This window comes from Sturnus vulgaris, unplaced genomic scaffold, assembly GCF_052056855.1.
Source record: "Sturnus vulgaris isolate bStuVul1 unplaced genomic scaffold, bStuVul1.hap1 Scaffold_84, whole genome shotgun sequence".
In the NCBI taxonomy this organism is placed as follows: domain Eukaryota; kingdom Metazoa; phylum Chordata; class Aves; order Passeriformes; family Sturnidae; genus Sturnus; species Sturnus vulgaris.
The window spans coordinates 1,921-73,254 of NW_028276728.1; the positions used below are offsets into that span (position 1 = coordinate 1,921).

Below are 71,334 nucleotides of genomic sequence, written 5' to 3' on the forward strand. Positions count from 1 at the left end.
ATTCACCCCAAAAAAACTCCCAAAAATATCCCAAATTTGCCCCAAAATTCACCCCAAAAATAGCCAAAATATCCCAAATTCACCCCAAAAACCCCAAAATTCACCCCAAAATTCACCCAAAAATATCCCCAAATATCCCAAATTTACCCCCCAAAATATCCCAAAATATCCCAAAATTCACCCCAAAAAACCCCCAAAATATCCCAAATTTACCCCAAAAAAACCCCAAAATTCACCCCAAAATTCACCCCAAAACCCCCAAATCATAAATAACCAAAATATCCCAAAATCCCCAAAATTCACCCCAAAGAAACCCCAAGAACCCCAAAATTCACCCCAAAAATCCGAAATTATAAATACCCAAAATCCCAAAAATTCACCTCAAAATATCCCAAAAATTCAAAATATCCCAAATATCCCAAATGGCCCCAAAAATCCACCCAAAAAACCCCAAAATTCACCCCCAAAAAACCCAAAAATCCCCCAAATTCACCCCAAAATTCACCCCAAAATATCCCAAAAATCCCCCAAAATTCAAAATATCCCAAATATCCCAAATGGCCCCAAAATTCGCTCCAAAAAAACCCAAAATTCACCCCAAAAAATCCCCAAAAATTCAAAATATCTGAAATATCCCAAAATCAAACCCAAAACTGCCCCAAAACCGCCCCAAAAATCCCAAAATCAACCCCCAAAAAATCCCCAAAATTATCCCAAAAATCCAAAAATCCCAAATATCCCAAAATTCCAAAAATCCCAAAATTCCAAAAATCCCAAATATCCCAAAATTAACCCCAAAAACTCCCAAGAACCCCCCTAAAATCCCCCAAAATTATCCCAAAAATCCCAAAATCACCCCAAAAAATCCCCCCAAATTATCCCAAAATTCCAAAAATTCCAAAAATCCCAAATATCCCAAAATCAACCCCCAAATCCCCCAAATCCCCCCAAAATAAACCCCAAAATTATCCCAGAAATCCCAAAAATCACAAAATCACCCCCCAAAAAATCCCAAAAATCCAAAATATCCCAAAATGGCCCCAAATGTTCCCAAAATGGCCCCAAAATCATCCCCCAAAAAATCCCAAAAATCCCAAAAATCCCAAAATCAACCCCAAAATTCCCCAAAATCCAAAATACCCAAAATGTCCCCAAAATGTCCCAAATTATCCCCAAAATTTCCCCAAATTTTCCCCCAAATGTCCCCAAATGTCCCCAAATTTTCCCAAATCTGTCCCAAATTATCCCCAAATGTCCCCAAATGTCCCCAAATTGTCCCAAATTTTCCCAGTGTCCCCAAATGTCCCAAATTATCCCAAATTTATCCCAAATGTGTCTCGAATTGTCCCCAAAATGTTCCCAAATGTCCCAAATTTGTCCCCAAATTCTCCCCCATTTTCCCCAAAATGTCCCCACTGTCCCCAATGTGTCCCCATTGTCCCCACTGTGTCCCCATTGATGTCCCCACTGTCCCCATCGCTGTCCCCATTGTGTCCCCACTGATGTCCCCACTGTCCCCATTGTCCCCACTGATGTCCCCTCACTGTCCCCACTGTCCCCACTGTGTCCCCATTGTGTCCCCACTGATGTCCCCACTGTCCCCATTGCGTCCCCACTGATGTCCCCACTGTCCCCACTGTCCCCACTGATGTCCCCACTGATGTCCCCATTGCGTCCCCACTGATGTCCCCACTGTCCCCATTGTCCCCACTGATGTCCCCTCACTGTCCCCACTGTCCCCACTGTGTCCCCATTGTGTCCCCACTGATGTCCCCATTGTCCCCATTGTCCCCACTGTGTCCCCATTGTCCCCACTGTGTCCCCATTGTCCCCACTGATGTCCCCATTGTCCCCACTGTCCCCACTGTGTCCCCATTGTCCCCACTGATGTCCCCATTGTCCCCACTGTCCCCACTGTGTCCCCATTGTGTCCCCACTGATGTCCCCATTGTCCCCATTGTGTCCCCATTGTCCCCACTGATGTCCCCACTGTCCCCATTGTCCCCACTGATGTCCCCATTGTGTCCCCATTGTCCCCATTGTGTCCCCACTGTCCCCACTGATGTCCCCACTGATGTCCCCATTGTCCCCACTGATGTCCCCACTGTCCCCACTGATGTCCCCACTGTCCCCACTGATGTCCCCATTGTGTCCCCACTGATGTCCCCTCACTGTCCCCACTGTCCCCACTGATGTCCCCACTGTGTCCCCACTGATGTCCCCTCACTGTCCCCACTGATGTCCCCACTGTCCCCACTGTCCCCACTGATGTCCCCACTGTCCCCACTGATGTCCCCTCACTGTCCCCATTGTCCCCACTGTGTCCCCGCTGTGTCCCAGCCTGTTCTCCTCGGGCCGTTTGGGCTCCATCGCTGACGGCGCCTTCGCGGGGCTGGGGGCGCTCGAGTTCCTGTGAGCGACACTGGGGATACTGGGACGGACTGGGATGGACTGGGAGGGACTGGGAGGGACTGGGACGGACTGGGAGGGGACGGGGGGATACTGGGATCGACTGGGAGATACTGGGGGATACTGGGAGGGGACTGGGGGATACTGGGATGGACTGGGAGGGGACTGGGGGATACTGGGAGGGGACTGGGAGGGACTGGGAGGGACTGGGATGGGACTGGGCTATACTGGGCTATACTGGGTTATACTGGGTTATACTGGGTTATACTGGGCTATACTGGGCTATACTGGGCTATACTGGGCTATACTGGGCTATACTGGGTTATACTGGGCTATACTGGGCTATACTGGGTTATACTGGGCTATACTGGGTTATACTGGGCTATACTGGGCTATACTGGGTTATACTGGGCTATACTGGGCTATACTGGGTTATACTGGGCTATACTGGGTTATACTGGGCTATACTGGGCTATACTGGGCTATACTGGGTTATACTGGGTTATACTGGGTTATACTGGGCTATACTGGGTTATACTGGGCTATACTGGGCTATACTGGGTTATACTGGGCTATACTGGGCTATACTGGGCTATACTGGGTTATACTGGGTTATACTGGGTTATACTGGGCTATACTGGGTTATACTGGGCTATACTGGGCTATACTGGGCTATACTGGGTTATACTGGGCTATACTGGGTTATACTGGGTTATACTGGGTTATACTGGGCTATACTGGGTTATACTGGGCTATACTGGGCTATACTGGGTTATACTGGGTTATACTGGGCTATACTGGTCCATACTGGTCCATACTGGTTTATACTGGTCCATACTGGTTTATACTGGTCCGTACTGGTGTCCCCAGGTTCATCGAGGATTCCCAGCTGGGCTCCATCGCTCCCGCGGCTCTCAGGGGGCTCCGGGGGCTCCTGTTCCTGTGAGTGTCCCCAAATGTCCCCAAATGTCCCCAAATGGCCCCAAATGTCCCCAAATGTCCCCAAATGTCCCCAAATGGCCCCAAATGGCCCCAAATGGCCCCAAATGGCCCCAAATGTCCCCAAAATGTCCCCAAATGTCCCCAAATGTCCCCAAATGGCCCCAAATGGCCCCAAATGGCCCCAAATGGCCCCAATTGTCCCCAAATGTCCCCAAATTTGTCCCAATTTTTCCCCCGATGTCCCCAATGTCCCCAAATGTCCCAAATTTTCCCGAAATTGTCCCCAAATGGTCCCAAAATGTCCCTAATGATGTCACTGATGTCCCCAATGATGTCATTGCTGTCACTGATGTCACTGATGTCACTGATGTCACTGGCCCTGTCCCTGTTGTCATTGTCACTGTCCCTGTTGTCCCTGATGTCACTGGTGTCCCCAATGATGTCACTGGTGTCCCCCGTGTCCCCATTGCTGTCACTGATGTCCCTGATGTCACTGCTGTCACTGATGTCACTGTCCCTGTTGTCCCTGATGTCACTGGTGTCCCCGTGTCCCCATTGCTGTCCCTGATGTCACTGATGTCCCCAATGATGTCACTGATGTCCCCCGTGTCCCCATTGCTGTCACTGATGTCCCTGATGTCACTGATGTCCCTGTTGTCATTGTTGTCACTGTCACTGTCACTGATGTCATTGCTGTCCCTCTCCCTGTCGTCACTGCTGTCCCCCGTGTCCCCATTGCTATCACTGATGTCCCTGTCGTCACTGCTGTCCCCGTGTCCCCACAGGAGTTTGGCAAACAACCGCCTGGAGTCGCTGCCACGGGGATTGTTCCAGGAGCTGGGGACACTGACACAGCTGTGGGTGACAATAATGACGTCACTGGGGACACTGGGGACACTGACACAGCTGTGGGTGACACCGATGACGTCACTGGGGACACTGGGGACACTGACACAGCTGTGGGTGACAATAGTGACGTCACTGGGGACAATAATGACGTCACTGGGGTCACTGGGGACACTGACACAGCTGTGGGTGACAATAGTGACGTCACTGGGGACAATAATGACGTCACTGGGGACACTGGGGACACTGACACAGCTGTGGGTGACACCAATGACGTCACTGGGACACTGGGGACACTGACACAGCTGTGGGTGACACCGATGACGTCACTGGGGACACCAATGACGTCACTGACATCACTGGGGACACTGACACAGCTGTGGGTGACAATAATGACGTCACTGGGGACACTGGGGACACTGACACAGCTGGGGGTGACACCAATGACGTCACTGGGGACACCAATGACGTCACTGACATCACTGGGGACACTGACACAGCTGTGGGTGACAATAATGACGTCACTGGGGACACTGGGGACACTGACACAGCTGGGGGTGACACCAATGACGTCACTGGGGCCACTGACACAGCTGTGGGTGACAATAGTGACGTCACTGGGGGTGACACTGGGGGGACATTGGGGACACTGGGGGGGGATTGGTGTCACTTGGGTGCCATTTTGGTGCCACCCAGTGCCACTTTGTTGCCATTGGGTGCCACTTTGATGCCACCCGGTGCCACCCAGTGTCACTTCGGTGCCATTGGGTGCCACCTGGTGCCATTTTGGCGCCATTTGGTGCCATTGGGCACCCTTGGGTGCCATCCGGTGCCATTTTGGTGCCGTTTGGCTCCCTTGGGTGCCATTGGGTGCCCGTTTGGTGCCGTTTGGTGCCCCCTGGGCGCCCTTGGGTGCCATTTGGTGCCGTTTGGGCGCCCTTGGGCACCCCTGGGCACCCCTGGGTACCCCTGGGTGCCACTTTGGTGCCGTTTGGGCACCCTTGGGTGCTGTTGGGTGTCCGTTTGGCACCCCTGGGCACCCTTGGGTGCCATTTTGGTGCCGTTTGGGCACCCCTGGGCACCCCTGGGTGCCATTTGGGCGCGCTGTCCCCGCAGGGACCTGCGTGGGAACCCTCTGCGCTGCGATTGCCACCTGCGCTGGCTGCTGGCCTGGCTCGCCACCCGCCCCTCCCCCACCCCCCCCGAGGCCGGCGGGCGCTGCCGGGAGCCCCTCCCCCACCTGGGCACCCCCCTGGCCCTGCTCAGCCCCCGGCAGCTCCAGTGCCAGCGGCACGGTAACGGACTGGGAGGGACTGGGATGGACTGGGATGGACTGGGATGGACTGGGAGGGGACTGGGATGGGACTGGGATGGGACTGGGATATACTGGGATGGACTGGGATGGACTGGGATGGACTGGGAGGGGACTGGGATGGACTGGGAGGGACTGGGAGGGGACTGGGATATACTGGGATATACTGGGATGGGACTGGGAGGGACTGGGATGGACTGGGATGGGATTGGGATGGAATTGGGATGGACTGGGGGGGACTGGGATATACTGGGAGGGACTGGGAGGGGACTGGGATGGACTGGGATGGACTGGGAGGGGACTGGGATGGACTGGGAGGGACTGGGAGGGACTGGGAGGGGATTGGGATGGACTGGGAGGGACTGGGAGGGACTGGGATGGACTGGGAGGGGACTGGGAGGGACTGGGATGGACTGGGATGGACTGGGATGGACTGGGAGGGGACTGGGAGGGACTGGGATATACTGGGAGGGACTGGGATGGACTGGGAGGGACTGGGAGGGACTGGGAGAGACTGGGAGGGACTGGGAGGGACTGGGAGGGACTGGGAGGGACTGGGAGGGGACTGGGATGGACTGGGAGGGACTGGGAGGGGACTGGGATGGACTGGGAGGGACTGGGAGGGACTGGGATGGGACTGGGAGGGGATTGGGGGGGACTGGGAGGGACTGGGACGGACTGGGAGGGGACTGGGAGAGACTGGGAGGGACTGGGAGGGACTGGGACGGACTGGGAGGGGACTGGGATATACTGGGATGGACTGGGATGGACTGGGAGGGGATTGGGGGGACTGGGGGGAGTGGGATGTACTGGTTTATACTGGGAGGGGTTTCGGATGGACTGGGAGGGGCTGGGAGGTGAAAATGGGAATTTAAAGGGTGGAAATGGCCCCGGGAGGGACAGGGGGGGTCCCCAATGTCCCCAATGTGTCCCCAATGTGTCCCCCCAATGTCCCCAATGTGTCCCCAAGGTGTCCCCACTGTCCCCAATCCCCCCCAATGTCCCCAATGTCCCCAATGTCCCCAATGTCCCCAGTGTCCCCAATGTCCCCAATGTCCCCACTGTGTCCCCAATGTCCCCACTGTGTCCCCAATGTCCCCAATGTCCCCAATGTCCCCACTGTGTCCCCAATGTGTCCCCAATGTCCCCAATGTGTCCCCAATGTCCCCAATGTCCCCAATGTGTCCCCAGAGCTGAGGCCGTTCCAGTCTCTGCCGTTCTCCTCTCTCGGGGCCGAGCCCTTTGTGCTGGGGGGGCACCCAGGGGTGGCCCTGGGGGTGTCCCCAAGGTGTCCCCAATGTGTCCCCAATGTGTCCCCAATGTCCCCAATGTCCCCACTGTGTCCCCAGAGCTGAGGCCGTTCCAGTCTCTGCCGTTCTCGTCCCTGGGGGCCGAGCCCTTTGTGCTGGGGGGGCACCCAGGGGTGGCCCTGGGGGTGTCCCCAATGTGTCCCCAATGTCCCCAATGTGTCCCCAATGTCCCCAATGTGTCCCCACTGTGTCCCCAGAGCTGAGGCCGTTCCAGTCTCTCCCATTCTCCTCTCTCGGGGCCGAGCCCTTTGTGCTGGGGGGGCACCCAGGGGTGGCCCTGGGGGTGTCCCCAAGGTGTCCCCAATGTCCCCAATGTGTCCCCAATGTGTCCCCAATGTGTCCCCAGAGCTGAGGCCGTTCCAGTCTCTGCCATTCTCCTCTCTCGGGGCCGAGCCCTTTGTGCTGGGGGGGCACCCAGGGGTGGCCCTGGCCCAGCCCGCGGCCGGAGCCTGCGCCCTGCTCGAGTGGGAGCAGCTCGGGGGGAGGTTCCGGGCCCTGAGCGTCATCAACAGTGAGAGACAGCGGGAAATAACGGGGAAAATGGGGAAAATGGGGAAAAAATCGGGAAATTTGGTGAAAAAATGGGGAAAATCGGTGAAAAAATGGGGAAAAACGGGCAAAAAATGGGGAGAAAATGGGGAAAAAACGGGGAAAATCTGTGAAGAATTGGGGAAGAAATGGGGAGAAAATGGGGGAAATCGGTGAAAAAATGGGAAAAAACTGATGAAGAAACGGGAAAAAACAGGGGGGAAATGGGGAAAATGGGGAGAAATGGGGAAAGAATGGGGAAAAAATGGGGGAAAAATGGGGAGAAAATGGGGGAAATCGGTGAAAAAATGGGGAAAAATGAAAAATTGGTTAAAAAATGGGGAAAAAACGATGAAGAAACGGGAAAAAACAGGGGGGAAATGGGGAAAATGGGGAGAAAATGGGGAAATTTGGTGAAAAAAATGGGGAACATTGATGAAGAAATCAGTAAAAAATGGGGAAAAATGGGGAAAAATGGGGTGGGAGTGGGTCCAGCTCGGGGGGAGGTTCCGGGCCCTGAGCGTCATCAACAGTGAGAGACAGCGGGAAATAACGGGGAAAATGGGGAAATGGGGAAAATGGGGAAAATGGGGAAAAAATGGGGAAAAATGGGGAAAAAATCGGGAAATTTGGTGAAAAAATGGGGAAAATCGGTGAAGAAATGGGGAAAAAATGGGGGAAAAATGGAGAAAATTGATTAAAAAATGGGAAAAAAACGATGAAGAAATGGGAAAAAACAGGGGAAAAATGGGGAAAAAATGGGGAAAAATGGGGAAAAAATGGGGAAAATGGGAAAATGGGAAATTTGGTGAAAAAATTGGGGAATTTAGTGAAAAAATGGGGAAAATCGGTGAAAAAATGGGGAAAAATGGGGAGAAATGGGGTGGGAGTGGGAGCAGCTCGGGGGGAGGTTCCGGGCCCTGAGCGTCATCAACAGTGAGAGACACCGGGAACTAACGGGGAAAATGGGGAAAATGGGGAAAATGGGGAAAAAATCGGGAAATTTGGTGAAAAAATGGGGAAAATCGGTGAAGAAATGGGGAAAAAATGGGGGAAAAATGGAGAAAATTGATTAAAAAATGGGAAAAAAACGATGAAGAAATGGGAAAAAACAGGGGAAAAATGGGGAAAAATGGGGAAAAAATGGGGAAAATGGGAAAATGGGAAATTTGGTGAAAAAATTGGGGAATTTAGTGAAAAAATGGGGAAAATCGGTGAAAAAATGGGGAAAAACGGGCAAAAAATGGGGAGAAAATGGGGAAAAATGGGAAAAATCGGTGAAAGAATGGGGAAAAAATGGGGGAAAAATGGGGAAAATCGGTGAAAAAATGGGAAAAAACTGATGAAGAAACGGGAAAAAACGGGGGGAAATGGGGAAAAGGGGGAGAAATGGGGAAATTTGGCGAAAAAATGGGGAAAATCGGTGAAAAATTGGGGAAAAACGGGCAAAAAATGGGGAGAAAATGGGGGAAAAACGGGGAAAATCTGTGAAGAATTGGGGAAGAAATGGGGGAAAAATTGAGAAAATCGGTGAAAAAATGGGAAAAAACTGATGAAGAAACGGGAAAAAACGGGGGGGAAATGGGGAAAATGGGGAGAAATGGGGAAAAATGGGGAAAATGGGGAAAATGGGGAAAATCGGTGAAAAAATGGGGAAAATCGATGAAAAAATGGGGAAAACGGGGAAAAATGGGGAAAATGGGGAAAAAATGGGGAAAATCGGTGTAAAAATGGGAAAAAACTGATGAAGAAACGGGAAAAAACGGGGGGAAAATGGGGGGAATGGGGAAAAATGGGGAAAATGGGAAATTTGGTGAAAAAATGGGGGAATTTAGTGAAAAAATGGGGAAAATCGGTGAAGAAATGGGGAAAAATGGGGAAAAATGGGAAAAATGGGGGAAAATGGGGTGGGAGTGGGAGCAGCTCGGGGGGAGGTTCTGGGCCCTGAGCGTCATCAACAGTGAGAGACAGCAGGAAATAACGGGGAAAATGGGGAAAATGGGGAAAATGGGGAAAAAATGGGGGGAAATGGGGAAAAATGGGGGAAAAATGGGGAAAAATGGGGAAAAAATGGGGAAAATTGGGGAAAAAATGGGGAAAATCGATGAAAAAATGGGGGAAAAATGGGGGGAAATGGGGGGAAATGGGGAAAAATGGGGGAAAAATGGGGAAAAAATGGGGAAAATTGGGGAAAAAATGGGGAAAATCGATGAAAAAATGGGGAAAAAATGGGGGAAAAATGGGGAATATTGGTGAAGAAATGGAGAAAATCGGTGAAAAAATGGGGAAAAACGCAGAAAAAATGGGGAAACAAACAGGGAAAAAATGAGGAAAAATGGGGAGGGAGGTTCCGGGCCCTGAGCATCATCAACAGTGAGAGACACCGGGAACTAATGGGGAAAATGGGGAAAAATGGGGAAAAATGGGAGAAAATCGGGGAAAAAATGGGAAAAATCAGTGAAAAAAATGGGTGGAAATGGGGCAAAAAATGGAGAAAAAATGGGGGGGAAATGGGGAAAATGGAAAAAAAGGAGTGAAAATGGGGTGGGAGTGGGACCAGCTCGGGGGGTGCTTCTGTCCCCAATGTCCCCAATGTCCCCAATGTCCTCGACGTCCCCCGTGCCATCCCCTCTGCCCCCAATGTCCCCAACCCCCTCCATGTCCCCAATGTCCCCAATGTCCCCAATCCCCTCAATGTCCCCAATGTCCCCAATGTCCCCAATGTCCCCAATCCCCTCAATGTCCCCAATGTCCCCAATGTCCCCAATCCCCTCAATGTCCCCAATCCCCCCAATGTCCCCACTGTCCCCAATGTCCCCAATGTCCCCAATGTCCCCAATCCCCTCAATGTCCCCAATCTCCCCGCTGTCCCCAATGTCCCCAATCCCCTCCATGTCCCCAATGTCCCCAAACCCCTCGACGTCCCCCGTGCCATCCTCACTGTCCCCAATGTCCCCAATCCCCTCAATGTCCCCAATGTCCCCAATCCCCTCAATGACCCCAATCCCCTCAATGTCCCCAATCCCCTCAATGTCCCCAATGTCCCCAATCTCCCCAATGTCCCCAATCCCCCCAATGTCCCCAATGTCCCCAATCCCCTCAATGTCCCCAATGTCCCCAATGTCCCCAACCCCCTCGACGTCCCCCGTGCCATCCCCTCTGTCCCCCCAGGCTCGTCCCCGGTGGCGTGCCACCCCATCGCCATGGGTGACACCCTGCTGCTGGTGGTGGCCCAGCTGGGCGGCGGCTCCTGGGTTTGGCGTCGCTCGGGCGGCCCCGGCTCGTCCTTCGTCCTCCACCAAGCCCTGGGCTCGGCTCACCTGCGGCGGCCGCACGCGGTGACGGCGGCGCACCTGGGCGGTCACCTGTACCTGGGCGTGGCCGACAGCTCCAAGGGCGGCACCAGCACCGTGTTCCGCTGGGCTTCCGGAGGCTTCTACCCCCACCAGCGCCTGCGGCCGTGGCGCAGGGACACGCACCTGGAGTTCCTGGAGCTGGGCGGGCGCGCGGCGCTCGTGCTGTGCGGGGCGGCGCGGAGGCCGCTGGTTTATCGCTGGAGCGGCGGCGCCTTCGCGCCCCACACCGACATCCCGCACGCGGCCGACGCCTACGCCGCCAAACACTTCCGGGACAAGGGGGCCGTTTACCTGTGCCTCACCAGGTTTCTAGGGGATGCCAAGGTGAGGATTTGGGGTTATGGGGTTATTTGGGGTTATGGGGTTATGGGATCATCTCAGTCATGGTGGCATCAAGGCCGTGGAGTCATGGTGGCCATGGCGGCCATCGTGTGGTCATGGGGGTCCATCGAGGTCATGGGGTCATGGGGCTATGGGGTCATAGGGTCACGAGTTATGGGGTTATTGGTTTTGGGGTCATGGCTTATGGAGTTATTGAGGTCATGGAGTCATGAGTTATGGGGTTATGGGGTTATGGGTTATGGGGTTTGGGGTTATTTGGGGTTATGGTGTTATTTAGGTCATGGGTTATGGGGTTATGGGGTTATGGGGTTATGGGGTATTGGTTATGGGGTCATGGCGCCTTCGCGCCCCACACCAACATCCTGCACGCGGCCGACGCCTACGCCGCCAAACACTTCCGGGACAAGGGGGCCGTTTACCTGTGCCTCACCAGGTTCTTAGGGGATGCCAAGGTGAGGATTTGGGGTTATGGGGTTATTTGGGGTTATGGGGTTATGGGATCATCGCAGTCATGGCGGCCATCAGGGCCATGGAGTCATGGCGGCCATCGTGTGGTCATGGGGGTCCATGGAAGTCATGAGGTCATGGGGCTATGGGGTCATAGGGTCACGAGTTATGGGGTCATGGGTTATGGGGTTATTGAGGTCATGGGGGCATGGGTTATGGGGCCATGGGTTATGGGGTTATTGGGTTATGGGGTTATTGAGGTCATGGAGTCATGAGTTATGGGTTATGGGGTTATGGGTTATGGGGTCATGGGGTTATGGGGTCATGGGTTACGGGGTCATGGGTTATGGGGTCATTGGGTTATGGGGTCATGGCGGTTTCGCGCCCCACACCGACATCCCACACAACCGAGCACTTCCGGGCCAAGGGGGGAGTTTACCTGTGCCTGACCAGGTTTTGGGGGATGCCAAGGTGAGGATTTGGGGTTATTTGGGGTTTATGGGATCATGGGTTGTGAGGTTATGGGGTTGTGGGGTTATGGGGTTTATGGGCTTTTCGGGTTGTGGGGTTATGGGGTTGTGGGGTTGTGGGGCTGTGGGGTTGTGGGGTTGTGGGGCTGTGGGGTCATCCCGTGGTCAGTGGGGTCCAGCAGGGTCACGTGACCCCACAAGTGACCCCACAAGTGACCCCGTGCCCCGGCGATGGCCTGGGGGGGCTCCAACCCCAACCCAGGCCCTACAACCAAAAACCCATAAATGTACAGCTGACCCCATGGCCCTACAACCGACCCCATGGCCCTACAACTGACCCCATAACTGACCCCATGGCCCTACAACCGACCCCTTGGCCCTACAACTGACCCCATAACCGACCCCTTGGCCCTACAACTGACCCCATGGCCCTACAACTGACCCCATAACTGACCCCATGGCCCTACAACCGACCCCATGGCCCTACAACTGACCCCATGGCCCTACAACTGACCCCATAACTGACCCCATGGCCCTACAACCGACCCCATGGCCCTACAACCGACCCCATGGCCCTACAACTGACCCCATGGCCCTACAACTGACCCCATAACTGACCCCATGGCCCTACAACCGACCCCATAACTGACCCCATGGCCCTACAACTGACCCCATGGCCCTACAACCGACCCCATAACTGACCCCATGAACCTACAACCAACCCCATGAACCTACAACCGACCCCATGGCCCTACAACTGACCCCATAACCGACCCCATGGCCCTACAACTGACCCCATGGCCCTACAACTGACCCCATAACTGACCCCATGGCCCTACAACCGACCCCATAACTGACCCCATGAACCTACAACTGACCCCATGGCCCTACAACCGACCCCATAACTGACCCCATGAACCTACAACTGACCCCATGGCCCTACAGCTGACCCCATGGCCCTACAACCGACCCCATGGCCCTATAACTGACCCCATGAACCTACAACCGACCCCATGGCCCTATAACTGACCTCATGAACCTACAACCGACCCCATGGCCCTATAACTGACCCCATAACTGACCCCATGAGTGACTCCTGACCCCATAACCCCACACCTGACCCCACACCTGGCCCCGTTCCCAGGTGATGTGCTGGGAGGGCTCCGTGTTCTGTGAGCTGCAGCAGCCCCCGGCCCATGGCTGACCCCATAACCCCATAACCCCATAGCCCCATAACCCCATAACCCCATAACCCCATAACCCCATAACCCCATAGCCCCATAGCCCCATAACCCCATAACCCCATAGCCCCATAGCCCCATAACCCCACACCTGCCCCATAACCCCATAACCCCATAACCCCACACCTGCCCCACACCTGTCCCGTGTGTCATCCCCAGGTGATGCGCTGGGAGGGCTCCATGTTCCGGGAGCTGCAGCAGGTCCCTGCCCATGGCTGACCCCATAACCCCATAACCCCATAACCCCATAACCCCACACCTGCCCCACACCTGCCCCACACCTGCCCCGTGTGTCGTTCCCAGGTGATGCGCTGGGAGGGCTCCATGTTCTGGGATCTGCAGCAGGTCCCTGCCCATGGCTGACCCCATAACCCCATAACCCCACACCTGCCCCACACCTGTCCCGTGTGTCATCCCCAGGTGATGCGCTGGGAGGGCTCCATGTTCCGGGAGCTGCAGCAGGTCCCTGCCCGGGGCTGACCCCATAACCCCATAACCCCATAACCCCACACCTGCCCCATAACCCCATAACCCCATAACCCCATAGCCCCATAACCCCATAACCCCATAGCCCCATAACCCCACACCTGACCCCATAACCCCATAACCCCATAACCCCATAGCCCCATAACCCCATAACCCCACACCTGCCCCATACCTGACCCCATAACCCCATAACCCCATAACCCCACACCTGCCCCACACCTGCCCCACACCTGTCCCGTGTGTCGTTCCCAGGTGATGCGCTGGGAGGGCTCCATGTTCCGGGAGCTGCAGCAGGTCCCGGCCCATGGCTGACCCCATAACCCCATAACCCCATAACCCCATAACCCCACACCTGCCCCATATCTTGTTCCCAGGTGATGCGCTGGGAGGGCTCCATGTTCCGGGAGCTGCAGCAGGTCCCTGCCCATGGCTGACCCCATAACCCCATAACCCCATAACCCCATAACCCCATAACCCCATAGCCCCATAACCCCATAACCCCATAACCCCACACCTGCCCCACACCTGCCCCACACCTGCCCCGTGTGTCATCCCCAGGTGATGCGCTGGGAGGGCTCCATGTTCCGGGAGCTGCAGCAGGTCCCTGCCCACACCTGACCCCATAACCCCATAACCCCATATCCCCATAACCCCATAACCCCACACCTGTCCCGTGTGTCATCCCCAGGTGATGCGCTGGGAGGGCTCCATGTTCCGGGAGCTGCAGCAGGTCCCTGCCCATGGCTGACCCCATAACCCCATAACCCCATAACCCCATAACCCCACACCTGCCCCACACCTGCCCCGTGTGTCGTCCCCAGGTGATGCGCTGGGAGGGCTCCATGTTCCGGGAGCTGCAGCAGGTCCCTGCCCGGGGCTCGTTGGTTTTCCAGCCGCTCTTCCTGGCCGGCCACCGCTTGGCGCTGCTGGGCAACGACTTCGCCCCGAGCCGCGTGTTCCGCCTGGGCCCCGGGGGCCGCCTGGAGCCCGGCCAGGACCTGGCCCTGCCCTCCCCACGAGCCTTCGTGGCCCTGAGCGCGGGCCAGCGCCACTTCCTGCTGGCCACCAGCTTCAAAGGGGCCACCCAGATCTACGTGCACGTCACCGAGGACGTGGGGACGTAGGGGACAGTGAGACACCGGGACATGGGGACACCGGGACATGGGGACACCGGGACATGGGGACATGGGGACACCGGGACACCGGGACATGGGGACACCGGGACATGGGGACACCAGGACATAGGGGACACCGGGACATGGGGACACCGGGACATGGGGACATCGGGACACAGGGGACAGTGAGACACCGGGACATGGGGACACCGGGACACCGGGATGTGGGGACACCGGGACATGGGGACACCAGGACACCAGGACACCGGGACATGGGGACACCGGGACACCGGGACATGGGGACAGTGGCCACGGTGTCACCGAGGACGTGGGGACATAGGGGACACCGGGATGTGGGGACATGGGGACAGTGGGACGTGGGGACACCGGGACACCGGGACACAGGGACAGTGGCCACAGTGTCACCAAGGATGTGGGGACATGGGGGACACCGGGATATGAGGACACCGGGACACTGGGATGTGGGGACATGGGGACAGTGGCCACGGTGTCACCGAGGATGTGGGGACATGGGGACACCAGGACATAGGGGACATCGGGATGTGGGGACACTGGGACATGGGGACAGTGGCCACCGTGTCATTAAGGACATCAGGGGACATGGGGACAGCTGCCACCGTGTCACCAAGGATGTCAGGACATGGGGACATGGGGACAGTGGCCACCGTGTCATTAAGGACATCAGGGGACATGGGGACAGCTGCCACCGTGTCACCAAGGATGTCAGGACATGGGGACATGGGGACAGTGGCCACCGTGTCACCGAGGATGTCAGGACTTAGGGGATAGATGGGGACAGCTGGGGACATCAGGCCACCATGGCCACCATGGCCACCATGGCCACCACGTCACCGAGGACATCAGGACATGAGGGGACATTGAGGGGACGTGGGGACATTGGTCACCACGTCACTGTGGACAGCATGGGGACACTGTGGGGACACTGGGGGACACTGGGGGGACAGGAGGGGACCCTGTGGGGACACGAGGGGACACTGTGGGGACAGGAGGGGACCCTGTGGGGACACGAGGGGACACCGTGGGGACAGGAGGGGACACTGTGGGGACACGAGGGGACACCGTGGGGACAGGAGGGGACACTGGGGGGACAGGAGGGGACACTGGGGGGACACGAGGGGACACCGTGGGGACACGAGGGGACACTGGGGGGACAGGAGGGGACACTGTGAGGACAGGAGGGGACACTGTGGGGACACGAGGGGACACCGTGGGGACAGGAGGGGACACTGTGGGGATGTCCCCATGGGCTTGGTCACCTGAGGGACGTGGGGACATCGACCGGACACCAGCGGGGACCTGGGGCCACCCTCACCCGATGTCCCCAAGGCCACCAGCGACACGATGGCACCTTGGCTGTGTGTCCCCTGCTGCCACCAAGGCCCTGATGTCCCCAAGGCCACCACTGACCCGATGTCCCCAAGGCCACCATCACCCCCAGTGTCCCCTCTGGCTTTGTGTCCCCTCCTGCTGCCACCCTCACCCCGATGTCCCCAAAGCCACCGCTGTCACCCCAATGTCCCCTCCCAGTGCCACTGTTGATCCAATGTCCCCAAGGCCACCGCTGTCACCTCAGTGTCCCCTCCCGGTGTCACCCTCGCCCTGATGTCCCCAGGGCCACAATCACTGTCCCAGTGTCCCCAAGGCCACCATCACTCAGTGTCACCCTTGGCCTTGTGTCACCTCCTGGTGTCACCATCACCCAGTGTCCCCAAGGCCACCCCTGCCCCAATGTCCCCAAAGCCACGAGTGTCACCCCAATGTCCCCTCCCGGTGCCACCATCACCCAATGTCCCCAAGGCCACCATTGTCACCTCAGTGTCCCCTCCTGGTGCCACCATTGCTGTGATGTCCCCAAGGCCACCATCACTCAATGTCACCCCTGGCTTTGTGTCACCGCTCGGTGCCATTTCTCCACACTGTCCCCAAGGCCACCATTGTCACCTTGATGTCCCAAGGCCACCATTGTCACCTCAGTGTCCCCTCCTGGTGCCACCAAGGCTCTGATGTCCCCAAGGCCAGCACTGACCCAATGTCCCCAAGGCCACCAGTGTCACCCCAATGTCCCCTCCTGGTGCCACCATTGCTGTGATGTCCCCAAGGCCACCATCACCCTGATGTCACCCTTGGCTTTGTGTCACCTCCCAGTGCCACCATCACCCAATGTCCCCAAGGCCACCGCTGTCCCTTCAGTGTCATCATTGGTCTCGTGTCGTCTTCTGGTGCCACCGTGGCCTCCGTGTCCCCAAGGCCACCACTGACCCAATGTCACCTCCTGGTGTCACCATCACCCAATGTCCCCAAGGCCACCATTGTCACCTTGATGTCCCCAAGGCCACAATCGTGGACCCAGTGCCCCCAAGGCCACCATCTCTCAATGTCACCACTGGCCTTGTGTCCCCTCCTGGTGTCACCATTGCTCTGATGTCCCCAAGGCCACCATTGACCCAATGTCACCTCCCAGTGCCACCATCACCCAGTGTCCCCAGGGCCACCGCTGTCACCTCAGTGTCCCCTCCCGGTGTCACCCTCGCCCTGATGTCCCCAAGGCCACAATCACTCAGTGTCACCCCTGTCCTGGTGTCCCCATCACTCTGATGTCCCCAAAGCCACCACTGACCCGATGTCCCCTCCCAGTGTCACCATATCCCTGATGTCCCCAAGGCCACCATTGCTGTGATGTCCCCAAGGCCACCGCTGTCACCCCGATGTCCCCTCCTGGTGCCACCATCACTGAATGTCCCCAATGCCACCTTCACCCAATGTCACCCCTGGCTTTGTGTCACCTCCTGATGCCACCATCACCCAATGTCCCCAAGGCCACCATTGTCACCTCAGTGTCCCCTCCCGGTGTCACCATCGCTCCGCTGTCCCCAAAGCCACCGCTGCCACCCCGATGTCCCCAAGGCCACCATCACTCAATGTCACCCCTGGCTTTGTGTCACCGCTCGGTGCCACCATCACCCGCTGTCCCCAAGGCCACCCCTGACCCGATGTCCCCAGAGCCGCTGTCACCCTGATGTCACCCCTGGCTTTGTGTCACCGCCCAGTGCCGCCATCACGCGCTGTCCCCAAGGCCACCAGTGTCACCTTGATGTCCCAAGGCCACCATTGTCACCTCAGTGTCCCCTTCCAGTGTCACCCTCGCCCCGATGTCCCCAGGGCCACAATCACTGTCCCAGTGTCCCCAAGGCCACCATCACTCAGTGTCACCCCTGTCCTGGTGTCACCATCACTCTGATGTCCCCAAAGCCACCACTGACCGATGTCCCCTCCCAGTGTCACCATTGCTGTGATGTCCCCAAGGCCACTGCTGTCACCCCGATGTCCCCTCCTGGTGCCACCATCACTGAATGCCCCCAAGGCCACCTTCACCCAATGTCACCCCTGGCTTGGTGTCACCTCCTGATGCCACCATCACCCAATGTCCCCAGGGCCACCATTGTCACCTTGATGTCCCCAGGGCCACCATTGTCACCTCAGTGTCCCCTCCTGGTGTCACCCTCACCCCGATGTCCCCAGGGCCACCATCCCCCAGCGTCCCCTCCCCCGCTGTCCCCGTGTCCCCTCCGGTGTCCCCGCGGTGCCACCACCCCTCCCCCAATCACCACAATCCATTTCTTTCACCCGGTTTTAATTTTAATTCTAATTTTAATTTTAATTTTAATTTTAATTCTAATTTTAATTTTAATTTTAATTTTTATTTTTATTTTTAATTTTTATTCATCGTCCTCTTCGGGGACAATTTGGGGACATTTCTGTGACACTTTGGGACATTTCGGGGACATTTCGGGGACATTTTGGGGACATTTTGGGGACATTTTGGGGACATTTTGGGGACAGCTCAGCACGAGCCGGCGGCTCCTGCGGAGAGACGGGGGAGGGTCAGGGTGGCACTGTCCCCAAATGTCCCCAAATGTCCCCAAATGTCCCCAAATGTCCCCAAATGTCCCTCCCGGGTGTCCCCGGGGGGGAGGGGACACTCACCTGTCCCAGGTAGAGGTGACAGCTCCGGGGGCGGGCGGCGGCGGCTGCGGGGGGAGGGGACACCTCAATGTCCCCAAATGTCCCCAAAATGTCCCCAAAATGTCCCCGAATCCTCCCCGTGTCCCCAAAATGTCCCCAAATGTCCCCGAGGGTCTCACCTGGCCTTGCTGCGGCACTTGCACATCCCACCTGAGGGGACACAAAGGGACACAGTGACAGTGACACAGGGGACAGTGACACAGGTGACACAGGTGACACAGGTGACACAGGGGACAGTGACACAGGGGACACCGGTGACACAGGTGACAGTGACACAGGTGACAGTGACACAGGTGACACAGGTGACAGTGACACAGGGGACACACAGGTGACACAGGGGACAATGACACAGGGGACAGTGACAGAGGTGACACAGGTGACACAGGGGACACAGGTGACAGTGACACAGGGGACACACAGGTGACACAGGTGACAATGACAGGTGACACAGGAGTGCACACACAGGTGACAATGACAATGACACACACAGGTGACACAGGTGACAATGACACACAGGTGACAATGACACAGGTGACACACAGAGGTGACAATGACACAGGTGACACACAGGTGACAGGTGTGTCACTCACTGAACAGGACAATGACACAGGTGACAATGACACAGGTGACACACACAGGTGACAATGACACACAGGTGACACAGGTGACACAGGTGACAATGACAATGACACAGGTGACACACAGAGGTGACACAGGTGACAATGACACAGGTGACACAGGTGACAGGTGACAGGTGTGTCACTCACTGAACAGGACAATGACACAGGTGACAATGACACAGGTGACAATGACACAGGTGACACAGGTGACAATGACAATGACACAGGTGACACACACAGGTGACACAGGTGACAGGTGACAGGTGTGTCACTCACTGAACAGGACGATGACACAGGTGACAATGACACAGGTGGCACAGGTGACAATGACACAGGTGACACACACAGGTGACACAGGTGACAGGTGACAGGTGTGTCACTCACTGAACAGGACGATGACACACAGGTGACACAGATGACAATGACACAGGTGACACACACAGGTGACACAGGTGACAATGACACAGGTGACACAGGTGACACAGGTGACACAGGTGACAATGACAATGACACAGGTGACATTGACACAGGTGACACAGGTGACATTGACACAGGTGACAATGACAATGACACAGGTGACACACACAGGTGACACACACAGGTGACACGGGTGACAGGTGACAGGTGTGTCACTCACTGAACAGGACGATGATCCCCACCACGCTCAGCACCGCGGCCACCACGAGGCCACCAACGCGCAGGTGACACCAGTCTGGGGACAGGAGGGACAGGTGGGGACACCTGGGGACAGCTGGGACACCTGGGGACAGCTGGGACACCTGGGGACAGCTGGGGACACACCTGGGGACAGCTGGGACACCTGGGGACACCTGGGACACCTGGGGACAGCTGGGACACCTGGGACACCTGGGGACACACCTGGGGACACCTGGGGACACCTGGGGACACTTTGGGGACATTCCCAGTCCCTCCCAGTCCCTCCCAGTCCCTCCCAGTTCCCCGCACTCACCATAGTGGAAGGGACTGGCAGCATCTGGGGGGGAGGAAAGGGAGGGGTCAGAGGGACCAGAATGGACCAGTATAAACCAGTATGGACCAGAATGGACCAGTATAAACCAGTATGGACCAGAATGGACCAGTGCGGACCAGTATGGACCAGTATAAACCAGTACGGACCAGAATGGACCAGTATAAACCAGTACGGACCAGAATGGACCAGTACGGACCAGTACGGACCAGTATAAACCAGTACGGACCAGTATGGACCAGTATAACCCAGTATGGACCAGTATAAACCAGTACGGACCAGTATGGACCAGTATGGACCAGTACAGACTGGTATAACCCAGTATGGACCAGTATGGACCAGTATAAACCAGTATAAACCAGTATAGACCAGTATGGACCAGTATGGACCAGTATGGACCAGTACGGACCGGTATAACCCAGTATGGACCAGTACAGACCAGTATGGACCAGTATAAACCAGTATGGACAGTACGGACCAGTATGGACCAGTACGGACCAGTATAAACCGGTATGGACCAGTACAGACCAGTATGGAGCAGTATAAACCAGTATGGACCAGTATAAACCAGTACAGACCAGTATGGACCAGTACAGACCAGTATAAACCAGTACGGACCAGTATGGACCAGTATGGACCCTCCCTCCCAGTCTAAACCAGTATGAACTGGTACAGACCTCCTCCCCCCAGTATAAACCAGTATGAGTATTCTATCCCAGTCCCCTCCCAGTCCCTCCCAGTCTGTCCCAGTCCCCTCCCAGTTTGTCCCAGTTTGTCCCAGTCACTCACCGGGGGGATCCGCTCTGGCCAGGGACAGAACTGGGAGGGGGGAGGGGACACCAGTGAAACCAGTTTGGGGCCGGCACTGGGCCCAGTTCCTCCCAGTAATCCCCCAAATCATCCCAGTCCCTCCCAGTTCATCCCAGTTCCCCCCAAATCCCTCCCAGTTCATCCCAGTACCTACCAGTTCCCTCCCAGTTCATCCCAATTCCCTCCCAGTTCCCTTCCAATATCCCCCAGTCCCTCCCAGTCCATTCCCAGTCCATCCCAGTCCCTCCCAGTCCCTCCCAGTCCCTCCCAGTCCATTCCCAGTCCATTCCCAGTCTCTCCCAGTCCCTCCCAGTCTCTCCCAGTCCCTCCCAGTGTCTCCCAGTCCCTCCCAGTCCATTCCCAGTCCCTCCCAGTCTCTCCCAGTCCATCCCAATCCCATCCCAGTCTCTCCCAGTCCATTCCCAGTCTCTCCCAGTCCATTCCCAGTGTCTCCCAGTCCATTCCCAGTGTCTCCCAGTCTCTCCCAGTCCATTCCCAGTCCCTCCCAGTCCATCCCAGTCTCTCCCAGTCCATTCCCAGTGTCTCCCAGTCCCTCCCAGTCCATTCCCAGTCTCTCCCAGTCCATTCCCAGTCTCTCCCAGTCTCTCCCAGTCCATTCCCAGTCCATTCCCAGTCTCTCCCAGTCCATTCCCAGTCTCTCCCAGTCCATTCCCAGTGTCTCCCAGTCTCTCCCAGTCCATTCCCAGTGTCTCCCAGTACCTCCCAGTATGACCAGTGCCCCGAGCCTTTCCCGCTCCATTCCGTGACCTTTGATCCCTGCTGGGGGGGGGGAGGGGAAATTCCAGAGGGTCCCGGGGGGAGGGACTGGGGGAACTGGGACAAACTGGGACAAACTGGGAGGGGACTGGGACAGACTGGGAGGGGACTGGGGGGGGACTGGGGGAACTGGGACAGACTGGGAGGGGACTGGGACAAACTGGGAGGGGACTGGGAGGGACTGGAGAAACTGGGAGGGAATTTGGGGTTACTGGGGGGGGACTGGGGGATACTGGGACAAACTGGGAGAGGATTGGGACAGGCTGGGAGGGACTGGGGGATACTGGGAGGGGATTAGGAAGCGAGTGGGACAAACTGGGAGGGACTGGGGGATACTGGGAGGGACTGGGAGGGGACTGGGGGGGCACTGGGGGGGGATGAGTCACTGGAATTCCTGAGCAGGGCGGGACTGGGACAAACTGGGGGGAACTGGGGGGAACAGGAACGGACTGGGAGGGAACTGGGAGGGACTGGGATGAACTGGGGGGGACTGGGGGATACTGGGAGGGACTGGGAGGGGATTGGGGGGGAACTGGGAGGGACTGGGAGGGGACTGGGAGGGGACTGGGAGGGGACTGGGCTGAACTGGGGGGGACTGGGGGGGGATGAGTCACTGGGATTCCTGAGCAGGGCGGGACTGGGACAAACTGGGGGGAACTGGGAGAAACTGGGGAGGACTGGGGGGTTGCTGGGGGGTTACTGGGATGGACTGGGAGGGACTGGGGGTTACTGGGATGAACTGGGGTTTACTGGGAAGGACTGGGGGATTACTAGGGGGTTACTGGGAGGGACTGGGGGGGTTACTGGAGCGTTACTGGGACGAACTGGGAGGGACTGGGGGTTACTGGGATGGACTGGGATGGACTGGGGGGTTACTGGGAGGGACTGGGGGGGTTACTGGGATGGACTGGGAGGGACTGGGGGCCCCACTCACCTTCCCAGAGCAGCCACGAGGAACTGGAACTGGGAGGGACTGGGAGGAACTGGGGGGAACTGGGAGGGGGCGGGGCTAAGGAAGGGGCGGGGCCAAGGAAGGGGCGGGGCCAGGGTGGAGGTTTGGACTGGGAGCTACTGGGAGGGACTGGGACATACTGGGACAAACTGGGAGTACTGGGAACACGGAGGGGGGCACTGGGAGGGACTGGGACAGACTGGGAGTGATACTGGAATGGACTGGGACATACTGGGAGACACTGGGATTGCTGGGGAAGGACACTGGGCTGTACTGGGAGGGCCTGGAGGGGCACTGGGATGAACTGGGCTGTACTGGGCTGTACTGGGATGGCCTGGAGGGGCACTGGGGCTATACTGGGATGAATTGGGCTGTACTGGGAGGGCCTGGAGGAGCACTGGGATGAACTGGGCTATACTGGGATGAACTGGGAGGGCCTGGAGAGGCACTGGGGCTGCACTGGGCTGTACTGGGATGAACTGGGAGGGCCTGGAGGGGCACTGGGGCTGTACTGGGCTGTACTGGGATGAACTGGGAGGGCCTGGAGGGGCACTGGGGCTGTACTGGGATGAACTGGGAGGGCCTGGAGGGGCACTGGGGCTGTACTGGGATGAACTGGGATGAACTGGGAGGGCCTGGAGGGGCACTGGGGCTGTACTGGGCTGTACTGGGATGAACTGGGAGGGCCTGGAGGGCACTGTGGCTGTACTGGGATGAACTGGGCTGGACTGGGACGGTCTCGAGCTGTTCCCGCCGTTCCCTCCCGGCCGCCTCCCATTGGCTGACGCTCCCGCCCGTCACTGCCTGCAACCAATCAGTACCCGGGAGCAGGACCTGGGGGCGGAGCCTGGCGCCATTTTAGGCGCGTTTAGCCTACAATTCCCGTCATGCATCGCGGCCTCATAGGGGCTTAATGGAGCCGTGCCTACAGCTCCCGTCATGCCCCGCGGCCAAATAGAGCCGCGACTACAAGTCCCGTCAGGCCCCGCGCTCCCCAGAGCCCCTAATCCTCCTCCATGTGCCCCGTAGGCGCTTCCCCGACACTCCGGGACCCCCGAGTGCCCCCCCAGAGCCCACTCGGGACCCTCAAACGCCTCCTCAGACACACAAGGGCCCCAAACCGCACAGAGGCCTCCTAACGCCGCTTTCGGGACTACAGCCCCCATCATGCATCGCGGTACGCACACAACGCTATCAAAGTTGGGACTTCAGCTCCCGTCATGCCCCGCGCCCCATAGAGACTTAACCAGGCTTACATCTCCCATAATCCCCCACGGCCACAGCGCTCCTCATACAACTACAACTCCCGTCACATCCTGCCCCCAAAGAGACCCGGTAGAGCCCCGCAAATGCCCCACAGGGGCTTCCCGACCCCATGGGATCGCCCTAAGTGCCCCTGGGGAGCCACAAGTGCCCTCCCGGACCCCCAAGGGCTCCCTGTGACTTCCGGGACTACACCGCCCATAATGCCTCGCGGCGCCCATAGCGCGCCATTTTCGCTGTGTCTCTCTCTCCCGTGATGCTCCGCGGCTTCATTGAATGGCCTCAAAGCAGCGCCTCTCTCGCCCGTGATGCCCCGCGGCTCCATTGAAAGGCCTCAAAGCAGCGCCTCTATGTCCCGTGATGCCCCGCGGTCCCCCATTGAGCCCTATTATACTCGCGCCTACAACTCCCATCACCCCCCGCGGCCCAGAAAGCCCCCCCCAAATTCCCTCACCAGCTCCAAAACCAGGACAAAAAAAATCGCAATTTATTTGGACAGCAAAACTCAGAGACCCTCGACCACCCAATTCTTTAATATTTAAAATTTTCTCCCTTTAAAATCTTCCTTTCATCCTATTCCAGCTCGCCCACATTTTTATTTCGCCTCCTTCTTCCTCTTCTTTTCCTCCTCTGTGGTTGTTTTTGCGGGTGTCTCATTGCAGGGATCACTCCGAGGACGTCGCGGTCATTCCGGGGGGCTCGGGGCCATCTCGGGGTTCCGGGGTGGATTTTTGGGGGTCGCTCAGAGCAGGGGCCGACTCTTCTGTGTGAGCAAGACCCCAAAGCGGCGCTTCAGGGCCAGGCGGTGCCGGGAGAATTTATCATCGGGGGAGAAACGCGCGGGATGGGCCGAGCGTGTGGGGACCCCGTCCGGGGACACTTTCTGTGGAGGCAGCGTGTCAGAAAAACCCCAAAATCCCCCAAAATCCCCCCAGACCCCTCCCCAAATACCCTCCAAAAATCCCCAAATCCCCTAAAATGTCCCCAAATCCCGCCCGTACCCGCAGGGTGTAAACGCGCTCCCCGCGCTCGTTCTCGTAGCACTGCAGGAACATGGCGGCGGCGGCGGAACACGGCACCGGAAGTCGCCTCAGGCTCGGCAGGAAGTAGGCGGGGTTTAAACCGGAAATAGGTGAGGGAGTTGATGGGAAATGTAGTCCCGGAAGTGGGCGGGAGTCCGGATCCACCCAGGGCATCCAATGGGATCCAAGGGGGAAATTTTGGGATTAAAAAAAATAAAATTTGGGGTAAAAAGGGGAATTTTCGGCAAAAAAAAAAGAGAATTCGGGCTTTAAAAAGAGAATTTGGGACTGAAAAATAAAATTTGGGTCTAAAAAGGGGAATTTGGGGGCAAAATTGGAGAATTTGGGGTGAAAAAAGGGGGAATTTTGGGGTAAAAAAGAGGGAATTTTGGGATAAAAATGAGAATTTTGGGATCAAAAAAGGGAATTTTGGGATTAAAAATGGGAATTTGGGTCAAAAAAGGAAATTTTGGCATTAAAAATGGGAATTTGGGTGGAAAAAGGAGAATTTTGGGGTAAAAAAGGGAGGAATTTGGGTCCAAAAAAGGGAAATTTGGGATTAAAAAAATGAATTTGGGATTTAAAAAGGGAAATTTGGGGTTAAAAATGGAAATTTGGCGTAAAAAAGGAGAATTTTGGGAATAGAAAAGGGAATATTGGGGTTAAAAAATGGAATTTGGAGTAAAAAAGGGAAATTTGGGGTAAAAAATGGAGAATTTGGTGTAAAAAATGATAATTTTGGGGTAAAAAAGGGGGAATTTGGGTCCAAGAAAGGGAAATTTGGGATTAAAAAAATTAAATTTGGGATTAAAAAATGGAAATTTGGGATTAAACAAAGGAAAATTGGGATTTAAAAAAGGAGAATTTGGGGGAAAAAAAGGAAAATTTGGATGAAAAAATGGAAATTTGGGATTTAAAAATGGAATTTTGGCTAAAAAAGGGAAATTTGGGAGAAAAAAAGGGAAATTTAGGATTAAAAATGGGAATTTGGGTAGAAAAAGGAGAATTTTGGGGTTAAAAAAGAAGAATTTTGGGTAAAAAAGGGAAATTTGGGAGAAAAAAAAAGAGAATTTTTGGATAAAAAAAGGGGGAATTGGGGTCCAAAAAAGGGAAATTTGCGATTAAAAAAATTAAATTTGGGATTAAAAAGGAAAATTTTGGGTAAAAAAGGAGAATTTGGGGATTAAAAAATGGGGAATTTGGGATAAAAAGGGGAATTTGGAATTAAAAATGGGAATTTTTTGATTAAAAAAGGAGAATTTGGGGTAAAAAATGGGAATTTTGGGATTAAAATAAGGAAAATCGGATTCAAAAAAGGGAAATTTGTGAATAAAAAGGAGAATTTTGGGATTAAAAAAGGGAAAATTGGGATTGAAAGTGGAAAATTGGGATTAAAAAATGGAAATTTGGGATTAAAAAAGGAGAATTTCGACCCCCAAAAAAGGGAAATTTGGGGCTCAAAAAAGAGAATTTGGGTCCTAAAAAGGGAGAATTTGTGAGAGAAAAAGGAAAATTTGGGGTGAAAAAGGAGAATTTTGGGGTAAAAATGAGAATTTGGGAGCGAAAATTGGGAATTTGGGTCCAAAAATTCGGAATTTGGGATCAAAAATAGGAAATTTCTGACTAAAAATTGAAAATTTGGCACAAAAAATGGAGAATTTGGGGCCAAAAATTTGGAATTTCAGTTAAAAAATTGAAAATTTGGGAGCAAAAATTGGAAATTTTTGTCCAAAATTGGGAATTTGGGTCAAAAAAATGGAAAAATTGGGTTCAGGAAGGGAGAAATTGGATCAAAAATTGGGAATTTGGGATCAAAAATTGGGAATTTCTGATGAAAAATGGGAATTTGGGAGAAAAATGGAGAATTTGGGATCAAAAATTGAGAATTTGGGACCAAAAATTGGAAATTTGGATCCAAAAATGGAAGATTTTGACCCCAAAAATGTGAATTTGTGTCCAAAAATGGGAATTTGGGATGGAAAAAGGGAAAATTGGGATCCAGGAAGGGAAAATTTGGGGTAAAAAAAAGAGGAATTTGGATCTAAAAAATGGAAAAATAAAATAAAATAAAGTAAAATAGAATAGAATAAAATAAAAAGATAGATTACAATAAAATAAAGTAAAATAAAATGAAATAAAATAAAATAAATATCATAAAATGAAATAAAATAAAATAACATAAAATGAATGAAATAAAATGAAATAAAATAAAATGAAATAAAATGAAATAAAATAAGAATAAAATCAAAGAGAATAAAATAAAGTCAAATAAAATAAAATAAAACAGAATAGAATAGAATAAAATAAAATAAAGTAAAATAGAATAGAATAAAATAAAATAGAATAAAATAAAATATAATAAAATTAAAAAATAGATAACAATAAAATAAAGTAAAATAAAATAAAATAGAATAAAATAAGGTAAAATAGAATAAGATAGATTGCAATAAAATAAAGTAAAATAAAATGAAATGAAATAAAATAAAATAAAATAAAATGAAATGAAATAAAATAAAATAAAATAACAAAATAAAATAAAGTAAAATAAAATGAAATAAAATAAAATAATAAAATAATAAAATAAAATAATAGAATAAAATAAAATAAAATAAAATAAAATAAAATGTTTGGAGACCAAATGCAGGTTTGGGGATCAATAAAATTGGATTTTCAAAGGTGAAAAAAGCAAAAGGGGAAAGGAGGAAATTCCCTTTCCATGGGACGGGAATTTACAGAATGGGAATGAATTTGATAGAATGGGAATAAATTTGATAGAATGGGAATAAATTTTATATAAAGGGAATAAATTCAATAGAATGAAATTCTACATTCCTAGACCATGTTCTAGAATTCTACAGAATGAAATAATTCTGAGATCATTGAATATCATGATAAAATTCTAATTGTAATTATGGAATGATTAAATATAATGTAATGTAATATAATGTAATATAATATAATATAATATAATATAATATAATATAATATAATATAATGTAATATAATATAATATAATATAATGTAATATAATATAATGTAATATAATATAATATAATATAATATAATATAATATAATATAATATAATATAATATAATATAATATAATATAATATAAAATAATATATAATAATATACATTATATTTATAATATCTGCAGCACTATAATATTATAATATATAATATATAAAACGATATATACATATTTATATATTTTACATATAATTTATATTACATATATAATGATATAATTATATGTTCTATGATATATTATATTATATTATATTATATTATATATTTATTTTTATATATTTATATCTATTTATATATAAATAGATATATATTTTCTATATATTTAATAGAAATATATTTCTATATATATTTACATATTTTTATATCTTTTAATATATTTATATATAATATATATTTATATATAAATATATATTTTAGTATATATTTATATATATTTATTTATATATATTATATATATTCTAATAAATATATTTTTATATTTTTAATATATAGATCTATATTTTAATCTATTTTTCTATATAATATAAATAAATAATAATAAATACATAGTAATAAAATAATGCTAATAGTAAATAAGTAAGAAATAAAAATAGATTTATAAATATCTATCTATTTATGTATATCTATTCATTTCGTAGTTTTATATATGAAAATTTATATCTATCATAATATAATGTAATATAATGTAATGTAATATTATATTATATTATATTATATTATATTATATTATATTATATTATATTATATTATATTATATTATATTATATTATATTATATTATATTATATTATATTATATTATATTATATTATATTATATTATATTATATTATATTATATTACATTATATTCCATTCTATTCCATTCCATTCCATTAAATGTGAATATATCGCAATAAATGATAATTTCACCAACCGTGACTGTTACTGACATTCTCTGTCATTAAGGATCAGAATTCAGGGCTCCACATCCCGGAGGATTTTGGGGCTTTCAGGGACAAAACGAGGAGAGAAAGTTCCGGAAACTGCCCCGAATTTACAGAGAGAGCAGTGGCAACAACCGGGAATATTAATAAATTTACAACATTAATAACAACCGGGAATAGCAATAAATTTATTTACAAATCATCAATAACACAACCAGGAATATCAATAAATTTATTTACAAATCATCAATAACAGAACCAGGAATAGCAATAAATTTAATTACAAACACATCATTAAGTACAACCTGGAATATTAATTAATTTATTTACAAAGACATCATTAACAGAACCAGGAATATTCACAATTTACAAAGACATCATTAGCAACGCCCAGGAATATTAATAAATTTAATTACAAACACATCAATAACAGAACCAGGAATATTAATAAATTTATTTACAAATACATCAATAACAGAACCAGGAATATTAATAAATTTATTTACAAACACATCAATAACAGATCCAGGAATATTAATAAATTTATTTACAAATACATCAATAACAGAACCAGGATTATTAATAAATTTATTTACAAACACATCAATAACAGAAAAAGGAATATTAATAAATTTATTTACAAACACATCAATAACAGAACCAGGATTATTAACAAATTTAATTACAAATACATCAATAACAGAACCAGGATTATTAACAAATTTAATTACAAATACATCATTAACAGAAAAAGGAATATTAACAATTTTCAGGGACATCATTAACAGAACCAGGAATATCAACCATTTCCAGAGGCTGTTGGGAAGGATGAATTAGGGAAACCTGATAAACACAAGTGCCCAGCAAAAAAACTTTAAGAATACGGAAAATAAAAACAAAATAGAAATTATATCGATTTTCAACTGGAAAAAAAAATGTCTGAAAGCAGCGGAATGCCTGCAGGCCCCTTGGTTTAGATAATGTTTGATGCTGTAAATAAATAAAAAAAAATCAGACACCCACCCCAGGCATGGCAGGAAGGGAGAATTTAGAGACAAGAAAAGCAGTAAAACATGGAAATAAAGTAATTCCTATAGGCTGGGTGCAAATGTTAGAGAATTTGTGTCTTGTACGAGATGGGTGAGTGGGAATGAGAATTTTCAACACAGAGGTAGAAGCTGTCCCTGCCTTGTCCTTGGGACAGCTCCAGGATGCTCAGTTCTTGCCACTCATCCTCCTCTGGGGGCCAGGGCTTGAGCCAGGTGCTGTGGAGGTTCCCATATTCCCAATTCTCCTGTTACAGCTCTTTGTCACTGTCACCTCCCCAGGGGGACTGCACTGATGCTCTGCCAGCATCCCCTGTGGCATGGCCAGTGGAGTCTTCCTCTTGGGAAAGCAAGGGTGGGTTTACAGAAGAGTTTTTTACTGGCAAAAGTAAAGGACGTTTTGGAGCAATGAGAAGAAACCCAGTTCCCATTAGGATGGTTTGAAGTACACTACACATTTTCCTGCGTTGTAAAATGTCCCAACTAGAGAGTGTTGCTGTGCCTGCCATCAGGTGTGAGCCCCACGGGCACAGCTCTGTGTGTGAAGGCTTTGTGTCAGTGGCTGTGCAGCAGCACCCAGAGCCAAAATCACAGGTGATGCTGAGCTTGCACAGTCGCTGTGTGGGCATCCAGATCCTGCACCAGGGGCTGGAGGAGGTTGAGTGGTTCAACCACTCTCATACCTGGGAGAAGTGATGGTGGTGGAAATGAAGAGACGGGGTCATCATGGTGTGCTTGCATCAAGAGATGAAGCCACGGAGCCGTTTATTGATGCACGGAGCAAAGTTTATATCCTTTGTCAGGATATAAATATTATTTATATATATTTTTAGCAATAGCACACCAATAATGTCACTAAGGTGTATTGCTCACTCGTAACTAAACAACATTGCTCAATCCATGCCTCGCTGTGAGCTGACCAGGTAACAGCAATAATTCCCTAATATTGCATGCTCAGCACCTGGTACCAAACACTTTCTAATCTCTTGCTTTCCTTCTTCAAAATCCCAGTTACTCTGGGACCATGTGCCAAAGTCAATAGGATGGGTTTGATCCAAGAGTAAATATGAGGCAGAGACGATGAAAAAGAGAGAAAAACCAAAATGGAATAGAGGTGGGGGGAGAGAAAGAGAGTGACAGAGCCAGATGAAGTAGAAAACCTCAGCACTCTGTGGATCCCAATGGAATTCTGCTCCCTGATGGAGACCATCCCCAGATCCCTTGGAGATGGATCCCAGTGGCATAGTGTGGATGCTCTACATCTCTGTCTTCTTGGTGCTCAGGGTGCCCCACAAACACGGAGTTCTGGGGGTCCATACACTCTTGGGCCAGGGGGGAAGGCCCAGGTTCCTCCCCTGGCAGGGACAAGTCTGACACAGGCTCTGGCAGCAGCCTCTGGCTCTGCTGCATCCCTTTGCATCAGGAGCAGTGCTCTGCTGCAAGGCCTCAGCAGTGAGTCTGGGCAGCGCTTTGGGGCTCTGGGATGGATTCTGGCCCCTCCTCAGGTGTCCCTCACGGCCATGTGCCGTGGATGTGGCCTTCCCGGGCTGGGCATTTTCCAGCGGAGCCAGTTTGTGTGAGGGAGGATGGGTGTTGAGTGCCTGTGAGCAGAGGTTCCCCCACAGCCCCAGAACTCTCGTCCTCCCTGGCTGGCTGTGGGCAGTGTGTGCAAAGGTGGCCTCAGCAGATGAGCCTGTGGGCTACGGCCTCCCCCAGCCCCAGCCTGGCCCAAGCTGATTTTCAGGACAGCTGCTGGCTTTGGCTTTCTTGGGATACATTCTCCTGCCTCAGTGCTGTGTCCTTGTCCCTAGAGCAGAGAGAATTGATCAGTGGTGTCACCTTTATGGTACCTCAGGTGCTGTTTGGCAGCTCAAGTCCCAGGCCAAAGCTGCAGTCAGGTGAAGGAGGGCTGGGCTGGGCTGGTCTCAGCCTCTTTATTCAGGAGAGGATTTTTGAGGTCCTTCTGAAGCCAGACTATACTGTGACTCTAGAAGATGTGTGGATGTGCATTTTAACTTGATAACATTAATAGAAATTAGAATTATCATCATTACTTTATTATATTTATTATAATTATTTCCTCCTAGTTCTATTTCTTCGTATTCCTCCTCCTCCTCTTCTTCTATTTCTTATTCTTCTTATTCTCTATATTATTCTTCTTATATCGATGCTTAAAATTATTATTATTTTTACTACTACCACTATTTCTTCATCATAGTATTTCTATAATCCTTCTTCCTATTATTATTAATTTTCTTCTTATTATCACTATTTCTTCTTATGTGCTTCTTCTTGTTCCTCTAGTTGTTCTTCTACTTTTTATTTATTCTTATATTGTCGTTTTTATTCTGCCTATCTGCCTTATTGCTGTATATGCCTTCAACTGCCCTGAGCAGTTCCTTCTTCACCTTTGCTTTCTTTCTTCTTTCCTGATCCACATTTATTCCTATTGCCCATCTCTGTTCCCTCCCCTGCAAACAGCTCCTCCCTGTTTGCCCTTTCCTCTCTGGCCCCACTCCCCATTTCAGTTCCTGAGCTGGCACCATGGGAACGTCCCTTGGGGAGCAGGATCATCCTCCAAGTGCTGCAGGAATTGTCTGCAGGGTCCTGCAGTGCCTCGTGCTGCTCCCTTGCCAGAGGCACCACAGGCCAGGGGGGCACATCTGGGCTGCTGTGTCTGGGTGTGGGGCTCCCTGTTGTGGGTAATGAGGAGGGGCTGGAGAGGCTCTGCAGGACTGACAGGATGGGCTTTGGGGCTGTGTGGAGAAGCTGAGGGCCCTGGGCTGCTGGACCTGCTGAAGAGGCTCTGGGCTCATCCTGCACCTGCTCCAGGGGTGGTTTCAGGGAATCACAGAATCAGCCAGGCTGGAAAAGACCTTGGAGATCATCAAGTCCAACCTGTGTCCTGACACCACCTTGTCTCCCTGAGCCTCCTCTTCTCCAGGATAAACATCCCCAGCTCCCCCAGCTGCTCCTCACAGGACTTGTGTTCCAGACCCCTCACCAGCCTTGTTGCCCTTCTCTGGACTCACTCCAGACCCTCCATGTCCTTCCTAAATTGGGGGCCCAGAACTGGACACAGCACTCGAGGTGCTGCCAAACCAGTGCTGAGCACAGGGGAAGAATCACTGCCCTGCTCCTGCTGGCCACACCATTCCTGATCCAGGCCAGCTGCCATTGGCCTTCTTGGCCACCTGGGCACACTGCTGGCTCATGTCCAGCCTGCTGTCCATCAGTGTCCCCAGGTCCCTTTCTGCCTGGCTGCTGTCCAGCCACTCTGTGCCCAGCCTGGAGCACTGCAGGGGTTGTTGTGGCCAAAGTGCAGGATCCAGCACTTGGTCTTGTTAAATCTCACCTTGTTGGATTTGGGCCCTGGATCCAGCCTGTCCAGGTCCCTCTGCAGAGCCCTCCTACCCTCCAGCACATCCTCACTCACACCCAGCTTGGTGCCATCTGCACATTTCCTGAAGCTGCACTCCATGCCCTCATCCAGATCATCAATGCAGATATTGAAATCCACGCTGGCTGCCTCTGATCCCTCAGCCATCCTGGAGGTGCCCTGTGCTGGCACTCAAGGTGATCTGTTCCATCACCTCACCAGGCACCCAGGTCAGGCTGACAGGCCTGCAGTTCCCCACATCCTCCTTCCAGCCCTTCTTGGGGATGGGCTCACATTGGCACCTCCAGTCCTCTGGCACCTCCCTGCTGAGCCAGCACTGATGAGAAATGATGGAGAGCACCTTGGGCAGCTCATCCAGCAGCTCCCTCATCCCCCTGGGATGGATCCCATCTGGTTCCAGAGACACCTGTGAGCATCTGAGTGGCTCAGCAGGTCCCCAGCTGCTTCCCCCTGGATTCCAGGGGTCTGTTCTGCTCCCTGTCCCCATCTACCAGCTCAGGAGAACACTTGTCCTGAGGACAACCTGGCTTATTGTTGAAAACTGAGGCAAAGAAGGGGTTGAATACTTCAGCCTTTTCCTCATCTTTGGTAAACACATCCCCCCCAAGAAAGGAATGGAGATTTTCTGTGCTTCTCCTTTTGCCATTAATGCATTTATAAAATCATTTTTGTTATCCTTCACAGAAGCAGCCAGGTTAACTCCTCATTTGAGCTTTCACCTCTGATTTTCTTTCTGCATGCCCTAACAACTTCTCTAAATGTTTCCTGAGTTGCCTGCCCCTCTGTCCAAAGGTAATGCACCTTATTTTCTCCATGACATCCTGATAAAAGCTCCCTGCCTAGCCAGGCCAGTTATTTTCCTCTCTAGCTCTCTTTCCTGTGTGAGGAAAGTGAGGGACAGGCTGCTTCTGCTCCTTCAAGATTCCTTTCTTGAAGTGTCTCCATTCTTCCTGGATCCTTTAAGAGCTGTTCCCCTTAAAAAAACCCCCAACAATTAAATTATCCCCAAATCTGCATTCTGAATAGGCCAAAGTCTGCTCTCTAAAGGTCCAGTGTAGAAGTTTTGTTGATGACCCTCCTTCTTTCACAGAATATTAAAAAACTGCATTATTTCATGGTCACTGTACCCCAAAGAGCCTCTGAGCACCACATCTCCCTCCAGCCCTTCTCTGTTTGTGAACAGCAGGAGACAGAGCTTTCCTTGCCAGTGAGAAGAGAAGGAATTTTGGTTTTGATCAAGGCCATATTATTTTTATTTTTCAGTTCAGAGAAGGGCTGACTGAAGCATTCCTTAAGTGATCTTGGTGCTGAATGTCTCCTTAGGAGGTCTGGGCTTGCAGAAGAATGAGCCCCTTGCAGGCCAACCCTGTTTGGACAAGCTGCTCCTCACCCCCAGCCTCACCATGTCTGACATTGCCTAGCTGGGACTGCCATCCTAAAACATAAAAACCCCTCTATAAATTTATTATTAATATTGTAATTTAATTAAGTCATAAAAGTATAATTATGCTTTTATTTTTATTATAGTCTTATTTTTTATACCTAAATTTTATATCTATATGAAGAAATTTACACATTGTTAGCAACCAGAAAAATTAACGGTCATTGGCTATAAGAAACAAAATTCACTTCATTAATTAATTGACCACTATTGGCCATTGATTTCTCCCTGTTTATGATAATTAGTCCTATGTTAATCCCTTTCTCATCTTTTTAATCATTTTCACAGACAGGATAAAACAGGGCCACTTTGGGGCCCATGAAGATATGTTCTGGGTTATATTTCAGGAAGTTTTGGGTCTGGGGAGGGAATTTAGAGAGAACTTGAGGGTCTGGAGGACACTTCAGGTAGCCAGGTGGTCACTTAAGGATTCTGACAGAAACTCCAGGGTCCTGGGGAGCTCTTGGGGGTCCAGGGGGGCACTTGGGGGTCAGGGAGGGGAATCTGGGGCCATTTGGGGTCCGGGCGGGCCCTTAGGGGGGCTCTAATGGGGCTTTCCGGGGCGCGGGGGATGATGGGAGTTGTAGGCACAGGTATAACACGGTTCAATAGGGCCGCGGAGCATCATGGGAGTTGTAGGTGCAGCTACAATGTCTCTGGGTGGGGCGCGGTGCATGATGGGAGATGAAGTCACGGCTGCAATAGCACTCTAAGGGAACCGCAGAGCATGATGGGAGCTGTAGTCCAGGAAGTGGATGTTTGGGGGTCCGGGAAGGCACCTGGGGGACACTTTTGCGTCCCAGTCACAACTTGAGGTGCTCAGGAGGGAACGTGAACGGTTTGGGAGCACTTGGGGGGAGCTTGGGAAGCTCTAACCGGGCTCTTTAGGGCACAGGGAAGGGCAGGAGTTTTAGGCACAGACCTGTGTTCTGAGGGACTCTGGGGGACGCAGGGAATGACAGAAGCTGAACTCCCAGAAGTGACTGTAACAGGAATCTGTGGGGTTGGGAGCTTCCATAGGATCTGGAGATGCTTTTGGGGTGGTCCCGAATGGGCGCTGAGGGGGACCTTAGGAATCCTGGAGGCTCTGGGGGACACTTACGGGACATGTCGGGGGCAGATACCGGGGTGCTGGGGAGCGCGGTGCATGATGGGTGTTTTACTCCTGGCTCCAATGGGGCTCAACTGGTGTGTGGGGCATGATGGGAGTTATAGGTAAAAAGAAAAGATGGCGTCGAGTCTAGGCACCGCCCATGATGCCACGATCTCTGGAGCTGATTGGCTGCGGGCGATGATGGGCGGGAGCCTCGACAAATGGGAGGCGGCGTAGGCAGGAACAGACCATTCAAGCCCTCCCAGTACAGCCCAGTTCATCCCCAGTACAGCCCAGGAGAATCCCAGTGCACCACCAGGCCCTTCCTGTACAGCCCAGTTCATCCCTAACACAGCCCAGTCCATTCCCACTGCCCCTCGAGGCCCTACCAGTACTCTCCAGTCTGTCCCAGTACACCTTAGTTCATGCCCAGTCCCTTCCAGTTCCCCCCAGTGTCATCCACAGTATGTGCCAGTGTCTGCCAGACTTCCCCACAGTGTTCCCAGTGTCCCTAGTTTGTCCAAGTATTACTCACATTATCCCCAGTTTGCCCCAGTATGGCCCAGTATCACTCCCAGTACATCCTGGAATGTCCTCAGTGTGTCTCTGTGTAGCCCCAACATCCACCCTCACAGCTGGCCCAGGGCAGCTCTGCAGTGGTTTTGGTGGAACCTTGGGCTGGCACACACCTGAGGAGTGTGTCTGTTTGCAGTGGGGAACATTAGGAGTTTTAGATTGCTTTAAAAAAAACCCAAAAATACAAAACTCCTCTTTGCCAGACCTTCTGAGGAGAGACCCTGGATCAACATCAATCACAGAATGCTGCAATCACCTCTGCTCTAAAGAGAACAGTAATAAAATACGCCCTTGAAAATAGGAATGGATATTTCTAAGAAGCTCTTTCAAATATTTCTCCATATCTGGTGTTGAAAACCTTCCTAATGAACTGCACTGGACCAGAGGGAAATCATTGCAGAGCCATTGTTTGTCAGGACTTGCTTGATCCCAGTGAGCCCCGTGGTGCATTTGGTGCTGCCAAGGAGCTCGAAATAATATTTTGGAAAGATTGGCTCTCTCTCTGCAGTGCTGCCCTTGCCAGGAGCCCAGCCCAGCTCAGCAGCACAGACACAGCACAAGGACTTTAATGACCCTCTCGGGGTTGGGGCTGAGGCCCTGAACATCAGTCCCTGAGAGGGAGCTGAAGAAACCTCTCAAGAATTCCAAGTTAGATCCAAACTCCAAAGTTTCTCTTACTTTTAGTGAGTCCCGCTGATAAATATGAAGGAGAAAGTCTCCCAAGGGTTGAATTAGAGCAGAAAATTGATGACAATGATGTCAGGTAGGCAAAAATAGGGTAAAGGAGGAAAAGAAACCTCTCAAGAATTCAAAGTCAGATTCAGAGTCCAAAGTTTCCTGAAGTTCTAAAGGGTCCCCCTGAGGGGCATGACTGAGAAAGTGTCCCCAGGTGTGGGTTTATTGTATTTACATTATATTTTTAAAATGTGGGTTTATTTTTTTATGACATGTTTTTAAAGTGTGGGCTTATTATTTTTATGTTACAATTTTGGTGGGGATTTTTTCTTTTCTGAATGAAACAGAGAGACAGGACTTCTGAGTTGCTTTGGAAAATGTGATTTATTTTTTTATTTTCTATCCAGGCAGAAAGGGTAAGTTTGTCTTAGGGATGTTCACAGCATAGCTTAGAAGTCAGAAGACTTATGGCTACAAGGTCTTTTCAGGATTTATGAACCAATAAAACACTGTTAACAGAGATATTTAGGTTTCTAATTCAATACTAAGATATTTCGCCTTACTGACCCATAATACAGAGTGAACTTTCTTAGCCAGTTATATCCTGACACACAAACTTACATTGCTGCACTCTAAAACTTCTTGTTCCCTTTGTAATTACCTTTATTTCTTCTAGATCTTAAATTCCAAAGCTAAAGCTATCTCTACTTAACTGTGTTTAATTCTAAGCTTTGGCTTACAGACCCTTGCATTTTGAATTCTAACACAGCCATGAATTGAGTTTGCTCTGGGTGTTGCCTGCAGCCTCCATCAGCTCCAGCTGGGCTTTGCCTTTCCTGAACACATGAACACACGCTCAGGGCAGATTTCTGAATTCCTCCTCTGTAGCTTGTCCTCACTTCCACCTCCTGGTCGTTGTGCTGTGGCTCATGCCTGTCATTTGTCCCTGAGGCAGCACAGCCCCCCTGGCCAGCACAGGCCCCACATCCCCTCATCAGACACGGCACAGCACAGGGAGTGTTTTGGGTGGGCAAATGTTCCCCACCACAGTGTCCACTCCACACCTCAGTGTCCAGTCCCAGCACCCACATCCTGTGCCAGGGGTCACAGAGAGCCCTGCTCTGGGCTCTGCCAAGGGCTGGGTGAGGAGGGAGCCCGGGCAGGGCTGATGCTGCCCCTAGAGCAGTGCTGAAATGGGCAGGAGGAAGGAGATAAGCACAGAACAAATAGACCAAGACACTGGGGTGAGAGCCCAGGTCTGGAAGTGGCTGATGGAAGAGGCTGGAGGGATGCTCAAAGCCCTGGGGCACCTTCTCACACTGGCCATGCCACCAAGGCCACAGACCAAGCTCCTCAGTGCTGCACCTGCCTGTCTGAGATCCCTGCCAGGGGACTGGCACAGCAGCACACACCTGCTGGAACGTCCTGGCCCTGCAGAGTCACACAGCTCAGCTGACACGAGTGGGTTTTATCTCCTGAGCTCTCGCCTTAATTCCATGGGGCTTCAGACTTCCACAATACTCTCCTTGCTTCTGAAGTGTCACAATGGTCCCTTGCTGCCATGAGGCCCTGCAGGGTCACAATGGCCCTTTGGTTCCCCACAGTGTCACAATGGTCTCCATGATTCCATGGGGCCTTGCAATGCCACAATGGTCTCCATGGATCCACGGTGCCCTGCAGGATCACAAGGGCCCTTGGGCTGCACCAGGCCCTGGAATGCAACAATGGCCTCTTGGTTCCACACAGCCCTGCTGCTTCACACTGGGCCCTTGGCACCATGCAGCCCAGCAGGGCCACAGTGATGTCCTTGGTTCCATGAGATCCCACAGTGTCAAAATGGTGCCTTGCTTCCATACAGCCCAGCAGTGCCACAATAATGTCCGTGGTTCCACAGGGTCACCACAGTGTCACAATAATCTCTTGGATCCCTGCTGTCCCCACAGTGTCACAATGGCCCTTTCATTTCAGAACGCCCCACAGTGTCACAATGGTCTCCATGGTTCTCCATGGGGCCCCACACTTTCACCATGGTCTCCACAGGAAGGAATCCATGAATCCCCCGTGTTTCATGGCTCAGGAACTGCAGCCACCAGAGGCAAAGGCCAGACAGATATGACTGTCCTGGCAGTTTCTGTCTGGGAGAAACCCTTGCAGATAGGAATTCTGGAGGAAAAGCACCAATTTTCGCCATGGGTACCTGTACAGGAGGGATGGTTCTTTTCCATAGGAAGGAAAGCATGGAGCCCCAGTGTTTGAAGACCGGTGAGACCCAGTCCCAAGGAAGCCAAGGGCAGCCAGAATGTTGGAAATGGCAACTTTTGTTTGGGAGCAATCACAGAGATTGAGAATTTTGGAGGGGGAAATCTCATTTTGGCAAGGGGTGCCTGGATAAGAAGGACAGTTCTTTTCCATGTGAAGGAATGCCCAGGGTTTCAGGGGCACATGAGAAGAGACCCTCAAGATGCCAAGGGCAGTTGGACCAGTCAGGCCAAGCCAAGCAGACCTGCTACCTGTTCCCTTGGATCCATGTGGTCCTGCAGTGCCACCATGGTTGTGTCATATTGGATCCTTGGTTCCATGAGGCCCAGCTGTGTCACACTGGCCTTTTGTTTCACTGGGGCTGCACAATGTCACAATGGTCCCTTGTTTCCATGAGCCCTTGCAGTGCAACAGGGGTCTCCTTGGTGCCACAGTATCCCAATGGACCCTTGGTTCCGTGGGGACTCACAATGGCAGAAGGGTCTCCTTGGTTCCATGAGGCCACAAAGTGTCACAGTGGCCCCTTGGTTCAATGAGGCCTGTGATGCCTTAAGATTTTAGCCTTTCTATTTTTCAAATCTTATACTCAAGAGTGCATAACTCTAAACTCCATACAAAATGTTAGTTAACTGTCTTCACATTTTGGTCAGACAAAACAATTCCTCTAGCCTGAAACTTAAGGACACCCTACAGCCTCAGGCTCTGAAAAATATCAACAAAAGTGAGTTCAGGGCTGAGAAAACAGGGAATATGGCTTCATTGCCTGAAGCTGTAATTGGAGGATTAACCTCTGATACCAAATGAACCAAACTTAAATCTGTCTGAAAAACTCATCACCACTGTCCATCTTGGGTGTAGCCTCTAGGAGGCTTTTGACTGCCCAAGGTGAATCTATTGAAGGCCTGTAATAAATACTCACTTTATTCTCTTAACCTTGTCTAGCCTCTGTTCTAGGTAGCCACTCCAAGGCATCCCCTGTAGTGTCACAATAGTCTCCATGATTCCATAGGGCCCTGCAGTGTCACAACAGACCATTGATTCCATGAGACCCCACAGTGTCACTAGGGTCTCCTTGTTTCCAAAATGCCCCAAAATGCCACAATAGCCCTTGACTTTCAGAAAGCCTCAAACCATTGTAAAAATGGTCTCCTTTGTACCATGATGCCCTGGACTGCAACAAAAATCTCCTTGGTTCCATGGTGTCAGAATGGTCCCTTCTTCCCATGGAGCCCCACACTGTCACTGTGGTCCCCTTGATTCCATGAGGCCTTGCTGTTCTACAATGGCCCCAATGGCTACAATGGTCTCCAGTGGGGCTCTCTACAACTCCCTGAACAGAGGTTGGAGTCAGGTGGGGGTCAATTTCTTCTCCCAGGCAACCACTGACATAGTGAGAGGACACAGTCTGAAGATGAGCCAGGGGTAGTTTAGGTTTGACATCAGGAGAAAAATTCTTCACTCAGAGAGTGATTTGGCACTGGAATCTTCTGCCCAGGGAGGTGCTGGAGTCACTGTCTCTGGTGGCATTTAAAAACAGACTGCACATGGCACACGGAGCCATGGTTTAGTTGATGAGGTGATGTTAGGTTGGACATGATGATTTCAAATGTCTTTCCCAACTTCATTGCCTCTGTGATTCGTTTTCATAATAGTCTCCATTGTTCCATGAGGCCCTGCAATGTCACAATGGACCTTTGGTTCCATGAGTCCCCACAGTGTAACAATGGATCTTTGGTTCCATGAGGTTCCTCAGTGTCACAATGGTCTCCTTGGATCCACAGTGTCACAATGGCCCCTTGGTCACAATGAACTTCTGGTTCCATGAGCTTTCATACTCTCAGCAATAATTCTGCAGTGTCACCATGGACCATTTGTTCCATGAGGTTCTGTGCTATAACATGGTCACCTTGGTTCTGTGAGGCCCTGCAGTGTCACATTGGACTCCTTGTCTCTGTGAGGTCCCACAGTGTCACAATGCACCCATGGTTGCAGGAGGTTCCACAGTGTCACCATGGCCTCCTTGGATCTGCAGTGTCACAATGGCCCCTTGGTTCCATGAGGCCTTTCTCTGTCACAATGGACTTTTGGTTCCATGAGGTTTCTCAGTGTCACAATGGTCTCCCTGGATCTGCCGTGTCACAGTGGACCATAAGTTCCATGTGGTCCCATTCTGTCAAAATGGATTTTGGTTCCATGAGCTCCCACAGTGTCAAAAGGCCCCTTTGTTCCTTGAGGTTCCATAGTGGAATATTTGACTCCTTGGTTTTGTGAGGCCCAGCTGTCACCAAATCTCCAAAATATCAGAATAGGACACCCTAACACTAATTTGATGTTAAAAAGGACATCATTTTTTTCAGGCCTGAGGTCCAATGTGGGATAACTCCTAACGTTACATGCACACATTATTGTATAAGTGTGTGGCGTATATTCAGTCATTACACATCTATTACAATTTACCCATTTCTATAAAACCCACCCCAAGCACCCAATTCAATCCTTGTTTCTTCTGTCACCGCCCCCATGAGCCAGATGTCTTCTTCTTCTCTTCTGGCAGTCCCTGCATGGAAAGCAGCCCCTGCATGCCTTGTTTCTCTGGTGAAAGTTCACAGGGACAGTAAAACTTGAGTTACCCCTTTTGGCATCAAGGCCAAGGCTTTGTGTGCCCAGGCAGAGGCAGGCAGGAGGCAGAGCTGTCAGCAAAGGAAGGGGCCAGCGAGGTGGGGCAGCCGGGGGATGACGACAGCCTGCAGGGACAGAGGCGCAGGGCATGGACACCGTAGGACAGCCTGGGCTGCAGAGGCCACAGGGATGGGCAGCAGCTGAAAGGCCCTGACACAGCCAACTCCTGCAGCACTTGGGCCATGCAGGCTGGCCCTGGGCCTGAGGCCAGCAGGGGACAAGTGAGCCTTGCTGTGCTGGGGCCTCATTGCCTCCTTGTCCCTGCTCAGCAGCCTGGCAGGGGCCGCCCCATGGTGCTGCCCTTGGCATTGCACATGGCCAGAGCCCAGTGGGCCGGGAAGAGCCCTGAGCAATGAGGGAGGGACAGGATCTGCCTTGCCAGGGGCTGGGGCTCAGCCCTTGTTCCTTTGCATTCCTGAAACACATTCAAGTTTGCTCAGCATCAGAGACATCTTTCCCTTGTTTGTCCCCACCTGTGATCACTGCCTCCAGCTCTAACTGGAACCTGGGGACAATTTCTGAGTTGTGTCCCTCACTGAGACCCATTACAACTTCAAGAAACTTTGGAGTTTAAAGCTGAATTTGAGTTCTTGAGAGGTTTCTAAAGCTCTCTCTCAGGGACTGATGTCCAGGGACTCAGCACCAAAGCCCTGAGAGGGTCATTAAAGTCCTTGTGCTGTGTCTGTGCTGATGAGCTGGGCTGGGCTCCTGGCACAGAGGCAGCTCCTGGCAACCAAGAAAAGCTTCATAAAGACATTTCTGCTGAGGAGCAGCTCCTCTCCCAGTCCAGCAGGGCTGAGGGCACTGCCTGCAGGCACTGAGGGGACAGGAGCCAGGCACAGACAGGCTGAAGGCAATCGGGACTGGGAAGACATTGAGCTGAGACTGCACTTGGGGAAACATCTTCACAGCCCTGGACATGGTGAGTGTGTGGGTGCAGGGCAATGTCCCCTGTGCTCCTGGAGGGATCTCCTGGAGCCAGCACAGCCCACAGCCTGGGGGATCTGTCAGGAGGACTCTCCCAGTTTCTCTGAGACAGAGGAGGAGGGAGATGAGGATGTGCTGCAGAGTGGGTCTGCCCTGGGCACCGTCAGAGGGACAGGGCAGGACGGCTCCTGCTGCCAGGGACGGCTGCAGGGGCTGAAGCTGGGGCTGCAGCCAGGGCTGCCCAGGGCTGTCCTGCAGAGCAGCTCCTGCAGCCCTCAGGGCTCTTGGCCAGCCCAGGCCATGTGCCACCTGCCAGGGACAGCTCTCAGCCTGCCTGGCAGCTCCCCATGGACTGTGGGGAGAAGTTGGAGGTGCAAGGAGCCACCCCCATCAGGGCAGATTCCTCCTGCTGTGGAGATGGTGCTGCATGGCCAGGGCTGCTCTCAGCTTTCTCCTCAAGGCAAGGCAAAGGGGCTGTCAGCTGTGTCTGTGTCACTGACACTCCTGCACTGTCCCACTGGCCATCAGCACATCTGCCTCCCATCTCCCTCACAAAGTGCCTCCTCACCCTCCTGTGCCTACAGACAGCAGCAGCAGCACCTTGGCTTGCAGCATCTCCGTTTGTGTGAGCTGCCCTTAAGGCCCTGCTGGCAGGGAGATGGCCCTGGGCAGTGCCCTGTGCTGGGAGGGGTGTGCAGGGCAGAGCTGAGCCCCCAGGGCTGGGCTGGGATCTGGCAGCACTGGCAGGGACAGAGCTTAGATAGAGAGAAAGAGCTCCCAGTAGGCACAACTGCAGGCAGCAGAGAGCCGGAGCAAACCTTTGAATCCCTTGATGTCCATGTGCACAAGTAAAGAGAGAAGGGTTTGAAGAAAACAATTTTTAAACATGAGTTGTCAAAAAGCCCACTTTATTTTCAAAAATGTTTTAACTGAGATCACCCTGAAATAGTGGCAGGTGTAATGAGCAAACGGCACCTGTGTGTCACCAGCAGGTGTGACTGTACTGGGGCAGAGGGAGCCCTGTTTTCTCTCTGGGCTTCCCAGTGTTCAGTCTAAGAGCAATGCTGAAGGTGAGGCAGTAACTCAGCAGCAAAAAGCTGAACTCAAAAATAAAAAAGAAAAAGGAATGTGAAATTTTCCCCAAGAGAATTTTCAGTGAATATGTAAGAAATAACATGGAGTGACCCACGGAAACCTGTCCCAGCTTGTCAATGTTTTCTTTCAACTGTCCACCATGCCCAGAGTGAAGAAATGTCCAACAGCAGCTCCATCAGCCACTTCCTCCTGCTGCCATTGGCAGACACGCGGCAGCTGCAGCTCCTGCACTTCTGCCTCTTCCTGGCCATCTCCCTGGCTGCCCTCCTGGCCAACGGCCTCATCATCAGCGCCGTAGCCTGCGGCCACCACCTGCACACCCCCATGTTCTTCTTCCTGCTCAACCTGGCCCTCACTGACCTGGGCTCCATCTGCACCACTGTCCCCAAAGCCATGCACAATTCCCTCTGGGACACCAGAATCATCACCTTTGCAGGATGTGCTGCTCAGGTCTTTCTGTTTTTCTTCTTCATTGGAACTGAGTTTTCCCTCCTGACCATCATGTGCTACGACCGCTACGTGTCCATCTGCAAACCCCTGCACTACGGGACCCTCCTGGGCAGCAGAGCTTGTGCCCACATGGCAGCAGCTGCCTGGGCCAGTGGCTTTTTCAATGCTCTGCTGCACACGGCCAATACATTTTCCCTGCCCCTGTGCAAGGGCAATGCCCTGGGCCAATTCTTCTGTGAAATCCCACACATCCTCAAGCTCTCCTGCTGTAAATCCTGTCTCAGGGAACTTGGGCTCCTTGCTGTTAGTGCCTGCTTAGCCTTTGGCTGTTTTGTGTTCATGGTTTTCTCCTATGTGCAAATATTCAGGGTTGTGCTGAGGATCCCCTCTGAGCAGGGACGGCACAAAGCCTTTTCCACCTGCCTCCCTCACCTGGCCGTGGTCTCCCTGTTCCTCAGCACTGGCACATTTGCCTACCTGAAGCCCCGCTCCATCTCCTCCACATCCCTGGAGCTGACCCTCTCAGTTCTGTACTCGGTGGCGCCTCCAACCCTGAACCCTCTCATCTACAGCCTGAGGAACCAGGAGCTCAAGGCTGCAGTGTGGACACTGATCACTGGACGATTTCAGAAAAAGTAAACTGCTGGCCAATTGCTGCATATCATTTGTAATATAAGTAGTCTTTGATTGTACTTGTTGGTTTGGATTGTTTTGGTTTGGATGTTGGCTTGTTCTTTTATTTCCTTTGTTTTATTTTTTTAATACTGCCCTTTAAGAAATGTCATTTTTCTTGTTTTTCTGTTTTTGTTTCTGTTCACCTTTTCTATGACACACAGACTGTGTCAATGAGGAGCTGTGCTCTTAATAGCTTCCAAAGAAATAAAGGATCTCACCACAGAGTTTTTACCAGAAATTCCCCTTTTGATCCCTTCTCTGGAGCTGCAGCAGCAATGTCTGTGTGCAGAGCTGGGGCAGATCAGTGCTGGCACAGCAGCTGTGCCCAGCAGCAGCAGCACTTGGTGTTGCCAGTGCTGCTCCCGTGCCACTGCCCCACTGCCCTCCTGGCCCTCGTGTTGCTGCAGGGCCTGAGTGCTCTGGGGGCCGGGCACAGCCCTGGGGGTGGCAGTGCCGGGGCTGCAGCAGGGACAGGCCATGGGCACTGCTGGGGCAGCACTGACGCCTCAGGGCAGGGCCTGGGGGCTCCAGGCTCCTTGGCCAGGCTCTCTCCAGAACCCTTGGCCAGGCCAATGCTGAGCAGAGAAAAGCCCCGGGAGCAGCCCCAGGCTGGCCGTGGGCAGGCTGGGGGCAAACAGCATGGCTGGTGCTCTGCAAGGTCCCTGCAAGGGGGACACCCTGGCAAGGAGCAGCAGAGCAGGGGCTGATTCATCCCTACTGCACTGGACACCCCAGGGCAGCGTCCCAGAGTGTCCTCATGCACCTGCCAACAACATCCCCCCTCTGCAGCCCTGGCCTCTCCCTCAGCTCACACAGGAGCCCCATCCTTGCAGGCACACACACGGCAGCACTGGCTCAGGAGCCCCTGTTTGCATTGCACACAGCAGGGTCAGCACCCCCATGGTGCTGCTGTGGGGACATGGAGCTGAGTGAGCACAAATGCCATCAGCCCCTGGGGCCAGCAAGGGCTGGGGGATGGCAGGGAAACCACTCAGGTTTGTTGTGGCCTCTGAAGGCAGCCAGAAAGTTTGTTCCCATGAGCTGTGAGTTTCCTGTCCCACTGCAGATGTTGTTGCTCAGAGCCAGGGCTGCCTGGCAGCCACTCCCAATCTGTCCTCAGCATTTCCTTTGCTTCACCTTTGCTTTCTTTCCTCTTTCCTGATCCACATTTATTCCTATTGCCCATCTCTGTTCCCTCCCCTGCAAACAGCCCATCTCTTTTTGCCCTTTCTTCTCTGGCCCCACTCCCCATTTCAGTTCCTGAACTGGCACCATGGGAACGTCCCTTGGGGAGCAGGATCATCCTCCAAATGCTGCAGGAATTCTCTGCAGGGTCCTGCAGTGCCTCGTGCTGCTCCCTTGCCAGAGGCACCACAGGCCAGGGGGGCACATCTGGGCTGCTGTGTCTGGGTGTGGGGCTCCCTGTTGTGGGCAATGAGGAGGGGCTGGGGAGGCTCTGCAGGACTGACAGGATGGGCTTTGAGGCTTTGGGGCCAGTGAGGAGAAGCCCAGAAACCTGGGTTGCTGGATCTTCTGAAGAGGAGGCCCAGGGCTCATCCTGCAACTGCTCCAAGGGTGGTTTCAGAGAATCACAGAATCGGCCAGGCTGGAAAAGATCTTGAAGATCATTGAGTCCAACTTTGTCCTTGACTCCACATTGTCTCCCCTAAGCCTCTTCTTCTCCACGATCAATAACCCAAACTCTCTCAACCACTCCTCAGAGCACTTGTATTCTAGACTCCTCACCAGCCTTGTTTCCCTTCTCTGTACACGCTCCAGCCCCTCCATGTCCTTCCTAAACTGGGGAGGGCAGGAACTGGACACAGGACTCAAGGTCCAGCGTCAGCAGTGCTGAGCACAGGGGAAGAATCACTGCCCTGCTCCTGCTGGCCACACCATTCCTGATCCAGGCCAGCTGCCATTGGCCTTCTTGGCCACCTGGGCACACTGCTGGCTCATGTCCAGCCTGCTGTCCATCAGTGCCCCCAGGTCCCTTTCTGCCTGGCTGCTGTCCAGACACTCTGTGCCCAGCCTGGAGCACTGCAGGGGTTGTTGTGGCCAAAGTGCAGGACCTGGCACTTGGTCTTGTTAAACCTCACCTTGTTGGATTTGAGCCCTGGATCCAGCCTGTCCAGGTCCCTCTGCAGAGCCCTCCTACCCTCCAGCAGATCAACACTCCCAGCCTACTTGATCTCACCAGGGTTGCACGAGGTCCTAGAGTGTCACAATGGTCCCCATGATTCCATGAGGCCTCCCAGTGTCACAATGTCCCTTTGGCTCCATGGGACCCCATGGTGTCACAAAGTCTCTTGGAACCTTGGGCCCCGCAGTGTCACAGTGGATCCTTGGTTCCATGAGGTCTCACAGTGCAGCAATGCTCTCCTTGGTTCCACAGTGTCACAATGGCCCCTTGCTGCCCCAGGGCCCTGCAGTGTCACAATCATCACAGAATCTCCCAGGCTGGAAAAGACCTTGGAGAGCATCACGTCCAACCTGTGACCCAACACCACCTTGTCACCCAGACCATGGCACTCAGTGCCACATCCAGTCTTTCCTTAAACATCTCCAGGAATGGTGACTCACCTACCTCCCTGAGCAGCCTATTCCAATGCCAAATCATCATTTTTGTGAAGAATTTTTCCTAATGTCTAGCCTAAAGCTCCCCTGGTACAGCTTAAGGCTGTGCCCTCTTGTCCTGCTGGTGTTCCCTGAGAAAAGAGCCCGGCCCTCACCTGGCTGCACCCTCCTGTCAGGGAGTTGTAGAGAGTGATGAGGTCTCCCCTGAATCTCCTCTTCTCCAGGATAAACAACCCCAGCTCCCCCAGCTGCTCCTCACAGGACTTGTGTTCCTGACCCCTCATCAGCCTCCTTGCCCCTGCTCTGGACATGCACCAGCCTCTCCATATTTCTCCTAAATTGAGGGCTCAGACCTGGACACAACACTCAAGGTGCTGCCCAACCAGTGCTGAGTACAGGGGAAGAATCACTGCCCTGCTCCTGCTGGCCACACCATTCCTGATCCATAGGAGTCCCAGGGGTTGGATGACGTAAAGGGTTGGGACAAAGTGTGATTGATTGTCAGCCATGAAGGGCCTCAATTTTCATATCTCTTCAGACTGCATTATAAGGTACTGAGGATCAATATCAATTGGACATTGGTGATATCCATTTCTAAACAGGAAAATAGGAGAAAAGAGTTCTGTCTGCATTGTTTTCAATAAAGTATATTCACTTGGAATACACTTCTGAAATCTGTCTAATTAACCACAGAAGAATTGAAAAATTATTCCCAGGGGATTTCCTTTGTTTGGGTGTTTTGAACAAATATTTATGAGTCTTTGTCACTGAATTCCAGAATAAAGAGCTCAAGAAGGAGGAGGCCTCTGGAGTAGGAAAATTCATCAGCAACCTCCAAGTGTCTGAGGATCCATCCTCATCAGAGCAGCAATGAACAGAAATGGGCACAGCTTTGTGGCTGCCCCAGCTTTGGGATGGGCCCTGGGCCTGGAGCAGGAGCAGCTCTGGAGGGCCCCAAGGCCGGGGCTGTTGTGCTGGCCTGGGCAGATGGGATGGCAGGAGGGGCTGCAGAGCTGTCAGGAGCTGAGGGAGAGGGGAGCAGGGCACCCAGGGAGCCTCCTTTTGCCTTGGCCAAGCACCTTCCCCCATGGCTGGGGCTGAGTCCTCTCTGAGCTGCAGCTGCTGCTGTGCCCTTGGCAGGGGCTGAGGCCGTGGGGCCACTGCCCAGAGCCCCCTGGCCTGAGCAGAGCTGTGGGGCCAGAGCCTGCTGCCCGATGCCCCAAACAGAACACAAACTAACAGAGTGTCAGTTTATGCGGTGCTTTATTCAGGGCCCGGGGAACCTGCGGACTAGCGTCCAAAGTCAGGGTCCCACAGTTCCCTTTTTCGTCAAGTTTTTTATACCTTTTTACAAAGTAGTCCACGTGCAGAGGTACACATTCTTCAAGACAATACAGATACATAAATCTTGTAGATATCATTCCTAAAAGTTATAAATTTTGCATGCTTGTCTATTCAAAACTATAGGCTACCCCCCTTTAATTCCCCCTTGCATGTTTTCCCATCACCAGAACCCTTTATTTATTATTATACTTTAGCCTTATCCTGAAAGTTTCTAGATGTTCTTATATGCTCCACTAAATTCTTTAATTATCTTTAATTATTGTTTCCACAGTCCCCAGCTCATTCCCAGGGCTGGTTCCCAGGGCCTGTCTGAGAACTGCAGTTTTCTAAGCCTTAGCATGACTACTACTATATCTACATTAGTCCTTTTTCTCATTATTTCGGTATCAACTCCCCCCTTTTGAGCATTCTTCAGATTTTCTGCAAGGATGCTCAATTCTTCAAGTTATGGTTTCTAAGTAGGATGGTGAGTCTTCTTTTCGAGTTGGCAGGATTACTTCTTTCCGGGTCAGTGCTCTCATAACACGTCGAGTATGAGTTCCTTCTCTGGCAATCATTCCTAAAAGACATCTGTACATAATCATGCATACTACAATAATCAATACAATCATTATTACATATTGTACAATTGATGATATCCAACCAGAGACTTGGATTCCTAGGGAGCTAAACAGTGCTCCTACCCAGTTATGTTCAGCTTCCTCCTGGACTTCATGCACTTTTGTTTTAATTTGTTCTAATTGACTTATGTCTTTTTCTACTTCTTCTGTGACATTTGGGATATGTACGCAGCAATGGTCAACCTTTCCTTGGAGGTACCCACAGACTCCATGTTCTTTTAATAAAAGCAAATCTAATGCCATTCTATTTTGAATTGTCATTCTTGTCGTTGCCTGCAACTGTAAGTTTAGATCCCTAAATCCTTTCTTTGTAACTGCGGCTAGCCTCTCAGTTTGTCCTACTAATTTGTACAGCATCTCCCGGTTTCTATATGTAGAAATTGGTGCAAACAAGGACTCCAATACCCATCCAAATTTAACTCCTGATGAGGGTTCATGCCATTCATCTTCATTTCCCAATCCTAGTTCTTCTGCCACTTCATTTGTTTCTCTCTTTGTTCGTGACTGCATCTCTTTCTGCGTTAATTTAGACTGTTTCCAAAAAGGGCAAAGTGTAGGGACTCCTAAAGTAATCTGTGTGACCGGGCCATTAATAGGCATATGAGTAGTCCACTGTCCGTGCCCCATTACCCACACTGAATGCCCTGGACTCCTGATGGTAGTCGTCTGACAGTCTTTCCATGCCCCTTTTATTTCACCTGTTATTGTATGATTATACCTTTGACATTCACAGCCCCATTTTAATAGTATCCGTACTGGCACTAAACCAATTTGGGATTCAGGGGTATCACAGGTGATGATTTTGCTACAATTCCAGCTAGGTGTGAGGGTCACTCGATCACGTCTTACTGTTTCAGTTCCTAACACTCCTAGATGTCCTTGCTCTCTCTGGCCTGACCATTCGACACACCAATGTACTGGTCCTATGTAACTGTAAGGTTCTAACAAACTAGGACCCCAAATCGTTTTCCAATGTTCCCATTCTTCCTTCCCTTCTTGACATACTATCTCATAAGAAAATTCTGTGACTGGTTTTTGTCTTTTTTGTCTTATGTCATAAGTACACCATCCTACATTCTTGAACCGTCCAATTCTTGTAAAAACTGGATTTAGTAATTTTAGGCACTCACTCTTTTGTCCCGGTGTTGACCATTTCCCTCGAACTGTATAGGTTTCCTCTATCATCTTAGTATGATTCCGTACTTCTTTATTACATCTTTTTGTCCCATTTATAGTTACTGGAGGCATTTCCCCAACGGGAATGATGCCCCATGGTATTGGATCTCCCGCCGCTTTAGGTAAAGGTAAACATGCAGTGATGGACGTAGTATTTTGTACTTGTCCAAAATCCCTAACTAATCCCACTATTAAATTTTCTTGTCCCAATTCTTGTTGTGTTTTTCCAGCTTCTGTCACCTGCCGTGTTCTCCCATTCTCTTTTAGAATACCTACATTTATGTTCCCATAATCAAAACTTTCTCTAATCTGCACAATGCATGAGAATTGTCCTACCTGATCAGCTTGCATATGAGATATTGTCAATGTGGTGTTACCTCTTTGCTGTTCCATATCCCAAAGTGTCACAATTCCTTCTGTAAATACCTCGTCTGTGGTGATTTGTCTCCAGGCTGCATGTACTTCTTTTAATCCAGTTCTCTGGTTGTCAGAAAACAAACAGGTTAAATTTACTCCCGCACCCTCAGGCACCATTACATCTGGCTCCGGAACTGTAATTTTAACAAACGCTTCTCCCACCTGCATTATACAGACTAATGTTAAAAGAACTAAGGCCTTGCCCTGAACACCAGCTTTGTTGCTGACAAAGGCTGTACTTCCCATCTTGACGGGACCTTCTTGATTCGAGTGTAGTGAATCCAGTTTTCGATCCCTTGGACTTTCACTGCCGTGTAGGTAGTCATGATCACCTGGTGAGGACCGTCCCATACTTCTTTCAAGGGTTCCGTATTCCAGTTTTTCACATATACTTGATCTCCTGGCTGTATGTCATGGACAGGATTCTCCAAGGGCAGAGGCCGGTTCCACTGCAATGCTCCTCGCAGCGCTGTAAGGACTTTATTTAAAGACAAAATGTAACTCAACAATACTTGATCTCCTACTAAGTGAGGGTCCCCTTTGTAGGTTGTAGCATGATATGGTTTGCCATACAAAATTTCGTATGGACTTACTCCTATCCTTTCTCTGGGTTTAATCCTGATTCTTAGCAAGGCTAGAGGTAGTGCCTGAGGCCACTGTATCTTCGCTTCCTGACAAATTTTCTTAATCTGCCCTTTTAATGTCTGATTCATTCGTTCCACTTGGCCACTAGATTGTGGTCTCCAGGGCGTATGGAGATTCCAAACTATCCCTAACACTCTGGCTACCTCTTGGACTACTCTAGCTACAAAGTGAGGTCCTCTATCTGAGGACATTCCTAATGGGATTCCAAATCTAGGGATGATTTCCCGTAGTAAAGTTTTAATTACTTCCTTTGCTTGGTTAGTCCTGCATGGGAAGGCTTCTGGCCACCCTGAAAAGGTACACACATACACCAGTAAATAACGGTACCCTTGTGCTTTTGGTAGCTCTGAGAAATCTATTTGCCAATAGTCTCCTGGTTGCGGCCCCACTTGTAACTTTCCTAGTTGTATTTGCCTTCGTGTCACTGGGTTATTTTTAATACAGACTGGACACATGGCGTTAATCCGTTTTGCCATTGTTAACATCCGATTGGAAATCATCTCACGTTTTAAAAACTGTACCAATGCGTCTGCTCCCCAATGGCACTTGTTATGTTCGATTTCTAAAATTGTTTTCATTACTTTTGTTGGCAATACAACCTGACCTTCAGCTGTGACATACCATCCTTTTTCATTCTTCTGGGCCTGAACAAATTGAGCAAGCTTCTCATCTTCATGTGTATACCATGGTTTCTGCTCAAGAAAAGAAGTGGCAGGGTTAATTCGCACTGGCAATAAAGCTAATTGTGTCCATACCTCTCGAGCAACCTGTTTGGCAACTCTGTCAGCCAGCTGGTTTCCTTGGAACGCTTTTCCCTCTTCCTTTTGATGTCCTTTTACATGCATCACTGCTACTGCCTGAGGTTTATGCACTGCTTCCAATAGTGCTAATATTTGTTCTTTGTGCTTAATTTCTGATCCTTGAGAATTCAACAGTCCTCTTTCTTTCCACAGTGCTCCATGTACATGTATTACTCCAAAGGCATATTTTGAATCAGTCCAAATGTTTACTCTTTTCCCCTGACTCAATTCTAAGGCTCTTACCAGAGCTTGTATCTTGGCTTTCTGGGCTGAAGTTCCCGGGGTTAAAGCTCGAGCTTCTATTATTTGTGTCAAAGTCACTACTGCGTATCCCGCATACCTGATTCCGTTTTCCACAAAGCTGGATCCATCTGTAAACAGTTCCCATTCCGGATTTTCTAAAGGCTCATCTTTCAGGTCCTTCCGGCTGGCATACACCTGTTCAATGATTTCTACGCAATCATGTGTCAATTCGCCTCCTTCTTCCTGGCTGCTGCTCCTAAGAAATTCTGCTGGATTGAGATGATTGGTTATTTTTAATTCAATGTCATCCTGTTCTCGGAGGAGTGCCTGATATTGTAACATGCGACTCGACAAGAGCCAATGCCTCCCTTTTTGTTCCAAAACTTCAATGACCATATGGGGAACAAATACTTCCATCCTTTTTCCCAAAGTCAATTTTCTGGCTTCTCGAATTAGGAGCACTGTTGCTGCCACAGCCCTAAGACAACTGGGCCATCCGGCACTTACAGAGTCTAGCTGCTTTGAGAAGTACCCCACCGGGCGCTTCCATGAGCCCAATTTTTGGGTGAGAACCCCTATTGCCAGTCTCTGTCTTTCATTTACGTATAGTTGAAAAGGTTTTGTGAGATCTGGCAATCCTAGTGCTGGGGCTTCCTTTAAAGCTTGTTTCAGACTCTGAAATGCCTTTTCTTGCATTTGTCCCCACTGAAACACAGGGCTTTTGGCTGCTTCATACAAGGGTTTTGCTTTCAGTCCAAATTCCGGAATCCACAAGCGGCACCACCCTATCATGCCCAAAAAGGATCTTAACTCTTGCGGATTTCGTGGTGTGGGTATGGTGCAAATTGCTTGTACTCGATTGATTCCCAACTTTCGCACCCCTTGTGAAATTTCGCAGCCTAAGTAAATCACTTGGGTTCTTACCAGCTGAGCTTTTTCTCTCGATACTCGGTATCCAGCTTGTCCCAGCATATTAAGTAATTCAATGGTGAGTCTAAGGCAAACATCCTTTTCTGCGGAGGCTATAAAGATATCATCAACATATTGTAGGAGAACAAATAAAAAAGGTGATTCTTTTACCTGAGTCATCTTCCATTCTTCTAACTCTCGAGCCAATTGATTTCCAAAAATAGTTGGTGAGTTTTTGAATCCTTGTGGTAGACGCGTCCAGGTGAGCTGCTTCTTGCGTCCCGTGTCTGGGTTCTCCCACTCAAAGGCAAAGTATTTCCTACTTTCAAGTGCCAAGGGGATACAGAAAAATGCATCTTTCAAATCAATCACTGTAAACCACTTAAACCTTTCCGACACAGCTGTCAACAATGTATACGGATTAGCTACTACTGGGTGTATATCTTTAGTGATATTATTAATTGCTCTTAAATCTTGAACTAATCTATACTTACCATTTGGCTTTCTAACTGGGAATATCGGAGTATTGAATTCTGACTCACATTCCTGTAAAATTCCTAAGCTAAGAAATTGTTCAATCATAGGTGCTATTCCTATTCGTGCTTCCAATTTCAAAGGATATTGTTTTACCCTTACTGGGGAGGCTCCTTCTTTTAGTTCTATTACAACTGGTTGTGCCGCTTTTGATTTTCCAGGTACTCCTGTTTCCCATACCCATGGTACTACAGCTTGCTCTATTTCTTGTGGTATTTCTACTGCTTCTACTTCTTTCACTACAAACAGCTTAGCAATATTCTCCTCGGGAAATTCCAATCTTACTCTACCTTTTTCAAATATTATCTTTGCTTCTAACATTGACAATAAATCCCTCCCAAATAGTGATTCTGGGCTGTTTGGCATATATAAAAATCGATGGTCAAATTCCTTCCCCCCAAATTTTATATCTAATGGCCGCAAAAATGTTCGTTCCTCAACTTGTCCCGTAACTCCCACTACTTGAATAGTAGAATCACTCAAAGGTCCTATCTTAGTGTTGACAGCTGAGAATGATGCCCCAGTATCCACTCTAAATTCTAACGGTTCCCCATCTACTTCCATTATTACCTTTAAATCCTGGTCTAGTCAGCTCTGATTCTGGTAATTCCCCATCATAAAGGCCTGGGCGGCACCTTGTGGATTTCCCGGGAAAGCACCTGTATTATTCATCAGTCCCTGATTTCCATCCCCACTGGCTATAATTCCTCCCCCAAAACCCATTCCTTGGTTGAGAGGACACTCATTTTTCCAATGTCCTCTATTTTTACATAGAGCACATTGATCTATCCGCAGCTGCATTCTTCCTCTTCCCATATTCAATTGTCCCATGAGTCCTCCCGCCCCCATTGGCATTTCCCCCTTTGCTATTCCTTTTCCCCGTCCACGTCCACGGCTCCCCCCTCTCATATTATTTCCAGCCACTTGCTGTAACACCGCTAACATAGTAGCCTGTTGTTTCCTGGCCGTTTCTTTTTCCCTGTTATTATATACCTTCCACGCAACTTCCAATAGTTTATCTAAATTCCGAGTATCTTCTCCCTCCAATTTTTGTAATTTCTTTCTAATATCTTCCTGGGACTGCCCCATAAAAATTAATGCTAGCTGTAATTTTCCCGATTCTCCCTCAACTTCTAAATTAGTGTATCTACGAGCTGTCTCCTTAAGCCGCTCTAAAAAGGTTGATGGAGACTCATTCTTTTCCTGTCTGACCGAATATAACTTAGACCAATTCAAAGTTTTTGGTATTCCATTCCGTATTCCTTCTGTTAACAAATCCTGATAAGCTTTAAGTCTCCGAGACCCGCCCGTCGAGTTGGGATCCCACTCCGGATCTTCCCTAGGCACTAAGTCATTTACTGTACCATCCGCAAGCCGCAACCTAATCATTTCCCGTGCTTTCTCTGTCATGGCTTTAAACACCATTTCCTTTTCAGTAGAATCCATTATTGTGTCTAACAGAACTTGTAAATCATTCCAATCTGGGTTCTGAGTCTTAATTACCATTTTTACCACCCGCGCAGTTCGTTCAGGATCCTCCCGATACGCCCCCGCTGATTGTTTCCAAATTAGCAAATCGTTCGGAGAAAAGGGAACTTTCACTATGACCCGTTCCCCCTGCGGCCCGACTGCTTCACGCAGCGGAACCATTAAATGAGCACCTCCTTCCTTTTTTTTCCTTTCTACCTCCCACCACCCTCTCCAAGTTCTTTCGCATAAGGGGGTTCGTGGTATATCTGTGGTTTCTATTTTTGCTTTTTGATCCTCCCTTTCTACCTCTAGCATACTTTCTCCACGTTCTTCCATCGGAGGGGCACTAGGGGCTATCAGCAAAGAAACATCCTCTTCAGGTTCCGAAAACTTAACTGATCATTTTCTTCTCTTTCTGCCACCCCTTACATCCTTCACAATTCAGGTTTAATGTTTTCAGAACCATGATCCCACACTCCTTTTGCCACTCTGGTTTATCTTTCAAATAATAAAAGAGGTCTAGATACGGTATTTCATCCCATTTTTCATTACTTTGCAGGAAATGCATCAAAGGTGTAATAATGTCAGGATTCAGTGTACCGTTCCTAGGCCATTGCATACCATCGGGTTCATATAAAGGCCATACATGATTACAGAAATCAATCAATTTCCTTTTACATAATTCTTGACCAAAGTTCCCCGCATTCCAGTGTTGTAATAAACAGCCCAAAGGTGAATCGTCTGGGATTTCCATCCCGGAACTTGCTAGAGTTTTAAACTTTTTTTTTTTTTTTTTTTTTTTTTTTTTTATCCAATACACACCACACACAACACTCACACCCTTTACACTCACACCCTTTCCACAAATCTTGCCTTTCTCGTCTCTGCGAGTGGCAAGTGCTGAACCTGCGCAGTCACTGCTGCGTCTGACGGTCAGCGCCTAGGCTTTTCCACAACCTTAAAGACATCTGTGACCCCCGTGAGGAAACGCCGTTCCGACTTAATCGGCAGGCCCCCCTTTCCCTCGATAAAAGGAATAAAGCACCTTCGGGCTTACCTCCTGGTCGTCCGTCAGGCGCGGGGTCGGGCACGGGTTGATGTCCTCCCCAGAAATCACCTGGTGCCGGCGTGGAGTGGATCAGCCCACGAACCGCCCCTGCCGCCTCCGGAGTCCCATCTGGGTCGCCAGAAAACTGCTGCCCGATGCCCCAAACAGAACACAAACTAACAGAGTGTCAGTTTATGCGGTGCTTTATTCAGGGCCCGGGGAACCTGCGGACTAGCGTCCAAAGTCAGGGTCCCACAGTTCCCTTTCTCGTCAAGTTTTTTATACCTTTTTACAAAGTAGTCTACGTGCAGAGGTACACATTCTTCAAGACAATACAGATACATAAATCTTGTAGATATCATTCCTAAAAGTTATAAATTTTGCATGCTTGTCTATTCAAAACTATAGGCTACCCCCCTTTAATTCCCCCTTGCATGTTTTCCCATCACCAGAACCCTTTATTTATTATTATACTTTAGCCTTATCCTGGAAGTTTCTAGATGTTCTTATATGCTCCACTAAATTCTTTAATTATCTTTAATTATTGTTTCCACAGTCCCCAGCTCATTCCCAGGGCTGGTTCCCAGGGCCTGTCTGAGAACTGCAGTTTTCTAAGCCTTAGCATGACTACTACTATATCTACGTTAGTCCTTTTTCTCATTATTTCGGTATCAGCAGCAGCAATGTCTGTGTGCAGAGCTGGGGCAGATCAGTGCTGGCACAGCAGCTGTGCCCAGCAGCAGCAGCAGCACTTGGTGTTGCCAGTGCTGCTCCCGTGCCACTGCCCCGCTGCCCTCCTGGCTCTCGTGTTGCTGCAGGGCCTGAGTGCTCTGGAGGCAGGAAACAGCCCTGGGGGTGGCAGTGCCAGGGCTCTTGAGCCCCTCAGTGTCACAGTGGATCCTTGGTTCCATGAGATCTCACAGTTCAGCAATGCTCTCCTTGGTTACACAGTGTCACATTGGCCTCTTGATGCCAAGGGTCACCCTGGTGTCCAACATCTTTGCTTCATTCCATGACTCCCTGAGGAGCAGCACTGGCCCCTTGGTTCCAGGGGCCCAGCAGTGTCACAGTGGCTCCATCATTGCACAAGGGACTGTTCTGTCACCATGCTCTGCATGGTTCCACAAGGCCCTGCAGTGTCACAGTGGCCTCTTGGTTCCATGAGCCCCCAATGCCACCTTGAATTCCTTGGTGCTGCAGTGTCACAATGGAGGCCTGGTTACACAATATCCTGCAGTGGCACAAGGGACCCTTGGTTCCATGGGGCCCCACAGTGTCACAATTGTTTCCTTAGTTCCAAGAGTCCTTGCAATGGAACAATGGCCCCTTGATTCCATTGGGCCCCAGGCTCTCACAAGGCTCTCCTTGGTTCCAGAGTGGCACAATGGCCCCTTGGTTCCACAAGGCTCTGCAGTGTCACAGTGGCCTCTGTGGTTCCACCAGGACCCAGACTGTCACAATGGACTCCTTGCTTCCATGCAGCCCCACAGTGTCACAGTGGCCCCTTGGCTCTGTGGTGCTATGTCATACACAGTGTCACTATGGTCCTCTCAGTTCCACGAGGCCCTGCAGTGTCACAATGGCCCCTTGCTGCCCCAGGGCCCTGCAGTGTCACAATCATCACAGAATCTCCCAGGCTGGAAAAGACCTTTGAGAGCATCAAGTGCAACCTGTGACCCAACACCACCTTGTCACCCAGACCATGGCACTCAGTGCCACATCCAGTCTTTCCTGAAACACTTCCAGGGATGGTGACTAACTCATCTCCCTGGGCAGCCCATTCCAATGCCAAATTACCCTGTTTGTGAAGAATATTTCCTCATGTCCAGCCAAATAATCCCCTGGTGCAGCTTAGGGCTCGGTCCGCTTATCCTGTCACTGTTCCCTGGGAAAACAGCATGACCGTTCCCTGGCTGCACCCTCCTGTCAGGGAGTTGTAGAGTGATGAGGTCTCCCCTGAGCTTCCTCTTCTTCAGGATAAACATCCCCAGCTCCATCAGCTGCTCCTCACAGAACCTGTGTTCCAGAGCCCCCTCCAGCCTTGTTGCCCTTCTCTGGACATGCTCCAGCCCCTCCATGTCATTTCTAAATTGGGGGCCCAGAACTGGACACAGCACTGGGGGTGTGGCCTCACCAGTGCTGAGCGCTGGGGAAGAATCACTGCCCTGCTCCTGCTGGCCACACCATTCCTCATCCTTTGGAGTACCAGGGGTTGGATGAGGGAAATGGTGGGGAGGAAGTGGGGACAAAGTGTTTTTGATTGTCAGCCATGAAGGGTCTTGGTTTTCATATCTACTCAGACTTCATTAGAAGATACTGGGTGTCAGTGTCAATTGGACATTGCTAATACTAAATTTTCAGCAGGTAAAAATATTCAACAGGACAAAACAGTTCTCTCTGCAATGTTTTTAATAAAGTAAATTTACTTAAATTTACTTCTGAAGTATTTTTAATTAACCACAGAAGAATTGAAGATTTGAATTATTCCCGGGGACTTTTCTTGTTTAGGTGTTTTTAACAAATGTTTATGAGTCTTTTTCATTGTATTCCCAGAGGCTGAAGAGATCAAGAAAGAGAAGTCCTCTGGAGTACGGAAATTGATCAGCAGCCTCCAAGTGTCTGAGGATCCATCCTCATCAGAGCAGCAAAGAACAGAAATGGGCACAGCTTTGTGGCTGCCCCAGCTTTGGGATGGGCCCTGGGCCTGGAGCAGGAGCAGCTCTGGAGGGCCCCAAGGCCGGGGCTGTTGTGCTGGCCTGGGCAGATGGGATGGCAGGAGGGGCTGCAGAGCTGTCAGGAGCTGAGGGAGAGGGGAGCAGGGCACCCAGGGAGCCTCCTTTTGCCTTGGCCAAGCAGCTTGGCCATGGCTGGGGCTGAGTCCTCTCTGAGCTGCAGCTGCTGCTGTGCCCTTGGCAGGGGCTGAGGCCGTGGGGCCACTGCCCAGAGCCCCCTGGCCTGAGCAGAGCTGTGGGGCCAGAGCCGGCTGGGCTGTGCTGGGGAGAGGCCCTTGGTGCTGCACAGAGCTCAGGGCAGCTGGCACAGCTTGCAGGGAGCTGGGCTGGCCTGAGAGAGCCTGCCAGAGAAAGCAGCAGTGTCCATGTCAGCCTGGCTGAGCGGGCAGGGGCACGACTCAGCCCAGGCCTTGTGGGGCAGGGCCAGCGCCTGGGCAAGGCATTGCAAACAGGCAAGTGGCCCAGAGAGGAGGCTGCTCTGTGCCCTTGGTGGCATGCACAGAGCAGGGAGGGGGCCCAGGACATTTGTCAGCGCCAGCCTCTGTCCCCAGCCCTTGCCAGCCCTGGCTGCTGAGCCCAGCTTTGGCCTGGGCTGAGTTTGGCTGTGGCCCAGCTCCATCCTCCTGCGGGGCTCAGGGCCTGTTGCCGGCCATGGCCAGCCCTGCCCGGCCTCTGTGCTGGCCCAGAGCCCGGCAGAGCCCGGGGCAGGGCTGTCAGTGCAGGCCCACAGGTGCCACGGGCTGTGCAGGAGCTGGCAGAGGCTGCCCAGCAGGGAGGCCATGGGGCACAGAGCCCCAGGGCTGCTGTGGGCACCACGGCTGCACCTCCAGCTCCAGAGGAGATGGGACAGATGGGAGCAGAGACAAATCATTCCTGCTGCATTCTTTACTGTGTTTGCTTATACAGCTGACCTGCATCCATATGTAGAGGAGTTGTTTTGTATTCGATAAGACTGGTAGAGTGATAGGCATAATATTATTTAGCTGAAAAAATTATTTTTATGAATAATACACAGTGAGAATGAAAAGACACATATGATCAGAAGAGTATATGAGTTTTTCACAGGATGACAGAGACTCATCAATGTAACAGTAGTCAAACCTGTTCAAAAACTTTTCTCAGAGCTTCCTTGAGATGAGAGGAAACCACCAGAGACCAAGGCTAGACAGAGATCCCTGTCCTGGCAGCTTTTGTCTGGGAGAAGCCTTGCATATAGGGAATTTTTCATGTGGAGTATCAATTTTGGCCATGGGCACCTGGAAAAATGGATGGTTCTTTTCCATAGGAAGGAAAGCACAGAGCTTCAGTTCTCGAGGGGCTGATGAGAGTCAGATCTCATCATTCCAAGATCACCTGGGCCTGTGAGGTGGCTCCTGGGAAGCGAAACTACCCAGATCTTTTCCATGTCCCCTTGCTTCCATGACACCCTGCAGGGTCACAATGGCCCTTTGGTTCTCAGGAGCCCCACAATGTCACAATGGTCTCCATGATTCCATGGGGCCTTGCAATGCCACAATGGTCTCCATGGATCCACGGTGCCCTGCCGGATCACAATGGACCTTGGGCTGCACGAGGCCCTGTAATGCAACAATGGCCTCTTGGTTCCACAAAGCCCTGCTGCTTCACACTGGGCCCTTGGCACCATGCAGCCCAGCAGGGCCACAGTGATGTCCTTGGTGCCACAGAGTCCCCACAGTGTCACAATGGTCTCCATAGGAAGGAAACAAGTGAGCCCCAGCATGGCAGGGGCTGATGAACTGCAGTCATCAGAGGTCAAGGCTGGGCTGTCTTGTCCTGGCAGGTTTGTCTGTGAACAAGCCTTGGATACATGGAATTTTGACTTTGGAATCCCAATTTCAGCCATTTGTGCCTGGAGGATACACCCAGGTCTTTTCCATAGAAAGGAAATCACTCACTCCCAGTGTTTGGAAAGCAGGTGAGAGCTGGTCCTCAGGAGGCCACAGCAAGCCAGACCTGTCTGTAGTGGCAGCTTTTGCCCAGGAGCAATCATTGGATATAGGACTTTTGGAGGTGGAATCCCAATTTCAACCATGGGTGCCTGGAGACGAGAATGGTTCTTTTCCACTGGAAGGAAAGCACAGAGTCCTGGTGTTTCAGGTGGTAGATGAGCAGTAGCCACCAGAAGCCAAGACCAGCCAGACCTCTTTATCCTGGTAGTTTTTGTCTGGGAGTTATTCTTGGTTACACAGAATTTTGGAGGCAGAATCCCAATTTCAGTCATGAGCACCTGGAGAAGGATGGTTCTTTCCTATGGGAAGGAAAGCACAGAGCCCTAATGTCACAGGGCAAATTAAAGGAGACCACCAGAGAACAAGGCCAGCCAGACCTGTCTGGGTAGCTTTTGTCTGGGAAGAAACTCTGGCATACAGGAACTTTGGAGGAAAATTACCAATTTGGCCATGGTTGCCTGTGCAGGAAGGATGATTTTTTTCCCTAGGAAGGAAAGCCCTGAGCCCCAGTGTTTGAAGGCAGGTGAGAACGAGCTCTCAGGAAGCCAAGGGCAGCCAGGCTTGTTGGTAATGGCAGCTTTTATCTGGGAGCAATCCCTGGATATTGGGAATTTTGGAGGTGGAATCCTGTTTCAACCATGGGTGCCTGGATGAGAAGGACAGTTCTTTTCCATGTGAAGGAAAGTCCAGAGCCCCAGTGTTTCAGGGGTACATGAAAAGAGACCCTCAAGATGCCAAGGGCAGTTGGACCACTCAGGCCAAGCCAAGCAGACCTGTTACCTGTTCCCTTGGATCCTTGGGGCCCTGCAGTGCCGCAATGGCAGTGTCATATTGGATCCTTGGTTCCATGAGGCCCAGCTGTGTCACACTGGCCTCTTGTTTCACTGGGGCTCCACAATGTCACAATGATCCCTTGTTTCCAAGAGCCCTTGCAGTGTCACAGGGGTCTCCTTGGTGTCACAGTATCCCAATGGACCCTTGGTTCCATGGGGACTCACAATGGCAGAAGGGTCTCCTTGGTTCCATGAGACCCTGCAGAGCCCCTTGATTCAATGAAGCCTCAAAGTGTCATCGTGGTCTCCAGGATTCCATGAAGCCCCACAATGTCACAATGGACCTTTGGTTCCATGGGGTCCTGCACTGTTCCATGAATCCTTAGTTCCATGGGGCCCTGTAGTGTCACAATGGACTCCTTGGTTCAAAGGTGCCACACAGTGACACAACCAACCCTTGGCCTGATGAGACCCCTTAGTGTCACAGTGGTTCCTTGGTTCCATGGGGCCCCATAATGTCACAATGGCCCCTTAGTTCAATGAGGCCTTTAGTGTTTCCATGATTCCATAAGGCCTTGCAGTGTCACAACAGACCATTGGTTCCATTGAGCCCCACAGTGTCACTATGGTCCCCTTGGCTCCACAAGGCTCTGAAGTGCCACAATGGCCCTTTGGTTTCACAAGGCCTCAAAGTGTAAAAATGGCCTCCATGGTTTCATGAGGCCCTGCTGTGTCACAATGGGCCTTTGGTTCCATGGTGCCCCACAGTGTCACAATGGTATCCTTGGTTCCATGATGTCAGAATGGTCCCTTCATCCCATGCAGACCCACAGTGTCACTGTAGTGCCCTTGATTGCATGAGGCCCTGCCATGCTGAAATGGCCCCTTGGTTCCAGTGGGTCCCAAAGTGTCAGAATGGTCTCCATTGTTCCATGAGGCCCTGCAATGTCACTGTGGTCCCCTTGGTTCCACAGGGCCCCACAGTGTAATAATGCACTCTTGCTTCCATGAGGTTCCTTGTCACAATGGTCTCCTTGGATCCACAGTGTCACAATGGCCCCTTTGCTCCATGTGGCCACACTGTGTCACAATGGCCTAATCTACAAAATAGCTGAATAAGACTACTTAACACTAATTTGCTATTTAAGAGGATATAATTTATTCTGGACATAATCAAGTTTAGGCAAAGATGATGCTATAATAGATATAAACACAATCAAGGTGTTGTACCAGCCTGCTCTGCCTGGAGTGCAGTTAAAACAGCTTGAAGAATGTTCTATTTGCAAAGCTTTCAGTGATGGCTGGGGAAAGGGAGTTCATGCTGCTTTTGGTGTTGAGGAAATGCTGAAAGCAGCCTGACTCATTTTAACTCCTCCTGTCCTTGCTGGCATGAGGAGCCCCTCAGCCTTCCCTGCTCCGGGCTGGACAAGCCCAGCTCCCTCAGCCTCTCCTCACAGCCAAAGGGCTCCAGCCCCACCTTGGAGGCCCTTCCCTCACCCTGCTCCAGCTGCCAGACATCTTTCCTGCCCTGGGCAACCCAAACCAGGCCCCAGTGACCTGGATAATCCACGGCCTTGATGTCCTGGTCACACAGCCCTGGCCCCTTGTCCCCGTGTCAGGCTCTGGGGTTGATTTGTGGAACATCCTTGGGGGAGGCTGTGGCTCCAGGTGGAGCAGGGGGATCCCGGGGGACAGGGGACCCTGCTGGGCATGAACAGCATTGGACTTGTCTGGGGAAACTGTGAGGGGGACTGGGGCAGAGTGACCAATGCAGTGACCTCACACAGCCCTGCTGGGATGTCACACAGCCCCTCCTGTGATGTCACAGCCTGCTCTGTGATGTCAGACCTCTGCCCTGTGATGTCACAGTCAGCTCTGTGATGTCATTGGGACAGCCTGTGATGCTCAATCACCTTGCACTGGGATGGGGTGCTGGGGTGTTACTGGTTTGTACTGGGTTCTATTGGGAAAGGGAGCAGGGGTGTGTTTGTGCCCCCTGCTGGCTGGGAGGACCTGGTGGCTGACTGTGAGTTATACTGGCTTATACTGGTTTATACTGGGATGTGGTCCTGGGGGTGACTGAGTTGTAGTGGTTTATACTGGGTTATACAGGGATATTCTGGATTTTACTGGGTTAAACTGGAGTGTACTGGGTTATACTGGGAGGGGTCTTGGGGATGCTTGGCACTTCACTGGGAGCAACTTCTGGGGATGCTGGCCTTACTGATTTATACTGGGATGGGGCTTGGCACCTACTGGGAGGGACTTCAGGTTGTGCTGAGCTTACTGGTTTATACTGGGAGCTGCCGCCATGGGCTCAGGGGCTCAGGGGTGACTCCCAGTGCTTACTGGTTTATACTGGTGTCTTTCCAGTCCACACCTGGTGTTATAAATGAGAGACAAAAGTCTCGATATTCAGCAGAATTTTGGATTGCTGTATTTGACATAGAAAGATCAAGCAGCGCACTGGGGAACGCGAGGGGTCACCGCCCACTCCACGCTCCACCGAACCTTGGTTTGCAGCCTCTTCTTATACTGTGGGTTCTCATTGTAATCAATAACTTTTGGGTTTTTTGCTGTCATAATTTTGCCAGGTAAGCAGTGGTGGTCGAATAAACATCCTTACACAAATTCACAAAGCCTTTGGGTGATAATCAGTCACAGATAGCCATCTGGTCCTTGTAGATGACCACCAGAGAAGTTCTGGAAGTCTGGTGCTTGAGATAGGCAGCATTGATCAGACAAAGGCAGGAAGGGCTTTTTGGGAAGTCAGATTTTGCAAGCTGGTAGCTGATACAACTTATTTGAAAAACATAACATAATATAACATAATGTAATGTAACATAATACAACATAATATAACAAAACAAGGTGATCTTAAACAGAATTACTTAATCATATTATTTCCTTTATCTAGTGTCCATGCTTCAATTCAGAGCTTAGTATTCTGGTTTATGCAAACCCTAATGCTTTTGTGATTAACACGAATCTTTTATCAATTATCACACCCGGGAACACTGGTAGGCACTTGTGACTGGGCTGGACCTCAAGGCCGAGCTGGCCTTCACCAGGGCCCTGCTGAGCTGCAGCTTCTCCAACTTCTCAGCCTGGCAACACTGCCTGGGGCTGCTGATGCCCACCAGGAACTACAGCAAGGACACTGCCCCCTGGAAGGCTGAAGCAAGGTGAGGGATTCCCCAGAAAAACTCCAACAAGTTTGCCAGATCCCCCAAATTTTCCAGCCCCTCCCTCGCCTAAAGTGGGAGCTGGTGGGTTCTGTTGGGTTGAATGGGCAGACCTGGTTTCCCTAAATCCCCAATGACTTTAACGGGCACACCTGAACTCCTGGATACCTGGCTGTACCCACTGAGATATTGGGGTTTCCCCTGCTGTCCCCCTGAGATTTTGGGGTGCCTCCTTTGCCCACCCCAGAGCTGGAGCTGCTGCAGAATACCATCTTCACCAACCCCATGCACCAAAGCACCTGGCTGTACCTGCCCTGCATCCTCTCCCGTGGTAACTCAGGGCTTCCTCCTAGCCCTGATGTCCTCACCTGGAGTTTTGGGGTACCCCCTGAATGTTGGAGTGCCCCCCAACAGCCCTGCAGCTGCCAAGGGTCACCTGTGTCCATGTTGACTGGGAGGATGGTGGCCATCATCTTCTCCTGGCCTGTCAGGGTGAGTCAGGGCACATGGGTGCCCCAAAAATAACCTGGTTATCCCCAAAAATTACCTAGGTACATCTGGATACTGCCCAAAATCACCTGGATCCCCCCAGCAATCACCTGGGTACACCTGGCTATCCCCAAAATTCACCTGGGTGGACCCCCAGAAATCACCTGGATACACCTGGGTACCCATTGGACACCTGGATTACCAAAACCCCTGGGGCCCCCAGAACTCGTTTCTCAAACATCCTCATTGCTTTGATTGGGTAGACCTGGTGCCTTTAAACCCCATTGCCTTTGAAGGGTAGACCTGCTCACCCTAAATTCTTACTGATTTCAATGGCTTACACCTGGAGTCTTGTTTATCTCCATTTCTATCTACAAATCCCTCCCACTGGTCCCACTTTTGCTTCAGTGTTGCCACTGTCCCCCCTTAGCCCTTCCCAGTGCTCCCAGTTTAAACAGTAACTCTTCCCAATCAAGCCCTATCAATGGGTACACCTGGTGTCCCTCAATCCCTATTGACTTCATTGGAGCACACCTGGTGTCCTTCAATCCCTGGTGACTTCAGTGGGCACAGCTGATGTCCCAACATTTTTGGTGCCAAAATTCCCAATTTTGGGCTCAGAATTCCCAGACTTTGAGATGAAAATGGAAATTTTAGGGTTTACCTGGAGGCACAGCTCCAGTATGGATCACAGGTGAGGGATCAGTAATTTAGGATTGGCCTCCAGGACATCCAGAGCATCAGCACTGCAATCCTGAAGTGGAAATTCCCAGAATTCAGCCCAACATTTCCCCCACATTTACCCATTTTAGGGCCAAATTTCACCAAAATCCCCATTGGTTTTAATGGATAGACCTGGTGTCCTTAAATCCATATTGACTAATTGGCAGCTTTAATGTCCAAATAATGCCTATTGGGATATTATTATTACAAAAGACAGGGCAACTGAGAGATATTGTAAAAGATGGTTTAATGTCACATGGCATCAGTCTCATAGAAAGGTGAGATATTAAAGGTGTTATCTCCAAAGCCATAATATCAGAACCTGCCCAATTCTTAGTTACAATGTCTTATGTTAGGTTTTCAGCCAATCAAATACTCCTACAAAGTTTGCTAGCATCTTTTTTACACCAATCATTAATTGCTTTGCTTCTCATGGCTTTGCCACAATGTGTCATTTTACAACAAATCATCAAACACTTCATAAACTTACATTGATGCATCTTAAGCCCCTGGCTAAGAATGTAACAGGTTCTATTGCTAAACTTGAACATTTTTTACTATCTCACTTAACATACTGCTTTGCTTACATAATGCATATTTCTGTTTCCTTAAAACATATTTCTACTTAAATTAAAAACTTATATTCTTGTTTTATATCTATTTTACTTTTAATGCTCTGATTGTCCAAGATTTCTCCAAGGTCTTAGGTGAAACCTTGTATCCATCTCAATCTCTGAGCCTGTATGCACAAGGCCCTGAGACCTCTCCGTGCCTGCATTTCCCACACCACCTGTCATCTCTGCCTCCAATTTCCTGCTCACACTGCAACCTGGGGACACTTTCTCAGTCGTGTCCCTCAGTGAGACCCATGAACGGCATCAGAAATTTTGGAGTTTGATTCTGACTGAATTCTTCAGAGGTTTCCTAGCAAACAACAGTTCTGCCTTGATTTCCCTCTGGTCTGCTCCAGTTCATTCAGTAGTTTTTCAACTCCAATTCTAGAGAAATATGACCATGACCTTCTTAGAAATATCCATTCCAATTTTCAAGGGTGTATTTTATTAATGTTCTCTTTAGGGCAGAGGTGATTGCAGCATTCTGTGATTGATATTTATGAGAAATGGATTTGTGAAGGATTCTCAAAGCCTGACTGAAAGCTCACACTGTCTTGTACATCTGGATGCAAACTCTGAGATAAGGTGTGCTGACTCAGAATGGCCCTGGAATAGAGAAGACACTGCTGAGGGAGAGATTGAACTAGAAAGAAGTTTCAAACCATGGCCTTGCACAAAAACCAGATGTTTTGGAGAATTAGAACTGTGAAAAATGCCTTGGAGCAAAACCACGTGGGGTACAATAATGAGTGGTTGGTGTTAGAAGTATTAGCACCATTGTGTAGCAAAAGGTGATAGGCTGAAAAACATTAATAAGGTATAGTAAACAGGAAATAATTTGGCTTTGGATGGAATGGCATGGAGTTTTACATCTCTTATGTTTCACCCTTCAAGGAGTCTAATAAAGGATTGAAACATTTTTAAAAATATGCCTCTCAGTCGCCGCATCTCTGTAGAGCTGGGATTTTTCAACAGTGCTGAATCCCTGGACATCAGTCCCTGAGAGGGAGCTGAAGGAAAACTTCTCAAGAACTCAGATTCAAACTCCAAAGTTTCTTGAAGTTTTAATGGGTCTCATCCAGGTTCCAGTTAGAGCAGAGCACTGGAGGCACTGATGGCAGATGGGGACAAACAAGAGAAATGTGTCTCTGATGCTGAGCAAACCTGGATGTGTTTCAGGAATGCAAAGGGCCAAGGGCTGAGCCCCAGCCCCTGGCAAGGCAGATCCTGTCCCTCCCTCATTGCTCAGGGCTCTTCCCGGCCCACTGGGCTCTGGCCATGTGCAATGCCAAGGGCAGCACCATGGGGCGGCCCCTGCCAGGCTGCTGAGCAGGGACAAGGAGGCAATGAGGCCCCAGCACAGCAAGGCTCACTTGGCCCCTGCTGGCCTCAGGCCCAGGGCCAGCCTGCATGGCCCAAGTGCTGCAGGAGTTGGCTGTGTCAGGGCCTTTCAGCTGCTGCCCATCCCTGTGCCCTCTGCAGCCCAGGCTGTCCTACGGTGTCCATGCCCTGCGCCTCTGTCCCTGCAGGCTGTCGTCATCCCCCGGCTGCCCCACCTCGCTGGCCCCTTCCTTTGCTGACAGCTCTGCCTCCTGCCTGCCTCTGCCTGGACACACAAAGCCTTGGGCTGCTCCAGACTCCTTCTGGGGAACATGTTGCACCACAGCCCTGCCCTGGGAGAGAAATTCCTTCTCCTTGGGTTCCCCCTGGACCACCCCATCTGCTCTTGGCATTAATTCTTTCTTTCTCTGGCTGTTTTCCATTATGTCAAAAGGGTCCACCATCTCTGAAACCACCCTTCAATCTCTCCCAGGGCTCTCCTCCACTGTCCTTCATCTCCACTCCCCTGAGCACAGAGCTTCTTTGTCCCTATACAGTGCTCATGTGCTGAGGCCATGGGCGCCTGGACAAGAAGGATGGTTCTTTTCCTTAGGAATCAAAACAGAGAACTCCAGGGTTTTGTGGGCAGATGAGAAACACTCACCAGAGGCCAAGGCAAGTCAGACTTGTCTGTCCTTGCAGCTTTTGTCTGAAAGCAACTTTTGGATATTTGTGGAGTTTTGGAGGTGGAATTCCATTTCAGCTGTGGGTCCTTGGATTGGAATTACAGTTCTTCTTCATGGGAAGTGTTTCAAAGGCAGATGAGAGCTGGGCCTCAGGAAGCCAAAGGAACTTAGACATTTCTTGCAGCTTTTGTCTTGGAGCTATCCTTAGATATAAGGAGTTTTGGAGGCAGATTCCCAATTTAGGCCACAGATGCCTGGACATGAAAGATGTTTTATTCCATGGGAACAAAAGCATGGCCTCTCACTGTTTTAAAGGCAGATGCAAGGTGGCTCCTAAGAGACCATGGCCAGCCAGAGTTGCCTGTCCTGGCAGGTTTCATATGGGAGCCATCCAAGAATATAATCAAATTTGGAGGAGGTATCCCAATTTTGGCCATTGGGCACCTGGAGGAGAAGGAAAGTTCTTTCCCACAGGAAGAAAAGCATGAAACTCAGAGGCTTCAGGGGCAAATGAGAAGCAACCCTCAACATGGCAAGGTCAACTGGAACAGTTAGGCCGTCCCCAGGAGACCAAGCCAGCCAGACCTGTTCCATGTTTTTGTATCCTTGGGGCCCTGCAGCATCACGATTCTCCCTTGGTTCCATAATCCCCAGAGTATCACAACAGATCTTTGTGTCCATGAGGCCCAACAGTATCACAATGGTCTCCTTGGCTCTGCAGTGGCACAATGGTCCCTTGCTTCCATGAGGCCTTGCAGTGTCAAAATGGTTTCCTTGGTGCCATGGGACTGCACAATGCTGGAATGTCCCCTTGGTTCCACAAGACCTGGCTGTGTCACACTGGCCCCTTGCTTCTATGGAGACCCATAGTGTCAGAATGGTCTCCAGGATTCCATGAGGCCTCACAGTGTCACAATGGTCTCTTTTGATTCCACAATGTCAAAATGGCACCTTGGTTCCATGAAGCCCTGAAGTACAGAATGGTGCCTTGATTCCATTGGGCCTCTCTGTGTTACATGAATTCTTAGTTCCATGGAACCCTGTACTGTCACAATGGCCCCTTGGTTCCATGGTGCCACACAGAGTCACAATGGCCCCTTGGTTCCATGGTGCCACACAGTGTCACAATGATCTCCTTGGTTCTACAAGGCCCCAGAGTGTCACAATGGCCCCTTGGTTCCATGAGGCCCTGCCATGTCACAATGGTCTCATGGTTTCCACAAGGTCCTGCAGTTCACCAGGGCCCTTTGGTGTCATAATGTGTAACAATTGGTATCCTTGGTTTCACAGACTCAGAGTGTCCCCATGGTCTCATAGAGCCCCACAGTGTCACTACGATCCCCTTGATTCCATGAGGCCCTGATGTGCTACAATGACCCCTTGGTTATACAAGGCCTGGCAGTGTCACAATGGCCTCTTGGTTCCAGTGGGTCTTGAAGTGCCATAATGGTCTCCATGGTTCCCTGAGGCCCCACAATGTCACAATGGAC

At 50.5% G+C, this 71,334-nt stretch overlaps 3 protein-coding genes across 3 annotated transcripts; 1 reads left to right on the top strand and 2 right to left on the bottom strand.

Moving 5' to 3' along the window:
- Positions 1 to 2,299: 2,299 nt before the first annotated feature.
- LOC148217396 (leucine-rich glioma-inactivated protein 1-like) lies at positions 2,300 to 15,075 on the top strand (the record flags this gene model as incomplete). The annotated part of the gene is made up of 7 exons (XM_088158602.1): positions 2,300 to 2,412; positions 3,280 to 3,351; positions 4,137 to 4,208; positions 5,314 to 5,492; positions 7,166 to 7,330; positions 10,519 to 11,027; positions 14,511 to 15,075. Coding segments are annotated over 7 exons (1,413 nt in total), but the record flags the coding sequence as incomplete, so codon positions are not given.
- Positions 15,076 to 18,541: 3,466 nt separating this feature from the next.
- LOC148217397 (FXYD domain-containing ion transport regulator 3-like) lies at positions 18,542 to 23,078 on the bottom strand. Its single transcript, XM_088158675.1, has 8 exons — positions 22,999 to 23,078; positions 22,008 to 22,067; positions 21,267 to 21,296; positions 20,460 to 20,483; positions 20,127 to 20,201; positions 18,989 to 19,019; positions 18,831 to 18,874; positions 18,542 to 18,707 (listed from the first exon to the last, which is right to left on the bottom strand). Exons 2-8 carry the CDS (start codon positions 22,045 to 22,047, stop codon positions 18,688 to 18,690), a joined length of 264 nt encoding a protein of 87 aa, XP_088014801.1. The 5' UTR covers positions 22,048 to 22,067; positions 22,999 to 23,078; the 3' UTR covers positions 18,542 to 18,687.
- A 1,665-nt stretch (positions 23,079 to 24,743) lies between these two features.
- Positions 24,744 to 25,380, bottom strand: NOP10 (NOP10 ribonucleoprotein). Its single transcript, XM_014894221.2, has 2 exons — positions 25,281 to 25,380; positions 24,744 to 25,162 (listed from the first exon to the last, which is right to left on the bottom strand). The coding sequence occupies exons 1-2, from the start codon at positions 25,332 to 25,334 to the stop codon at positions 25,022 to 25,024; spliced, it is 195 nt and encodes a 64-aa protein (XP_014749707.1). The 5' UTR covers positions 25,335 to 25,380; the 3' UTR covers positions 24,744 to 25,021.
- Between the last annotated feature and the right edge of the window lie 45,954 nt (positions 25,381 to 71,334).

Coding starts and splice junctions, on each gene's coding strand:
- LOC148217397 (XM_088158675.1), bottom strand. CDS start 22,047: ATGGAGCGGGAAAGGCTCGGGGCACTGGTCATACTGGGAG. Junction 21,297..22,007: donor GGCACTGGTCATACTGGGAG/GTACTGGGAGAC, acceptor CCCCCCTCCCAG/TTCTGTCCCTGGCCAGAGCG. Junction 18,708..18,830: donor GTCACCTCTACCTGGGACAG/GTGAGTGTCCCC, acceptor GTCTCTCCGCAG/GAGCCGCCGGCTCGTGCTGA.
- NOP10 (XM_014894221.2), bottom strand. CDS start 25,334: ATGTTCCTGCAGTGCTACGAGAACGAGCGCGGGGAGCGCGTTTACACC. Junction 25,163..25,280: donor AGCGCGTTTACACCCTGCGG/GTACGGGCGGGA, acceptor CTGCCTCCACAG/AAAGTGTCCCCGGACGGGGT.